The sequence below is a fragment of the Triticum dicoccoides genome, chromosome 7A, assembly GCF_002162155.2.
Source record: "Triticum dicoccoides isolate Atlit2015 ecotype Zavitan chromosome 7A, WEW_v2.0, whole genome shotgun sequence".
Classification (NCBI taxonomy): Eukaryota; Viridiplantae; Streptophyta; class Magnoliopsida; order Poales; family Poaceae; genus Triticum; species Triticum dicoccoides.
This window is the reverse complement of record NC_041392.1, coordinates 8,326,359-8,398,255: the sequence shown is the minus strand read 5'-3', so window position 1 is coordinate 8,398,255 and position 71,897 is coordinate 8,326,359. Positions and strand designations below refer to the sequence as shown.

Sequence of the window (71,897 nt, the reverse complement as noted above, 5' to 3'; positions counted from 1 at the left end):
TCCACCACCGCCGACGAGCACCCCCCGCACCCTCCCCCGCTCCACCGCCGTCGACGACCCAACCGCACCCTCCTTGACTCCACCGCCGTCGCCGATGAAATTTTCAAATAAAAAATTTGATGATATTTTTTAAAAAATTATTTACTGTTTTTATAAAAAATATTACTGTTTCATATTCATATTCATTTTCTAAAAAAATAATAATAAAGTGTAGACTACAATTGTTGTTAAACAACACTTATTACTGTTTTTATAAAAATATATTACTGTTTCATATTCATATTTATTTTTTTAAAAATAATAATAAATAAACATACTAATGGCGCACCGGTCTGGTAGGGCGCCATTGCTATCTAAAAAAAAGATTTCTAATGGCGCACCTCTCGTGCGTGCGCCATTGCTATCTAAAAAAGATTTCTAATGGCGCACCGCTATGTGGTGCGCCATTAGTAATCTTCCCCCCTAACTAGCCCGACCCCTTCGTCCCTCCCTCTCGCCAGTTCCACTTCCGCCCACTGCCCCGACCCACACCGCCGCTGCCCCCGCGCCTCCGCCGCCCCCGCGCCCCCTACCACTGCAGCTCCTGCCCTGCCCTCCGTCGCCGTCGCCGACAGCCCCTGCCCGCGCCCCCATCGCCGTCTTCGAGGAAGGGCTCGGGGAAGCAAGAAGGCGCCGCCGCCTCCTCGACGCGCCGCCTCCTCCTCGACGCGCCGCCGCCTCCTTGACGCGCCGCCTCCTCCTCGATGCGCCGCCGCCCGCCGCCTCCTCGGCGCCCTCCTACGGCAGCCTGCCGTTATCCAACAGGTGATTCCTCACCTCTCCCCCTTCCCCTCCTTCCCCCTAGGATACCTTCTGATGTGTTCTAGGGTTTGATTTCTAGCTAGAGAACAGAAATCATTATCATCTCTGTGAAGCTGAACTAGGCAGACTGAACTGATTTGGGTTTTCAAATTCCAAAGTCTTCCACTAGCGGCATATCGTATTAAAGCACAGTAGCATCAAAACGAATAGTTCACATATCAAGCTTTAGTGTGGATTTTAAATCTGTCCATAATAGCATCAAAGAACTGATTTGATTCAACAACTTTTACTGAAAGTCTGAAACACACTAGGAAAAGTTTCAGACCACATAAACTGTTTTTCAGACTAGTAGTTTCGAATACCCAAACTTTTACTAAATTTGACAAGATCATGTGGTTGACAAACTTGTTTCTTTTGTTTCGATAGAAAAAAGATTGCTCTGTTTCTGCTTGCTGCATTTGACAAGATCATGTTCTTTCAGATCAAAAGTTCATAGTATCATTAGTTGAATCTGCAGATTTATTTTCTCTCTGAAAAAACTGACCTCCCTTTTCAGTTCAAAAGAAAAGATTACAGTGAACAATGATCCAATTGGTATCACACTTGTTTTAGTAAGTGTATAAAAAAGATATCATCAAACAAATCCTATAGTTATTGTCTCTGTTCATGCTTATCTCTGCACAAATACTTGTTGCAACGGGCTATTGGAACTTTCGATGCTCAAAACTTGCTTCCATGCTCTGCTTCAGATAGCACACATACAAGATACTACTCCATATACTACTAGTACTACTATTGTATTTCATTTCAAAGTTCAAAATGCTGGTACTGAGATTTTCATTTCCAATGAGTGATGTTTTTCCTAGCAGCAGAAAAATAGTAGTAGCCATGTACTAGGAGTGCATTTTTTTCTAGGGTGATGGATAGATCTAGTGAGTACTGCATTTCAGTTAACTGTTATGGACAATTGTCAATTTTCTGTAATGATGATGGAACATTATAAAGCATTAATTGTACTCCAGTGTATATGAAGGATACAAAAAAATTAGCAACTTCTTTGATTTTATAAAGTTGTTCTTATAGGGGTGAAACTTCACTTGTTTTTAGGCTAGTGCAGGGTGTTGCTTTATTATTCTGTCATCATTTGTAACTATGTCACAAATAAATTGTTCCTTCTTCTTTATTTGACAAGTAATGACTTGCAAAGATGATGATCATCTTGCTAGTTTGCTAGGTTTTGTCTCCGACCATTGTGTCGTGATGAATTTGCAGGTACCCCGAGAGGCCCTTGAGATTGCCGGAATGTCCATTAACTTCCGTTCCGGCAAATTCGGGTACTCCATATGTCCTATTTTCAGCAAAGGTCATGCTGAAATTCCTGTGTGTGTAGTTGCTTGTTTTTACTATAGTTGTGGCTGCTTTCTTCTTGTATCATAAAAATATCTCTTCTGTTGCTTATCAGAGATGGCGGGAAGCAGCCACCGCCGCTCTGCGACACCGCAGTACGAGTTGGATGCTTCCGAGTTCTTCACTATCATACTTGGGACTTCAGTATCATCCATGACGCAGGTATATAAAATGAGAGATCTCCCCTAGCTTCACCCATCTTATTATGATATCTGTTGTTTGCCTACATCACTCATTGTCCCAAACTGCAGAGGTTGCCTGACAGTTTTAAGAACATGCTGATGGGTGAAGATCCGCCAAATAATGTGAAGGTGCGACAGGCCGGCAGCGGGTTTCGCAGGCTGTGGGGTGTGGAGTTGATGATCAAGGAGGGCCACATGTACTTGTCTCGTGGGTGGGAGAAGTTCTACCGTGCCTATGACCTGCGACTGAGGTACTTCCTTCTCTTCAGGTACGACGACGCCGCCACCATGCTCATCGTGAAGGTGTTCAACGCGACTATGTGTCGCATGCGCTACGCTGAAGATTATGATGCCGGTATGTTCTGCCTCTTCTTATTCCTCTACATTTGGCTTTGTCTCACATTGATTGTTAACGGTCATTGTTGCATTTGGACAGGTAATGGGAGCAGCAGCAGCGATAATGGCTACAGCCAAAGCAGCAGCGACCATGGCTGTAGTGAAAGCAACAGCGACCATGGCTGTAGCGAAAGCAGCAGCGATTCTGGTAGCAGCATAGACAACAAGAAGGATGATCCGGACTGGAGTGCGGGAGAAGAGGAGCAGAGTGGGGATGAGGAGCTGCAGGATGACCTAGCGCTGGTGGTGGCTGACCAAGGGCAAGAGATGGAGGTGGTTGAGGATGACCTAGCGATGGTCGTGCCTAAAGGTGGCCTCGCGATGGTGGTGGTGCCTGACAATGACCACGCACCGGTGGTGGCACCGGCGATCCCACAGCTGGGCGACATGACCACGCCAATTCAGGTAGAAGACTACATCCCACTGCCTCCACCGCCTCCACCGCCTCGCCGCTCTTGCCGCATCAGGCTGAGGAAGGAGAAGGAGAAGAACAATGCATGAGAACTGAACGGTGTTGGATGAACAATGTGAAACTTTTGTAATATGTAACGATGGAACTATGTGTTGGCTATGTATGTATATATGATGGAACTTGTGTGTTGGCTATCTATGTATATATGATGGAACTTGTGTGTTGGCTATGATTGTTATATGGATGCTTGTTGTATATCTCATAGGTGAAATAATGACCTGAGATTAAGAAAAAAAATTAAAAAAATTGTTACTAATGGCGCATTACAGTGTAGTGCGCCATTAGTATAGCAAACACTAGTGGCGCACCATGGGCAAAACTAATGGCGCACTGCCTAATGGCGCACCAGTGGTGCGCCATTAGTAAGATATACTAGTGGCGTGCTACTAATGGCGCACTGGTAATGCGCCATTAGTAGGCAAAACCAGTGCGCCATTAGTAGGCCTTTTCCTAGTAGTGATAGAAAGAATCGGTGGGGCCGAGTTTGACTTTAGGTTTAGGTCATATGTGGATATGGAAAGGTAGTTGAGGATTTTGGAGCATATCACTAAGCACATGAAGCAAAAGGCTCATTAAGCAACACCTCATCCCTCCTTAATAGTATTGGCTTTTCCTATGGACTCAATGTGATCTTGGATCACTAAAATATAAAATGTAGAGTCTTGATCTTGAAGCTTGAGCCAATTCTTTGTCCTTATAATTTTGAGGGATCCACTTTCCTCATCCATGCCATGCCATCCATTGAGCTTTTCCTGAAATATTCATCTTGGAATAATGTTAGCTCAATGAGCTATATGTTGGTAGGAATTACCAAAACCACCCAGGGATAGTTGCACTTTCAATATCCCCCTTTTTGGTAATTGATGACAATATTTAGATCAAAGCTTCGACAAATGATAATAAGAGTGAAATACATCGTCGCTTTGAGAAGTATGTGATAAGCAAGAGCTCCCCCTAAATTTGTGCATATTCAAAATTTGCTTTGGACTGCAAATGCACAAAGAGTCAGAATCATGGGTTACTCTTCCATGTCACATACATCTTGGTGGAGCGCTCAAAATGATAAGAGTTAAATGCATGCACTCATCACCAAGCAAAGTGAATGATCAACATAAGGATAAATTGATAGTAACATCCAACAAGCATTAAGTGTAGCTTATGATCAAACACATGATCATCAATGTCTCACAGATAAAAGCATAGTATCTCAAGCACTCAAAAGCAACAAAAAGTTCAACCAAGAAACAAGAGAGAACAAATGCAGACACTCTCTCTCGGAGCCTATGATCTATACATTTTTCTCCCCCTTTGGCAACAAGTTACCAAAAAGTTCATAGAAAATGCATAGTACTAACCGACTCAGGCTTGGTCTTCGGTTGGTGGAGTTCGGATGACGCCAAGGACGAAGGCTTCAGTAGAGGTAGTTGGAGCTGCTGGGGTAGGAGCTGGAGCTAGTGGAACAGAAGCTGTAGCTGGTGCAGAAGTGGTGGCTCTGGTGTCAGCAACTGGCACTGCAGATGATCTCTGAGCTCTGGGCACTCTGGCAAATGCATTAGTTGTATTCTTGCCCTTCCTCTCCTGCATATCATCCTGTAATTTCTCCACTACAGACTGAATTTCTGTCACCTTCACATCTAGGTCATAGAACTTTTGTTTCATGATTCTTTCCAGGCTCTCTTGGTTTCGAGACAGGGTGGCCAATCCCTTCTCAATCCTCAGAGTTGATGCTATTAGGTAACCTAGCTGCTCCTGCTTGTTCTTCAAAAAGTACTCAGATGCCTTCTCTTGAGTTGGCATCTTGGCAGCTTTCTCCATCTTTGCCTTCTCCTTCTTTGCTTGTGCTTGTGTAGATGATGGTTCATTCTCATTCATGACAACTTGATTGTCCTCAAAATCTGGATGGATGGGCAGGTGTTCCTTGTCCAGCAGGTATGTGCCTGTGCCCATCTTTGAGTTGATTAACTCCTGAATTTGTGGGGCATATCCACAGCTCCTCTTGTGATCAGCTGCTGTCCTCTTAATGGTCTCTACCATGAGGCTCATCACCTTGGACTTCTGTGGCACATCAAATATATGAAGCAAATTTATTGCATGGCCTCGAATCATCTTGTGATCACCTGACTTGGGCAAGAGAGTGTGCCTTAGGATCCAGTTGATAGTTGGCAACCCTGACAGAAGATAATGCACTGAGCCAAACTTGAAAGTTTCAAGTGCCTTGTTTGGGATCTCCTTGTACATGTTGGACATGGAATTGTGATCCATCTTCTTCTTGGCATATATGTCCAAGTCATCTTCCTGCTCTTCTGGGGCATTAATGAGTTGTGCCCACTCAGCAACTGTTGACTGATATCTGGTTCCTTCTGACATCCACACAATCCTGCCATATGGATAGAAGTGTGCTGTGGAGTAGAATTGCATGATCAGCTCTTCATTCCACTTTGTGAGCTTCTGCCCAACAAAGTCTGCAACTCCACAACCTTTGAAGCTGTCATACACTCCAGGATAGTGTTCTTCATTTTCCTTGATATATTCCCAATCAACCCATCTCATGTCACAAACTATGGGCTTCTTATCAAGCAGCACTGTCTCATAGAAATCCTGCTATTCCTTGGTATGAAACCTGTAATCCACAGCAGTTCTTCTCCTTGAAGCATACAGATCTGCTTCTCTCCACTTCCTCAGCCCTGAATCTCTTCTGATTTTCATGTCCTCAGCCACAGGATGAGCATCATTATGGTCTGGGATCTTGGGCTTTAGCTTCCTGAGCACTTGACCTTCTTCTTCTTCAGCAATGTCAGGCACTGGGGCCTTGTTCTTTTCAGTAGCAGATATGTTCCTGGTGTTTCTCTTTGGTGCACTCTTGGGCTTAGATGCAGCTTTGGGGGCTTCCTTGGGCTTGGATGCAGTAGCCTTATGGCATCTCCCATGAGTTTCTGTGCCTTTGGTGCTGGAGCAACAACCTCTTCTTCTTCTTCTCCCTCAGAGTCTCTCCTCATGGAGGGTTTGCCAAGAACTCTGGCAGTAGTGGTTCTGACTCTCTTCTTTTTCTTCTCTTGGCCACTTGCTTCCTCTTCAGATTCCATGGTGAACTTTATGGTTCCTTCAGGTGCAGCCTTCCTAGGCTTAGAGGTAGGAACTCTTCTTGCAGGTGCCTTTTTGTGCATTCCAGGCTTGATGGCTGCAGCTGACCCATACTCTTTCTTGAGCACCTTTTTCTTGGATGTGGCTTCCTCCTCTGCCACATAGTCCTCATCCTCTGATTCTGATGTTCTCTTCTTGTTTGCTCTAGTGGCAGCTTTGGGCAGATTGCTTGGGGTGCTCCTGCTACCCTCATCAGAACTGCTAGAGGGACTAGTGCCCTCACTCATATGAACCTGCTCCTCAGATCTGTTCTGGCTGTCACTCTGATCAGACATGTTGCTTGTGCAGACAACTGACCCTGTGAATAGTTTATAGAAGAGATAGAGTGGATGAGCATCACAAAATGCAGAGATTTTTGCAAAAGATAGAATCAAAAACTTAGTTTTAGTTTTCCACAGAAAGCATTTTGGATCAACCGATTTGCACACTCGGTGATACTGAAGCAGCTTTTGGAACCAAAACTAGTGAACTCGGTCAGACCGAGTCACAGTTCGGTGGCACCGAGACTGCTAGGGTTTCACAAAGTCCTGAACTCGGTCTCACCGATTTGTAATTCTCGGTCAGACCAAGAACCACATGTGCAATGGCCATGTCCGAATCGGTGGAACCGAGTTCCGCAACCCGGTGGGTCCGAGATGGTTTCGGCGGAAATCTAAACCAAAATTTTCGAATCTCAACTATTCTACAGATTGTTTTAACTGGATAGGAGTGTTTCAATCGTGGCAAGAATCATTAAGAACACAATGTGCTAGGAGTCGGACGGGGATTAGCACTGTGATCGAGTCCATACCCTAGTTCGGCGGCGGACTCGCTACGGTGGCAACGGCGGAGATGAATTCCGTTGTCGGCAGCGGAGACCAGTGACAGGAGGCGGCTGGCAATGAGGAGGACGATCCGGAGACCCAGGAGGCAGAGTGAGCTATGCGCGGGCGAAGAGGTTTCGGAGAAATTCCAAAAAAAAATCCCGTGAGTATATATAGCCCGACCCTGTCGGTGTGACCGAGTGGAACAACTCGGTGGCACTGAGATGCATAACTGTTGACAGTTATAGCAACTCGGTGTGACCGAAAAGTTCAAATCGGTTGCACCGAGGTGAAAACCTAGATCGACTTAGTGATCTCGGTATGACCGAAATGGAGGAATCGGTCAGACCGAAAAGCACAAAGAAGTTTTGGAAGTTTAAGTCTATGACAAATCGGGGACTCTGAGTGCTCCTCACACAGAGTGGTTTGAATCTGACTTGATCAATTTTGTGATGTAGCATGAATAGAGTTTGAGATGAGAAAAGCATAGATAGCTAGATAAGGTTCTTAGGCATTCTTGTCCATCCACTTGGCAAAGAAGAAGAGAAAACCAATCAATCAAAACAACAAGTGGATGTCCTCGAATGAGTAAAATATGCAATCAACATTCTCACACAATAAAATGGCAAATGAAATATGTGGCAAAGCATGCACAACCAATTCTAGCATCTATCAAGCAATTGGCGATGACTAGGTCATCTATATATGAGTATATTGACTTAGGAGTCAAATGAGAACATTTGATCATAGGTCATATTCATCGTTTAAGCACAAGTGGGGTTACCACTTTTACATAAAGCATTGTTGTGTTCACATCATTAGAGTTGCTTTAGCTTAATTCTTAGAGTAAAGCTCCCCCTAGATGTGATATCCCCCCTTAAGAGGGATGAACTAACCTTGGGTTTTGTCGATGATGACTTCATGTACATGTTGAAGATGTGGATGCTCAATGTTGATGTAGATCAATTGGAGCTATCCATTGGAGTGAGTTGCACTTTCAATACCTACATGGGTTAGTCCCATAAGGAACAAACAAAGATATCCATAGACATAGAGTGATGCACACACAAGATGATGCCTATGAAAGCTTTTAGGTTACCTTGCCCCTTGACTTACCAACAAGAGGGTTTGTGACTCCTTGAACTAGTGCAAGATGTGGAAGTTGATTGCACTTGTTCTTGCCAAAATGATAAGAGTGAAGTATGTTGGCGGACCCTCAAGAACTCTCTAGTTCTTCTTCTTTTGGATCCACACCATCTTGATGGGAATCCTTGGAGTTGTAGTCGTACTTGATGAAGTAGAACTTGAAGTAGTCTTGGGAATCCACTTGACTAAGGTCTTAGGAGCTTCTTCAAATGCATAAATTTCCTCTTGAAGCTTGTCCTTGCCTTTTTGCTTGTAGTCTTGTGGTGGAAGATCATCTTGAGCTTTTGTCCCTTTGAAAGAAGTAGGATTATACTTCTCTTGTTGAGGAACAAACTTCGTCTTGGGGTATTGATCTTCTTCCCACTCAACTCCATTAGCATTGAACTTTCGTTCAAAACCAACACCTTGATTCTTCCGGTGCCTTCCTTGCTTGCATACAATTTCCTCGAATTGCTTACTTCCGGCAAGGCTCTTGTACACTCCTTTCTCTATAATTCCCTTCAATAGGCTATTTTCTTGCTCAAGTGTAACTTGGCTAAGAGAATCATTAGTGGAATCAAGAGAACTACTAGAAGCAACAATATTGGATTTAACATGATCATTGTTACTACTAGAGGAAGAATCTTTCTTGTTCTTGTTACTAAACTTGACTTGAGGCATGTAAGTGGATAAGAGTAAACGCTTGGCAATGTAAGAAGAACTTTTCTTATGAAGATCATCATTGATTGCCTTTAAGAACTCATGCTCTTGCTCAAGGTTGATCTTTTCAAAGCGTAATTTCTCATGTGTTCTTAAAAGTTCTCGATGATCTCCTAAGATAGTTTCATGAGCTAACTTAAGAGTGTTTAGTTCTTTAGTTAGAGACTCAATTTTCTCCTTATCATTGTCATTCGTCTTATCTTGATTAGCATGATTAATTGACGTTTCATCATAGTATTCATCACTAGAGTTGTCAACAAGTAAATCATCATCACCTAACAAGTCATCTTCATCACTATTGAAATCAACATACTCGGGGTGTGATACCTTTAGGCCTTTAGCCATGAAGCATGTTCCAACTCCTTCATTTGGTGAGTCAAATATGTCGTAGGAGTTGGTTGACACAAGTGCTAGACCGGAAACACCTTCATCTTGAGTATATTCGGAATCGGAGTGATAACTTCTCTCGGAGTGGTTGTCGGAGTCGGAGCCGGATACCCATTCACCAACATGAGCTTGATGTCTTCGTTTTGTGTAGCTCCTTGATGACTTGTCCTTTCTTTCCGAATCCTTGCTTCTCCGTGAGTGTCTTCGTTCATAACGATCATCTCTACTCCTTCTTTCTCTAGATGGTGATTCTTCTCTTCTACTTCTTCTTTTGGGAGAGTCTTCTCTTCTCTTGTAGGGAGCCGTACACTCATTGGAATAGTGTCCGGGTCTTCCACAATTGTAGCAGTTTCGCTCTCGACTAGAAGATCTTTTGTCATTGTAGGACCTTGACTTGGAGCTTCTATCTTTGCTTCTACTCTTGTAGAACTTGTTGAAGTTCTTCACCATTAAGCTCAATTCTTCATTGAAGGTTTGCTTCTCACTTGATGATGTGGGAGCTTCACATGAGGCTTTGTAAGCACCACTTGATTTGTTGTGAAATTCCTCTTTATCCTTGAGTGACATCTCATGAGCAACAATTCTTCCAATGACTTCCGTTGGCTTGAGATCTTTGTAATTGGGCATCATTTGGATCAATGTGCACACGGTATCATACTTTCCATCCAAGGCTCTTAGGATCTTCTTGATGATGAATCTATCGGTCATCTCTTCACTCCCTAAGCCGGCAATCTCATTTGTGATAAGAGCAAGCCTAGAGTACATTTCAGCGACAACTTCACCATCCTTCATTTTGAACTTGTCAAGTTGACTTTGAAGCACATCCAATTTGGATTCCTTGACGGAGTCGGTACCTTCGTGCATATCAATCAAAGTATCCCAAATTTCCTTTGCATTCTCAAGACGGCTGATTTTGTTGAATTCTTCGGGGCACAATCCGTTGAAGAGAATATCACAAGCTTGAGCGTTGTATTGCAACATCTTCAACTCCTCCGCGGTGGCTTCACGGTTTGGTTCTTTCCCATCGAAGAAGTCACCTTGCAAGCCAACACACACAATAGCCCAAACGGCAGGGTTATGTCCAAGAATATGCATTTTCATTTTATGCTTCCAACTAGCAAAATTAGTACCATCAAAGTAAGGACCTCTACGGTGATAATTTACCTCGCTAGACGCCATACTCTCCTAGGTTGTGAAACCAAGGCTATGACCACCAAAAGCTATGGAGATCAAAGCAAATGGAGACCAAAGCTCTGATACCACTTGTAGGATCAGAAGTATGTCTAGAGGGGGGGTGATTAGACTACTTGACCAAATAAAAATCTAGCCTTTTCCCAATTTTAGTTCTTGGCAGATTTTATCTATCTTAGCACAAGTCAAGCAATCTCACACAATTCAAGCAAGCATGCAAAAGAGTATATGAGCAGCGGAAAGTAAAGCATGCAACTTGCAAGAATGTAAAGGGAAGGGTTTGGAGGATTCAAACGCAATTGGAGACACGGATGTTTTTGTCGTGGTTCCGATAGGTGGTGCTATCGTACATCCACGTTGATGGAGACTTCAACCCACGGAGGGTAACGATTGCGCGAGTCCACGGAGGGCTCCACCCACGAAGGGTCCATGAAGAAGCAACCTTGTCTATTCCATCATGGCCGTCGCTCACGAAGGACTTGCCTCACTAGCGGTAGATCTTCATGAAGTAGGCGATCTCCTTACCCTTACAAACTCCTTGGTTCAACTCCACAATCTTGTCGGAGGCTCCCAAGTGACACCTAGCCAATCTAGGAGACACCACTCTCCAAGAAGTAACAAATGGTGTGTTGATGATGAACTCCTTGCTCTTGTGCTTCAAATGATAGTCTCCCCAACACTCAACTCTCTCTCACAGGATTTGGATTTGGTGGAAAGAAGATTTGAGTGGAAAGCAACTTGGGGAAGGCTAGAGATCAAGATTCATATGGTAGGAATGGAATATCTTGAGCTCAACACAAGTGTAGGTGGTTCTCTCTCAGAAAATGTGTATTGGAAGTGAGGATCTGTTCTGATGGCTTTTTCCACGAATGAATACTGGGTGGAGGGGTATATATAGCCTCCACACAAAATCTAACCGTTACACACAATCTGCCAAACTCGGTGGGACCGAATCGTTAAACTCGGTCGGACCGATTTAGCAAACCTAGTGACCGTTAGAATTTTCGGTGGGACTGAGATGCAACTCGGTAGGACCGATATGGTTAGGGTTAGGGCATAACGTAATCTCGGTGTGACCGATTACACAAACTCGGTGAGACCGATTTTGGTAATAAGCTAACCAGAGAGTTGGTCAGGTAAACTTGGTGGGATCGATTCGCTCTTCTCGGTGAGACCGAAATTTTACGAAAAGGAAACAGTGAGTTTACATTGCAATCTCGGTGGGACTGATCGCTCACTTCGGTTGTACCGAAACGTTACGAAGGGAAATAGAGAAATTGCAATCCTATCTCGGTAATACCGAGATCCCTATCGGTGAAACCGATTTGCTAGGGTTTGTGGCAGTGGCTATGACATGTGAAACTCGGTGGCGCCAGATAGAAAGAATCGGTGGGGCCGAGTTTGACTTTAGGTTTAGGTCATATGTGGATATGGAAAGGTAGTTGAGGATTTTGGAGCATATCACTAAGCACATGAAGCAAAAGGCTCATTAAGCAACACCTCATCCCTCCTTAATAGTATTGCCTTTTCCTATGGACTCAATGTGATCTTGGATCACTAAAATATAAAATGTAGAGTCTTGATCTTGAAGCTTGAGCAAATTCTTTGTCCTTATAATTTTGAGGGATCCACTTTCCTCATCCATGCCATGCCATCCATTGAGCTTTTCCTGAAATATTAATCTTGGAATAATGTTAGCTCAATGAGCTATATGTTGTTAGGAATTACCAAAACCACCCAGGGATAGTTGCACTTTCACTATTCGATGTAATCTTCTTTTTGCGGTGTGTTTGTTGAGACCGATGAATTGTGGGTTTATGATCAAGTTTATCTATGAACAATATTTGAATCTTCTCTGAATTCTTTTATGTATGATTGGTTATCTTTGCAAGTCTCTTCGAATTATCAGTTTGGTTTGGTCTACTAGATTGGTTTTTCTTGCAATGGGAGAAGTGCTTAGCTTTGGGTTCAATCTTGTGGTGTCCTTTCCCAGTGACAGTAGGGGCAGCAAGGCACGTATTGTATTGTTGCCATCAAGGATAACAAGATGGGGGTTTTATCACATTGCATGAATTTATCCCTCTACATCATGCCATCTTGCTTAAGGCGTTACTCTGTTTTCTTGAACTTAATACTCTAGATGCATGCTGGATAGCGGTCGATGAGTGGAGTAATAGTAATGCAGGCAGGAGTCGGTCTACTTGTCTCGGACGTGATGCCTATATACATGATCATACCTAGATATTCTCATAACTATGCTCAATTCTGTCAATTGCTCAACAGTAATTTGTTCACGCACCGTAGAATACTTATGCTCTAGAGAGAAGCCACTAGTGAAATCTATGGCCCCCGGGTCTATTCTCATCATATCAATCCTCCATCACTTTATTGTTGTTTTGCTTTTTTACTTTGCCTTTTATTTTACTTTGCATCTTTATACCAAAAATACCAAAAATATTATCTATCATCTCTATCAGATCTCACTCTCGTAAGTGACCGTGAAGGGATTGACAACCCCTAATCGCGTTGGTTGCATGGAGCTATTTGCTTTGTGTAGGTACAAGGGACTTGCGTGTACCCTCCTACTGGATTGATACCTTGGTTCTCAGAAACTGAGGGAAATACTTACTCTACTCTGCTGCATCACCCTTTCCTCTTCAAGGAAATCCAACGCAGTGCTCAAGAGGTAGCAGGAAGATTTTTGGCGCCGTTGCCGGGGAGTCTACGCAAAAGTCAACATACCAAGTACCCATCACAATACCTTATCTCTCGCATTACATTATTTTCCATTCGCCTCTCGTTTTTCCTCTCCCCCACTTCACCCTTGCCATTTTATTCGCCCTCTCTTTTCCGTTTGCCTTTTTCTTCGCTTGTCTTTTTTTGCTCGTGTGTTGGATTGCTTGTTTGTCACGATGGCTCAAGATAATACCAAATTATGTGACTTTACCAATACCAACAATAATGATATTATGAATTTTAAGCAACTTGATCATGAACATGTTGCACAAGCTTGGGAGAGAATGAAATTGATGATACGTAATTGCCCTACTCATGGTTTGAATTTGTGGATGATTATACAAAAAAATTATGCCGAACTGAATTTTGCTTCTAGAAATCTTTTAGATTCGGCCGTGGGAGGCACTTTTATGGAAACCACTTTAGGAGATGCTACTAAACTCCTAGATAATATTATGGTTAATTATTCTCAATGGCACACTGAAAGATCTACTAATAAAAAAGTGCATGCGATAGAAGAAATTAATGTTTTGAGTGGAAAGATGGATGAACTTATGAAATTATTTGCTACTAAGAGTGTTTCTTCTGATCCTAATGATATGCCTTTGTCTACTTTGATTGAGAATAACAATGAATCTATGGATGTGAATTTTGTTGGTAGGAATAATTTTGGTAACAACGCATATAGAGGGAACTTTAATCCTAGGCCTTATCCTAGTAATCCTTCTAATAATTATGGAAATTCCTACAAAAACTCTTATGGAAATTTTAATAAGATGCCCACTGAATTTGAAACTAGTGTTAAAGAATTTATGAATTCATAAAAGAATTTCAATGCTTTGCTTGAAGAGAAATTGCTTAAAATTGATGAATTGGCTAGGAACGTTGATAGAATTTCTCTTGATGTTGATTCTTTAAAGCTTAGATCTATTCCTACAAAGCATGATATCAATGAGTCTCTCAAAGCCATGAGAATTTCCATTGATGAGTGCAAGGAAAGAACCACTAGGATGCATGCTACGAAAGATGCCTTTATTAAAGCGTGTTATTCCAATTCCTATGAAAATCATGATGAAGATATAAAAGTTATTGACGTGTCCCCGATTAAATCTTTGTTTTGCAATATAAATCTTGATGAGACTGAATATGATCCACCTTTACCTAGAAGGCGTTCCAAAAGTTCGGAGTTTTTAGATCTTGATGATGAAATTGATAAAAGTGGGATTGAAAAGAATAAAACCCTAGATGTTGCTAAACCCACTATTTTGGATTTCAAGGAATTTAATTATGAAAGTTGCTCTTTAATTTATTGTATTTCCTTGTTGCAATCCGTGCTAAATTCTCCTCATGCTTATAGTCAAAATAAAGCGTTTACTAAACATATCGTCGATGCCTTGATGCAATCTTATGAAGAATAACTTGAGTTGGAAGTTTCTATCCCTAGAAAACTTTATGATGAGTGGGAACCAACTATTAAAATTAAGATTAAGGATCATGAATTTTATGCTTTATGTGATTTTGGTGCTAGTGTCTCCACTATTCCCAAAACTTTGTGTGATTTGCTAGATTTCCGCGATTTTGATGATTGCTCTCTAAACTTGCACCTTCCGGATTCCACTATTAATAAACCTATGGGAAGAATTAATGATGTTCTTATTGTTGCAAATAGGAATTATGTGCCCGTAGATTTTATCGTTCTTGATATAGGTTTCAACCCTTCTTGTCCTATTATTCTTGGTAGAACTTTCCTTAGAACGATGGGTGCAATTATTGATATGAAGGAAGGGAATATTAGAATCCAATTTCCATTAAAGAATGGCATGGAACACTTCCCTAGAAAGAAATAAAATTACCATATGAATCTATTATGAGAGCCATTTATGGATTGCCTACCAAAGATGGCAATACCTAGATCTATCCTTGCTTTTATGCCTACCAATAAATAATTCATCTACCTTATGTTTAGATGTGGTTTTATGTTTTAATTAGTGTTTGTGCCAAGTTAAACCTATAGGATCTTCTTGGATGATAGTTATTTGATCTTGCTGTAATTTCCAGAAACTTGCTGTTCACGAAAACAATTGTTAAAAATCACCGGAACGTGATAAAATAGTGATTACAATTAATGCTGATCAATAAACAAATTGCATAGGTCGTCCTATTTTGGCTGATTTTTTGGAGTTCCAGAAGTTTGCGTTAGTTACAGATTACTACAAACTGTTCTGTTTTTGACAGATTCTGTTTTTCGTGTGTTGTTTGCTTATTTTGGTGAGTCTATGGCTAGTAAAATAGTTTATAAACCATAGAGAAGTTGGAATACAGTAGGTTTAACACCAATATAAATAAAGAATGAGTTCATTACAGTACCTTGAAGTGGTCTTTTGTTTTCTTTCGCTAACGGAGCTCACGAGATTTCTGTTGAGTTTTGTGTTGTGAAGTTTTCAAGTTTTGGGTGAAATCTTTTGATGGATTATGGAACAAGGAGTGGCAAGAGCCTAATATTGAGGATGCCCATGGCACCCCCAAGATAATCGAAGGACACCAAAAAGTCAAAGCTTGGGGATGCCCTCGGAAGGCATCCCCTCTTTCGTCTACTTCCATCGGTAATTTTACTTGGAGCTATATTTTTATTCACCACATGATATGTGTTGTGCTTGGAGCGTCTTGTATGATTTGAGTCTTTTCTTTTTAGTTTACCACAATCATCCTTGCTGTATACACCTTTTGATAGAGCCACACATGAGTTGGAATTTGATAGAATACTCTAAGTGCTTCACTTATATCTTTTGAGCTTTGTAGTCTTGCTCTAGTGCTTCACTTATATCTTTTAGAGCACGGTGGTGGATTTGTTTTATAGAAACTATTGATCTCTCATGCTTCACTTAGATTATTTTGAGAGTCTTAAATAGCATGGTAATTTTCTTAAAAATCTTAATATGCTTGGTATTCAAGATTTGTAAAACTTTCTTTTTAGTGCGTTGAATACTAAGAAAAGTTTGATGCTTGATAATTGTTTTGAGATATGGAGGTGATAATATCAAAGTCGTGCTAGTTGAGTAGTTGTGAATTTGAGAAATGCTTGTGTTGAAGTTTGCAAGTCCCGTAGCATGCACGTATGGTAAACGTTATGTAACAAATTTGAAACATGAGGTGTTATTTGATTGTCCTCCTTATGAGTGGCGGTCGGGGACGAGCGATGGTCTTTTCCTACCAATCTATCCCCCTAGGAGCATGCGTGTAGTGCTTTGGTTTTTGATGGCTTGTAGATTTTTGCAATAAGTATATGAGTTCTTTATGACTAATGTTGAGTCCATGGATTATACGCACTCTCACCCTTCCATCATTGCTAGCCTCTTCGGTACCGTGCATTGCCCTTTCTCACATTGAGAGTTGGTGCAAACTTCGATGGTGCATCCAAACCCCGTGATATGATACGCTCTTTCACACATAAACCTCCTTATATCTTCCTCAAAACAGCCACCATACCTATCTATTATGGCATTTCCATAGCCATTCAGAGATATATTGCCATGCAACTTTCCACCATTCCGTTCTTCATGACACATTCATCATTGTCATATTGCTAGCATGATCATGTAGTTGACATAGTATTCGTGGCAAAGCCACCGTTCATAATTCTTTCATACATGTCACTCTTGATTCATTGCATATCCCGGTGCACCGCCGGAGGCATTTATATAGAGTCATACTTTGTTCTAGTATCGAGTTGTAATCATTGAGTTGTAAATAAATAGAAGTGTGATGATCATCATTTAATAGAGCATTGTCCCAATAAAAAAAGAGAAAGGCCAAAGAAAAAAGAAGGCCCAAAAAATATATATAAATATAAATAAAAAAGGGCAATGCTACTATCCTTTCTTCCACACTTGTGCTTCAAAGTAGCACCATAATCTTCATGATAAAGAGTCTCTTGTTTTGTCATTTTCATATACTAGTGGGAATTTTTCATTATAGAACTTGGCTTGTATATTCCAACGATGGGATTCCTCAAATGCCCTAGGTCTTCGTGAGCAAGCTAGTTGGATGCACACCCACTTAGTTTCTTTTGTTGAGCTTTCATACATGTATAGCTCTATAGTGCATCCGTTGCATGGCAATCCCTACTCCTTGCATTAACATCAATCAATGGGCATCTCCATAGCCCATTGATTAGCCTCGTTGATGTGAGATCTTCTCATTTTTGTCTTCTCCACATAACCCCCATCATTATATTCTATTCCACCCATAGTGCTATATCCATGGCTCACGCTCATGTATTGCGTGAAGGTGTATAAATTTTGAGATTATTAAAGTATGAAACAATTGCCTGGCTTCTCATCGGGGTTGTGCATGATGAGAGCATTCTTGTGTGACAAAAATGGAGCATGACTAAACTATATGATTTTGTAGGGATGAACTTTCTTTGTCCATGTTATTTTGAGAAGACATAATTGCTTAGTTAGTATGCTTGAAGTATTATTATTTTTATGTCAATATGAACTTTTGTCTTGAATCTCTCGGATCTGAATATTCATGCCACAATTAAGAAAAATTACATTGAAATTATGCCAAGTAGCACTCCACATCAAAAATTCTTTTTTATCATTTACCTACTCGAGGACGAGCAGGAATTAAGCTTGGGGATGCCTGATACGTCTCCAACGTATCTATAATTTTTGATTGCTCCATGCTACATTATCTACTGTTTTGGACCATATTGGGCTTTATTTTCCACTTTTATATTACTTTTGGGACTAACCTATTAACCGGAGGCCCAGCCCAGAATTGCTGTTTTTTGCCTATTTCAGTGTTTCGAAGAAATGGAATATCAAACGGAGTCCAAACGGAATGAAACCTTCGGGAATGTGATTTTCACACCGAATAAGATCCAGGAGACTTGGACCCCCCGTCAAGAAAGGAGGGAGGTGGCCATGAGGGTGGAGGGCGCGCCCCCCTAGGGCGCGCCCCCTGCCTCGTGGGCCCCCCTTTGCTCCACCGACGCACTCCTTCCTCCTATATATACCTACGTACCCCCAAACGATCAGATGCGGAGCCAAAAACCTAATTCCACCGCCACAACCTTCTGTATCCACGAGATCCCATCTTGGGGCCTCTTCCGGAGCTCCGCCGGAAGGGGAATCCACCCCGGAGGGCTTCTACATCATCACCATAGCCCCTCCGATGAAGTGTGAGTAGTTTACTTCAGACCTTCGGGTCCATAGTTAGTAGCTAGATGGCTTCTTCTCTCTTTTTGGATCTCAATACAATGTTCTAACCCTCTCTCGTGGAGATCTATTCGATGTAATCTTCTTTTTGCGGTGTGTTTGTTGAGACCGATGAATTGTGGGTTTATGATCAAGTTTATCTATGAACAATATTTGAATCTTCTCTGAATTATTTTATGTATGATTGGTTATCTTTGCAAGTCTCTTCGAAATATCAGTTTGGTTTGGCCTACTAGATTGGTTTTTCTTGCAATGGGAGAAGTGCTTAGCTTTGGGTTCAATCTTGTGGTGTCCTTTCCCAGTGACAGTAGGGGCAGCAAGGCACGTATTGTATTATTGCCATCGAGGATAACAAGATGGGGTTTTATCACATTACATGAATTTATCCCTCGACATCATGTCATCTTACTTAAGGCGTTACTCTTTTTTCTTGAACTTAATACTCTAGATGCATGCTGGATAGTGGTCGATGAGTGGAGTAATAGTAGTAGATGCAGGCAGGAGTCGGTCTACTTGTCTCGGACGTGATGCCTATATACATGATCATACCTAGATATTCTCATAATTATGCTCAATTCTGTCAATTTCTCAACAGTAATTTGTTCACCCACCGTAGAATACTTATGCTCTTGAGAGAAGCCACTAGTGAAATCTATGGCCCCTTTGTCTATTCTCATCATATCAATCTTCCATCACTTTATTATTATTTTGCTTTTTTACTTTGCCTTTTATTTTACTTTGCATCTTTATACCAAAAATACCAAAAATATTATCTATCATTTCTATCAGATCTCACTCTCGTAAGTGACCGTGAAGGGATTGACAACCCCTAATCATGTTGGTTGCGTGGAGTTATTTGCTTTGTGTAGGTACGAGGGACTTGCGTGTGGCCTCCTACTGGATTGATACCTTGGTTCTCAGAAACTGAGGGGAATACTTACTCTACTTTGCCGCATCACCCTTTCCTCTTCAAGGAAATCCAACGCAGTGCTCAAGAGGTAGCAGTCGCCGACGAATCTCGCTTTCTCTAAAAAGGTTGCGTAGCGGATGATCTCGATGTGGATATCCGCCCGCTCGTCTCGATTGGGAAACTGCTCCTGCACCACCCGCCGCATCTCCCTGCGGGCTTCCGACGAATTGGCATCGATTAGGGGCAGTGGAGCCACTCCAGGCGGTGGCAGTGCCACCGTCTCCGCCACCCGAGTCGCCGGCGCCAGTCGACGGATTCGGACCCACCAGCATCACTCCCCCGCCAAGTCCGTAAGCAGAAGCCGAGCGCAGAACAGATGGTTGCGTGGTGGTGGGGGAGGGGCTGCAGATGCGCAGTAATGCAGGGGTTAGTGGGGAGGCGGGGATAGGTGGGATTTTGGCTCACCGCCGGTGCGGTTCCCGATGAGGGGGGTGGGTGGGTGGGTGGTTGACTCGTCTCAGAGTGTGTCATCTCCTAGCCTCCACTGATGATGGTTTCTTTGGTTCGATTTGAGTCTTCTTCTTCAACCGATTCTCTGTCCGTTTCCATTTCCTCAGCAACTGCCTTGGCAAAGGAATCCAGATTTCACAATAGAACCAAACACATCAAGAGACGCTTCAACTCCATCCATGATCAAGTCAAGTAGGGAGACATAGTGATTTGCAAAATACATATGGATCTGAATATAGTAGACCCGTTGACTAAGCCTCTTCCACGAGCAAAACATGATCAGCACCAAGACTCCATGGGTGTTAGAATCATTACATTATAATCTAGAATATTGACTCTAGTACAAGTGGGAGACTGATGGAAATATGCCCTAGAGACAATAATAAAATTGTTATTTATATTTCCTTATATCATAATAAATGTTTATTATTCATGCTAGAATTGTATTAACCGGAAACTTGATACATGTGTGGATACATAGACAAAACACCGTGTCCCTAGTAAGCCTCTACTAGACTAGCTCGTTAATCAAAGATGGTTAAGTTTCCTAATCATAGACATGTGTTGTCATTTGATGAATGGGATCACATCATTAGGAGAATGATGTGATGGACAAGACCCATTCGTTAGCTTAGCATTACGATCGTTCAGTTTTTATTGCTACTGCTTTCTTCATGTCAAATACATATTCCTTTGACTATGAGATTATGTAACTCCCGGATACCGGAGGGATACCTTGTGTGATATAAAATGTCAAAACATAACTGGGTGATTATAAAGATGCTCTACAGGTATCTCCGAAGGTGTTTGTTGGGTTGGCATAGATCAAGATTACGATTTGTCACTCTGAGTATCGGAGAGGTATCTCTGGGCCCTCTCGATAATGCACATCATAAGAAGCCTTGCAAGCAATGTGACTAATGAGTTAGTTGCGGGATGATGCGTTACAGAACGAGTAAAGAGACTTGCTGGTAATGATATTGAAGTAGGTATGAAGATACCAACGATCGAATCTCGGGCAAGTAACATACCGATGACAAAGGGAATAACGCATATTGTCATAACGGTTCGACCGATAAAGATCTTCATAGAATATGTGGGAGCCAATATGAGCATCCAGATTCCACTATTGGTTATTGACCAGAGAAGTATCTCGGTCATGTCTACATAGTTCTCGAACTCGTAGGGTCCGCACGCTTAACATTTGATGGCGATTTGTATTATGTGAGTTATGTGATTTGGTGACTGAATGTTGTTCGGAATCCCGGATGAGATCACGGACATGAAGAGGAGTCTTGAAATGGTTGAGAGGTAAAGATTGATATATTGGATGATGGTATTCGGCCACCGGGAGAGCTCCGAGGGGTACCAGGTACATATCGGAGTACCGGCGGGTTACCGGAACCCCTCGAGGGAAGTTATGGGCCATATGGGCCATAAGAGGGAGGCACACTAGCCCACATAGGGGTGGCGCGCCCCCCACATGGAAGGAGGTCGCATAGGACTAGGAGAGGAGGCGGCGCCTCTTTTCCTTCTCCTCCTCTCTCTTCTTCCCCTTCCCCCCTCCCAATAGAAGGAGGGGGCCGAATCCTACTAGGAGTCGAAGTGGGACTCCTCCCCACTTGGGGCGCGCCTAGGGCTGGCTCCCTCACCCTCCCTCGTTTATATACGTGGGGAGGGGGTGCCTAGAACACACATCAATTGTTCCAAGCCATTTACAGCGCTCCCCTCCACAGTTTGCTCCTCCGGTCATATTCATGTTGTGCTTAGGCGAAGCCCTGCGCGGATCACTTCACCATCATCGTCACCATGCTGTCGTGTTCACGAAACTCTCCCTCGACACTTTGTTGGATCAAGAGTTCGAGGGACATCATCGAGCTGAACGTGTGCAGAACTCGGAGGTGCCATACGTTCGGTGCTTGATCGGTTGAATCGAGAAGACATTCGACTACATCAACCGCGTCAAGTAAACACTTCCCCTTTCGGTCTACGAGGGTACATGGACACACTCTCCCCCTCTCTTTGCTATGCGTCTTCTAGATACATCTTGCGTGATCGTAGAAAAATATTTGAAATTGCATGCTACGTTCCCCAACACAAAGATGGCGGTTGCCTCCCTAAACGCATTCTCCTGTTCAGGAGCAATCGTTACCGTGGGAGACAAACCAGCAACCCAGAACACGTTCATTGCTATGAGGCACAAGGTAGTCCTAGTCTGCCAACGCTTAAAATGTGTCCCGGTAAACTTTCCCGGTTTCAGTGTAGCGGTGAAGCCATGAGTCGAAAAGTGCCTAAAATAAGGTTTTTGGATTGTTGGAAATATTAGCACTTTTCCGACTAATCTAAACCACGAGCAAGCAGTAAACATGGAAAGTACGGCATGCATCTCATACCGACACCTAAACATGCTGGCACGTACAATACATAGAATCGAAACATCTATGAACGGCATATATACGACTAGCACATATACGAGTAAACGAGGGATGAACATATTATACCCTCCGGTTGGCCAGGCCAACACGGTGGCGGCAGCAGCAGCCTCAACGTCGTTCATGGCCTTCTTTTTGGCGGCGGCGTCTTCGACCATGGTGTCGATGCAGAGGAAGTAGTGGAAGCAGAGGCGGATGGAGACGGGGACGAATCGGAAGCAGTTGCGTCGAGACGCTCCCCAAAAACCTCACCTGCTCTCCCGACCAACCAGGCACGCAGTCGTCGGGATGCTTCACTGCACTGGCCAGCGCCTTCTTATATAGGCCTAGGCCGTTTTGTAAGCGAGCTCGGCTCATTCCCGCAACCCGCCCGATCGTCCGCGCGCGCACGTAGGGGCGAGGCGGGCGGAGGAGGAGGAGGAGCGCGCATGTACAATTCATATTCCTAAGCTCCCAATAGCAAGTGGTGGAGCAGCCCTTATAAAGAGGTATCACTCTTCTTACTGTAGCAGTATGATATTAAACTTCATACACTTCCCACCACTTGCCGTACACATAAATGGGTCTTAGAGATTAAACAGGAATTATTGTCTTATATGGGCCTAAGCCCATCCAAAATCCATCATAACTTCTATATTACCTGATCGCCAATCTTGCCCGTACATTTCCCAATTCGACAAAATCCATCATGTTTCACACGAAAGAACAAGTGTTGCCTATGTGAATCGAAAGATATATACTACGTTTCAAATTCCATTAGTCGGATCAAACATGGGTATAACACACAAAGATGGGGCACGCGTGCGACTGTAGCAATGCAAACTAGTGAGATTAAGAGGAGAGGATGTAAATATGGACCACTTGTCGACATCTTATAAACTGTAGAATTATTTATTCGTTAAAACTTGTGTATAAATATTCTCCTTAATGACCAGTAAAAAATGACAAATATCTTGCCATTGTTCAAAAATATAATTCTTTTTCCCAAATGATAACACCCACGTGTGGTATCTTTGCACATCACCCACACGCCTTGATCCATCTTGATTATGTTTTGCTGCATGAATCCTAAAGAAATCTGAGTGTCACGTAGGCATAGTGTGTTGTGTAGGCGTTAGAACACTCGCCAACACGACTCGCAGCGTGCGGTTTGCCAGCTGCGCTGTGTGGGCGAACCAGTTCCCGCCCACACAGTCGCCACCAGTCCACGCGCGTCTGGGTGAACTGCCCTTCGCCCACACGGCGCTCGTACCGTGATAGATGGCAACTGCAGTTGCGCGCATGCGGCAACTTTTTTTGAAAAAAACATCCACTTTATTAATTAAAGATACAATATTCTCCATAGGCTCCTCAAACCAATCTCTAGTCACAGAAACTTACGCTAGCCTAGCAAGTTCATGAGCAACCTTATTAGCTACCCTATTACAATGTTCAAATCTAGTCAACGGAAAATCGCATGCCATGAAATAGCAATCCTCGAATACTGCCGCCGCAACTCCCGCCGATTGTCCTCCATTCTTCATTGTGCCGATGACTTCCATATTATCAGAGTTAATAATAAGACGATTGCATCCCACCTTTTGTGCAAGAATTAAACCAAACATAAGAACCATCGCTTCTGCTGTTAGTACATCAGCACACCAATCGATCTTCCAATTTCCGCCAGCAAGGAAGTTTCCTTTGTCATCTCTGAGCACCGCACCTGCCGTGCCCCGGAGCAGATCATGGTCAAAAGAAGCGTCAACATTTAGTTTAACAAAACCCATAGGAGGTCGGCTCCATCCTTCTTTTCTACTAGTCGCACTAGGGGAGTGGGCATTCACATAGTTTGCAGTTATAACACGAATCCCCATCGAAATCTGATTCACTTCTTGAGATTTCCCTTCATGAACCAACATGCGTATCTCCCACCATAAATACCAGGCGATTATCGTGATTAATTCACTTGTATTTTGGCAACCTAATATAGATAGTTCTTGGTGTGGCATAAGAAGTAAAAATTCAAGAACCGCCTCACCCGCACGATCAATAACACAAGCTTTCTTAATTACCTCGTACATCCCAGCTTTTCCCAAACCTCTTTTGCCTTCTGACACAGAAACAAGATGTGCTTTGTATCTTCTTGCCCATTCGAGCAAGATGGGCAAAGTGGCGAAACTTTTATATGTCTATTGGCAAGTGTAACACGACACAGTAGAGTTCCATGCAACGTTCGCCAAATAAATATCTTTACCTTCGCCGGACACGATAATTTCCAAATCTTATCCCAAATAGGATTGACATTGGTACGACCCATACCATTAGTATATTGCAATTTCCTCCAGTGTTGTTGGTTCCATTCCTCCAAATAAGCTGATCGAACAGTGAATACACCATTTTTTGTATAGCTCCAGGTGATGAAATCCGACATATTCTGCATAGGGAGGGGAATCGCGAGGACCCTTTGCACATCAATTGGCCACAAAGTTTGTCTCACCAAATCTTCATCCCAGAAATTCGTGATTGGATCAATAAGATCAGCCACCTTTGACAGAAGTTGTCCACTTCTAGGAGTAATAATTTTTCTATTCGCACAATTCAGAATCCACGCATCTCTCCAAATATCGATGTTTTGTCCATTTCTAACTCGCCAGATATAACCATTTCTCAAAGAGTTCACTCCCGCCATAAAGATTTGCCAAGTAAAGGAGGATCCCTTCTTTAAACTTGCGTTCATCAAATCTCCCTCAGGGAAATATTTAGCTCTCAAGATGGTTGCACATAAATATTCTGGATTCTCGAGAAGACGCCACGCTTGTTTAGCTAATAGCGCCAGGTTGAAACATTGTATATCTCAGAAGCCCATACCTCCTTGATCTTTTGGAACACACATTTTCCACCATGCCATCCAATGCATCCTCTTCTTATTGCCCTCGTCACCCCACCAAAACTGCAACATTGCGTTAATAATTCCTTTGCAAAATACAACAGATTTGAGCAGAATTTCCTTCCCTCCAGAAGATAACAATTTTTCCTTCCATCCACTAATTTTCATAATGATTCGATCGGTCAGGAACTGGAAACAATCACTTTTATCCATGCCCACATTTGTCGGCAAACCCAGGTATTTGTCATTGAGGGCTTCAGTCATAATATTTCAAATTGTACATATTTGTGCCTTGTCTTCCACTTTAGTATTGGGACTAAAGAATATACTAGATTTTTCAACACTAACCATTTGCCCTGAGGCGGCACAATACAAATCCAAAAGCGATTTCAGCGCCTCCGCACTCCTTGGATTGGCTCGCATAAGGATCAAAGAGTCATCAGCAAAAAGGAGATTGGAAATTGATGGGGCATCTCTGCAAACCTTTATACCGGATATGTTTCCATTCTCCTCCGCATTAGCTAAAAGGGCATTCAAACCCTCTGTACATAATAAGAATAAGTAGGGAGAAAGGGGATCTCCCTGCCTCAATCTTCTAGTTGGTTTAAAGCTCTCCGTCTCATCATCATTAATACGGACCCGGTACTCCACAGAGGATACACATTCCATAATTAAATTCACCCAACTCTCTTTAAAACCCAATTTTAGCATAATTTCCTTTAAGAAACACCACTCCACTCGGTCGTATGATTTGTGCATATCTAATTTGATGGCACACAAACCCTCTTCACCCGCCCTTTTCTTTTTAATTGTATGGAAACATTCATATGCCACCAAGATATTGTCTGTAATCAATCTTCCGGGCACAAAGGAACTCTGAGTTGGGCTAATAATATCTGATAGGATTATCTTTAGACGAGCAACAACCATTTTTGAAATAACCTTATACACCACATTGCACAAGCTATTTGTCTAAATTGGGTTACCTTTTCAGGAGAGTTAATCTTTGGGATCATTACAATTGCAGTATCATTCCATCCAGTTGGTATAGAACAGGTATTTACCGCTTGGAGAACCTCTTCGGTCAGGTCATCTCCCAACATAGACCAACATCTTTTGTAAAAAAATAGCGTGGAGACCGTCAGGACCTGGCGCTTTTAAATCACTAATATCAAAAAGGGCCTTTCTAACCTCCTCGGCCGTATAGGGGGCGAGAAGAGCATCATTCATTTCATCGGTCACTTTCCATTGAACAAGAGATAGAACCTCCGAGTTAGGATGGGAAACTTCTGATGTGAAAAGGTTTGAGAAATACCCCATAATGTGATTCTTCATCTCTGTACCATGCACCCAAACACCATTATCATCAAGCAATTTTTTAATCTGATTTCTTTTCTTTCTAGCCGTTGCCGCATTATGAAAAAAGGAGGTGTTACGGTCCCCATGCAAAAGCTAGTTTGCGCGACCACGTTGTAGCCAGTAAATCTCCTCTTGTTCTGACAGATTTTCAATGAGGACAAGAATCTCCTTTTGTCGTGCTTGAGACTCCGCACACATGGGTCCCCTCCGCAGCCTTTCTAGTTCTTTTTTTAGTTTGTTAATTCTTTTTTTCGGTCCCTTCAGAATATCGCGGTCCCAAATATGCAGATCTGCCTGCACCGCTCGTGTACGCTCAGCGAGAGATGGCCCAATGCCCATCATCTTTGCTTTATCCCATGCTGTACGTACAATTTCTACAACTGTCTCTTCTTTGAGCCATCGAGCTTCAAATTGTTTTGCTCGACCCCTTGGGCGATTGAACATATTCACATCAAAGTAATCTGTATCTAGTATGAGGGGTCGATGATCAGAGTGTACGTGTTCTTCATTTATGATCGCAGCCCGAGGAAATTTATTCGCCCAGTCCACATTGCAAACTGCACGGTCAAGTATCTCCCTAATTTCGCCTCTCCTCCAGGTGAAGAGATCGCCAATACATCCCATATCATCTAGACCGCACTCTTGCAAACAATTGCGAAAATCTATCATCATAGCGTTAGGTCTGGCATTACCGCCCTCCTTTTCAGAAGATAGTAAAATTTCATTAAAATCACCCAAGACTACCCAGGGGTGTTTGCCCTTACAATGTAAGTTTCGAATATCATCCCAAGACAAACTACGCTCACTCCAGCTCGGACGACCATACAACCCCGTAAATCACCATTGTACAATATCCTCATTCATAAATAAAATATCAATGAAATTATCCGAGACACAATTCAAAACAACTTTATTTATCTTATAGTAAAACAAAACAAGGCCACCGGCCCGACCATCGCTCTCCACTACAAACATGGAATCAAAATTTAAAACATGACGCAGCTAATCGGCTTTACATTTATTCAAGTGAGACTCTGAAAGAAAAATCACATCTGCCTTAGTACGTCCTTGGAGCTCCAAGAGCTCTCGAACTGCCGTGGGGGGAGCATACCATGGCAGTTCCATCCTAGGATTTTCATTTGGCCCGGCGGACCTCCTCCTCGGAGGCCGCCGAGCGCATGCGGCAACTAGGTTAAACACACATGACAACTGCAGTTGCGTGTACGTGGCAACCAGGGTGAACACACATGGCAACTATGTTTTGACCACATGTGGCAAGTAGTTGATCACAGACGGCAACTATGGTTTAATTGCACGCGGCAACTACCATAAATTAGACATGTCAACTATAATTAACCAAAACAGAAAGAGTTGACATGCTTTTACAACTATATTTGTCATCCTGAATGACAACTAAAGCATCATCCCGCGGATACCTAACTTAGCTGCGCCAGAACGTGTGGGTATTTTGCTTCGTGCCGAGTGGCAGAGCTTCAAGCAAATGGTTGGGCAGGCCATGCAGGCTAATCTATAGAGATTACCCCTTTGATTGCCGTTCCACAAACCAAAACTAAATGTATAATGAAGAAATACTGCTACGCTGGGCGGGCCGGAGCACGTGTTTGCCCCCCACGTAGCTCCGTCCCTGTTCACGCCACACGCACGGGATGGGATGAGTAGTATTTGTTGGGCGTGTGGCACGAAGTAGTTGCGCCCACACGCGCATGTGGGCTGTCTCCTGCTCACTCCACGCATGGTGTGTGGGCGGATGTCTAGTATGCCACACATGTGGGCATTATCACGACCCTGAGATTTTTTTAGTGAAAAATATAAAAAAAATTAGTAAAGGAAAAGAAACTTTCCTTTTTCTTTTTTGAGGGAGGAAAAGAGAGTTTTCTTGTGTTGATGTTTGGGCCTGCTACTTCTTCTTTCTTAACCAGAGAGAAGCCCAACAGGCCTACCCTGGCGGCTCCTACCAGCACACCAGACCCAGGCCCAGGCTGTGACACTCTTCCCTGCCGCCGTCAGTCCGCTCACCCGTGACCGTCGCTGCCACCAATCCCCCAGACCCCGCTGCCGGGCGACCTCACCTCCGTCCCCGCCCCGATTTCCTTGTCGACCCACCACCGACCACTACGACGGCTTGAAGCTTCAGCCTCAACCAGCGACCCTCGCCAGTGCCGACGCCAACACCTCCTCCGGCCCCATCCCCGCCTGGGACCTCATCAACAGGCCACCCTCTTCGACCTCATCCTCTGGTAATCAATCATTCCCTTCCAGAAGATAAAGATTAAAATCAGAGGATATGCCTGTACCTGAAAATGTACCAATATATCTCTACTATTAAAGGGGATCGAACATCATGGTGGTTCGACCTCCCCTCGGTTCGACCAACTTGTTCGATCCCCCCGCATTCACCTCGTTCGATAACCCAACCCTCCACCCCTGCTCGTACGTGCAAAAAGGATCTCCTCCCACGATCCCACCCATCCCCGCACGAAAGAAAAAAAAATAGAACAACCCACGTACGCACGTCCCACCGCCCACTCCCCTTCGCCAAATCCATCTCCCTTGATCCCCATCCATTCCTTCCCATCTGTCTCGATCCCACCGCCCCCACACCCCGGAGGAGAGGCAGCGACCGACGGGATACGACGTCGATGCTGGTGGCGTGAGGACGGCCCAAGCACCACCACGACGGCAGCTCGCCGCTACGGTGGTATGTACTGGCGTCCCATCTCCAACTCCAAGATATGGGTAAGCGCCCGTGATTCCCACCCCTCCCCTCCCCTAAATTCCGAATCCCCCTCCTGTCTCGATCCCGCCCACGTTTTGATCCAGAGGCTATTGCAGCACTGGCTTCTTGGCGATGGAGGATCGGCATCCTGCACCACGAGAGCAGATTGGGTGTTGCTATGCCCGATTCCATTGCTGGATTGCTTGTGCTCTCCACGGCCACTGGAGTGGGTAGCGGGTGAGTTGGAGTTCGATTTTGTTATAGGGAGAGGTATTTAATCTGTGGGCTAGGATCTGCATTGGGATCTTGAGAATTAAGTGTCACCAAGCGGTGTGTAGTTGTCAATCAATTCCGTGATTTGAAGTTTGCCCTTAATTAGAATCCTGAAACTCAAGAACGTGGGTTTATGTATTTTATCAGCCTAACCCTAAATGAAATAAATCAGTTACTTTGCACAACCAAGTCGATATTGTGTTTAATTAGTAATTAGTGAAAAAATACTGCATACGTAATTAAGAAGTTACATGAGCAGGTTCCATTGTCCAGCTGACATGTATGCCTGTGCAGATCTTTGGTGTCTGCGCCATATGCTGCTGGATGGCACAAGAGGTGTTCAAGTGAGTGAATGACATGTACGCCGTGGCGGCACAACCCTGTTTCAGGGAGAAAAGGACTGAGGCCCTATAGGTAACAACACATCATTCAGCCACGCGAAACAAACTTGTTAAGTACCTCATTGTTATACCGCACACACTTTTTGTAATACTTAGCCATAACTATAAACAGCTGCGGGATAAATTGTTCTTGTACAAACAGGGGGTGGCTTTTTTATACAGTTTGGAGAAGACCCTTCTGTTAAAGAAGGTTATGATGGTATAGAGCACTCCGGAAACATACCAGCCGCCAACATGATTTGATTGTCCAGTATATTTGATGCTGCAAAATCTGAAAGCTGCAAATGTAATGTTGAACATCTCATTTCAAAGTATTATGTAATGATGTTTTTTTCTCTTTTAACTTTATATTCTTTATCTCTTAATAAATGCCACGGTTATTAATTTAACTTTGGGATAAGAATACGATTTTCTGTCTCATTTCGCACATAGAAGCTTGAGCCTTTTCCCATTTGTGTTCTCATCCATTTTTATCTTGCATAAATTTAGGATCGTTGTTTTTCCCTTGCTAAGCTATTTTGTACAATTTCATGCTTTAACCAGTAACCACTAATTCTTCTCATGCAGATACGTGGTGAAATAAATTATATTCCATGGCCATTGAATTCGATAATTATACAGGTTTCATCTTTTGACTCAAACATGTAGGGGTTCAAGAATGTTTTTTTTCTAGATTAATTAGTACATATATTTTTTGAAAGCATTAGGTTTTTTGACTGTTAGAAAGTAGATATGAAGGAATATTTGTGGGTAGTTCAATGCGTTCCGATTGTAAGACTAAACTATATACCATCTACATATCTTTATTTAAACAAATAAATGCATTCGGATTGTATGATCCTGTAACAAAAGGAGAACTATTTGGATGCAGTTTTGGTTGAGTTGATTCTTAATAGTATCATCTTAATATGTCACCCATGCATACATGAGGTTTTTCCCGTTGCAACGCACGGGCACTCACCTAGTATGAGCTAATTGCAGCACGGGTACACGATGGAGCTCATTGCATCAATCAGTACTAGCTCAGCACCTCAAGCTTTGCATGCTAAATTTCTGTGGGTGGGGGACGATTCCACCGGCGCGTCGTTGTCGCCTGGATGACGTTCCCGCCGATTCCATGGCGGTCGTCGTGTCTAAGAGCACGGGCACTCACCTAGTATGAGCACTGGCAAAGGGCTCATGCGCATAGTGCTCAATCAAAGTGAAGCGATGAAGACGGTGCTCGGACGGCCGTGCGTCTTGGAGCCATCCACTGAGTTTGATCAGGTCGAAGCACAAGGCCACAAGCGCTACATCACCCCTCTGGACGCACAATCGTTTTCTACGCGCCTTTTCTCCAACCGTGAGGTATGAGATTGTCTACGACTGCAAAAACTGAATTTGCCAGTCCTTCGTCGTTTCTAAACTCCTAGTGCGCACCAGATTTGGTTCGGCCCGAACGGGGACTGGCTGGCCTATCTGCAAGAGAATGGAGGCATCCAATTGCACAACGTATACACAGGAGATACGGTCCAGGCGCCACCTTTTGAAGCCATAGGCCTTGTCAACGCGGGGACACATGTCATACGGAATTTCAACTACGATCTCACAATGGCTACATTGAAGAAGATAGCCATTGCCCATCCACCCGCCAGGTGGGACGGCTTCAATTGCTATTTTCTCATTGCCGTATTTGACAACATGATTGCCATCACCGGCTCTGAGGCTAGCTCCAACGCAAAATCCTGGTATATGCTGGCCCTACCACATCTTTCTTCTCGTTGCTACCAAGATGCTGTCAACCATGCCGGGTGGATCTTCGCGTTTACAGACGATGGAACTTGTTCCATGTGGGATCCTCGCGCAGGCGGTAAGCAAATCCGATCCCTCCGTACTCTTCTTCAATATTTACCGTCGCTAAGGCGGTCCTTGTTCGAGCACGCAGGTTCCATGCAGCCTCCTCGCGAAATTCAATCACCACATCTCAACCAGGACATACCCTACCAGAATTAATGGAACAGTTGGATCGTCGAGTGGCACCTCGTCCCCGATTGCAGAAGCTTAAGCAACATGCTTCTCGTGCAAACTGCTGTACAAGTGTCTGGAGGAGCGCTTATCGTCCCTTACCTGGGTCGGAAACTGTGTGCGTACACGACGTCGAGCTGCGTGGTGTACAAGATGGATGGATGGGCTAGGGACCTTTGCGGGGCAGAATGGGAGCCGATCAGCGACGTAGGTGAGTACTCCATCTTCGTAGGGAATAGCTACCCCCGCATGATACATATATGATCCGCCGTCCATGGAGAGGACAACTTGCCGTTCCTTAAGAATAGTTGCGTCTTTGTCGCCCGGCGCATGGCGCACTTCATGGAGAGGACAACCGATCTCTGTCGCTTTTCCATGGACGGTTCTGCCATGTTGGGCTCTGAAATGCCAAGCTGCACTTTCGGATGCGATACGAACGCGCTTTGGATCGTGTCGTCACTGTGCAACTTCGATGACCGGAATGAACCCATGGACAACATGGACGCGGACGTGCTTTAATTCGCTGTAGGCTACCCAGTGTAATAAGGATTATGTGTGCTTCTACTAAATTAAATAATTGCGTACCAATATATCAATATGTATTTGAACTTATGGTTTATTTGATTAGTTTTAGGGGCCATTGTATGTATCACACACTTTCATCCGACTATACTAGCAATTTAGCCGATAATTCATCCTGGAGCCCGGGCTCATCTGCACCTGATAAGCAAAAAATTCAAAAAAAATACTAGAAAAATTCAAAAAAAAAACAAAAAAATTCGGGTGGTAGATAAGTTGATGCGTGAGGTCCGCTCCAAAATTCAACCCATTTGGACATCTGAGTAGGCCTCGGCAAAAAAGACAAATCGGGTCAAAACAGTTTGTGAACAGTAAACTTTTTCACAGATCCTGATTTTGTCTTTTTTGCACAGACTTGCTCAAATGTCCAAACGAGTTGCATTTTGCAGCGAACCTCACGCCCCTAATTATCTACCACCCGAATTTTTTTTGGAATTTTTTGAATTTTTCTAGTATTTTTTTTTATTTTTTTCGTGAGCACGGGTGCAGATGAGCCCGGGTGCAGATTCGCCGCACTCCAATTTAGCACATTTCCTACACTAAGAAAATAAAGCCGTCGGCGGCGCGGCTGTTGCAGACGATCGGCAAGTCCCGGATGAACTTTAATGTTGACGAGCGCCGACATTCCTGCCGCCGATGGCTTTATTTTCTTATTTTAGGAAATGTGCTAAATTGCTAGTACTACATTAGCATGGTCGGATGAAAATGTGTGATACATACCAAGGCCCCTAAAACTAATCAAATAAACCATAAGCTCAAATAGATATTGATATATTGGTACACAATTCTTTAATTTAGTACAAGCACACATAGTCCTTATTACATTGGGTAGCCTACATGGAATTAAAGCACGCCCGTATCCACGTTGTCCATGGGTTCGTTCCAGTCATCGAAGTTGCACAGTGACGGCACGATCCAGACAGCGGCAGTATCACATCCGAAAGTGCAGCTTGGCATTTCAGAGCCCAGCATGGCAGAACCGTCCATGGAAAAGCGACAGAGATCGGTTGTCCTCTCCATGAAGTGCGCCATGCGCCCGGCGATAAAGACGCAACTATGCTTAAGGAACGGCAAGTTGTACTCTCCATGGACGGCGAGTCGTATATGTATCATGCGGAGTAGCTATTCCCTACGAAGATGGAGTACTCACCTACGTCGCTGATCGGCTCCCATTCTGCCCGGCGGAGGTCCCTAGCCCATCCATCCATCTTGTACACCACGCAGCTCGACGTCGTGTACGTACACAGTTTCCGACCCAGGTAAGGGACGACAGGCGCTCCTCAAGACACTTGCACAGCAGTTTGCACGAGAAGCATGTTGCTTAAGCTTCTGCAATCGGGGACGAGGTGCCACTCGACGATCCAACTGTTCTATTAATTCGGGTAGGGTATGTCCTGGTTGAGATGTGGTGATTGAATTTCGAGCGGAGGTTGCATGGAACCTGCGTGTTCAAACAAGGACCGCCTTAGCGACGGTAAACATTGAAGAAGAGTACGGAGGGATTTGCTTACCGCTTGCACGAGGATCCCACATGAAACAAGTTCCATCGTCCTTAACCGCGGAGATCCGCCTGGCATGGTTGACGCATCTTGCTTGCGACGAGGAGGAAGATGTGGTGGGGCTAGCATATACCAGGATTTTGCGTTGGAGCTAGCCTCGGAGCCGGTGATGGCAATCATGTTGTCAAAGACGGCAATGAGAAAGTAGCCATTGAAGCCGTCCCATCTGGCGGGTGGATGCGCAATGGCTATCTTCTTCAATGTAGCCATTGTGAGATCTTAGTTGAAATTCTGTATGGCATGTGCCCCCGCGTTGACAAGGCCTATGGCTTCAAGAGGTGGCGCCTGTACTGTATCTCCTGTGTACACGTTGTGCAACTGGATGCCCCCGTTTTCTTGCAGATAGGCCAGCCAGTCCCCGTTCGCGCCGACCCAAATCTGGTGCGCCCTAGGAGTTTAGAAACGATGAAGGACCGGCAAATTCAGTTTCGCAATCGTAGGCAATCTCATACCTGACGGCTGGAGAAAAGGCGCGTAGGAAGCGGTTCTGCGTCCAGAGGGGTGATGTAGCACTTGTGGCCTCGTGCTTCGCCCTGATCAAACTCAGTGCATGGCGCCAAGACGCACGGTCGTCCGAGCACCGTCTTCATTGCTTCACTTCGATCGAGCACTACGCGCATGAGCCCTTTGCCAGCTGAGGACATCGGCGCCAGTGCTCTTAGACACGACGACCACCATGGAATCGGCGGGGACGTCATCCAGGCGACAACGACGCGCCGGTGGGATCTTCCTGCCACATGTGCATCTCGTCCTGCTTATGAACCCTCTTAACATCCCCAACTCCGGGCGCCATTTCTACCTCGCCGTTGACCGCCTCCAGTTCAAGATGGTGCGTGTCCAACATCCCTGTTACCATGCATTTTTGGGTTCCTCCCAGCTGATACCTGTGTCCAGTTAAGCATCCACAGATTGTGCGCATTGAACAAGATTTTTATTCTTGTGAACCTGTGGTTGTTTTTGGTGTGCAGAGGACACTACTGGAGCTCCTAGGTGTTGTCTCTGACCGCCTTGGCCCGGTGCCCATTGCCATATGTGTTTCATCCCGGGATGAGCTAGATGCTGTCTGTGCTGCTGTTGCCAACCTCCCCTTCGTGTCCTTATCACCGCTGGTATGCTCAAGTTGGTTGGGTGCCAACTTCCATGTTCAGTTCTCTGATATACTTTGCGGTTGCATCATTGACTATTGTGGGATAGCTAAGTGTATGATATACACAATTTGCAGTATTAATCGCTTAATTCTTCAAGGGAAAACATTGATAATATTGACACCTTCGTCTAGGAATTATGATTGTGCAATTGCAGATATTTTTATATTTATCCAACGAGCCCAGGCTTTCTTGCTTTTCCGTTACCCCTGCTATAGTAATATGAACATTGTTTCAGGTTCTCTTGATTGTTCATGATCCTTGCTGTAAAGTACTTTTGCTACTCCCTCCGTCCCACAATATAAGATCGTTTTCAAAGCTATGGTACCTTGAAAAACGATCTTATATTGTAGACGGAGGGAGTAGTTAATAATATCAATCTGTGGATTTGTGTACACAGTACAGCGATCAAGATGAAGCTGAGCGTGCATCTGTTCTTGAGAAATCCCGTCGGGCAGCAATACAGCGAAATCAAATTGAAGATACTTCTATTGATGAAAGTCCCAAGCCTGAAAGTGTGGTCTTGAAGCAAAATATTACAGTTGTAACAGATGCTTGCTTGCCTTCGGCGGCGATGGGAGAGGCTCCCCTTATGTCTCGTGTGCTGATAAACTATGAATTGCCTACAAAGAAGGTGAGCAGTCCTGATTTTTCATGATACTTTACCTTCAGGACTTCTGTGGCCCAAATACCCTTAGCTGTTTATGGTAAATTTTACCTTTCAGTGCTATCATGCTTTCATGCTGTTTCGTTGTGCACCATTGGTTCTAATCTGTAGATCATTTTGTCTTACCTGATGTTTGTGTCTGAATTTTTCAGGAGGCTTACTTAAGACATGTATCAGCATGCTTGGCAACAGGTAACTTAAAAAAATATCAATTAGTCCGCCTTTTGGAAGTGCTGATGTAGTTGATGTACTATGATTGTGCAGATGGAATCGTGATTAATATGGTGGTTGGTGGTGAGGTGGCTCTTCTAAAGTCTCTGGAAGAAACCAGTGGATTTTTCATTGCAGAGATGCCAATACATGTAAATAAACTCTTCTTAACACTTGAAATCTGTTTTGCTAGTAATACAGTGAGCTCTTGTGGCCTAAACTGATTTTTTTTTTGCAATGCAGCTTTCCGAGATATTATGAGAGTTTCAATCCGCTTCAGAAATTACTGTTACATGTCAGGACTAACTACTCCAGTTTCTATTGGTGCTACTTTGACTTGTGGGATTACTCTTTGCTTGCTTCATATGTGGATTAGTCTTAAAATTAGGTTTCAGAATAATGGGATTGATGTTTATTACTTCTATTTACTGAGAAATGGACCCTTCTCTTTTACTTAAAAGTCCTTATCTGTCTATATACTTCTATTTCGTACATCGTTTCTATGTGCTTGTCAATTATTTATGGAATGAAGGTTTTCAGACTAGTACTACAATCAAACCTATTCGTAAGCAGTGGAAAATTACTTGCACTAACATCTGTTGGTATTGCCGTGAAATGCTGCAGCTATGTTAGAATTGGTGTGGCTTTGTTATATTATCCTTTCGAAAAATACATGCTATTGTCTGTTACTCCCCCCGTAAAGAAATATAAGAGCATTTAGATCACTACTTTAGTGATCTAAACGCTCTTATATTATGGAGGGAGTACAATTGAAAACACTAGATGTTGAGAGGGATCTACTCGTACAATTCACCATTATCCTTCATAATTTATTACTCCCTCATTTCATTTTTATAAGTCATTTCAGACAACTGAAAATAGGCTGCTTTGCATGCTGTCTGAAATGTCTTCGAGGACTTATAAAAGTGAACAGAGGGAGTAATATATTTCACATAGTATTCTTCTGGTGTTGTATTTTTCAATATATTCCTGTAAAAGATGAATAGAGTGGGCCCATGCATCCATCTTTTATGTTTGTTCATTTGGCATACATCATTTTGCATTCTCTGGAGGTGTATACTGTTGGTTGAAATGTTATAACTAAAATCGATGATGTTTACTCTGCTTCCACCAATTTTTTTTACGCAATAATACATGGAAGTTGGATAGGGAACACTTCATATTTTCCTTCAAGCTGTCAAATAACGGAATATGGCATTGTTCATTTCAACGTGGTGCCCGGTGGTTGCTCTTCCCTCTACTGCAATTCAACCAGAACCTGCTGGTGCCACTTATATTACTCCCGGAGTCCTCATTTTGTTTCCCGCTGTAGTGTACTGATGACTAAATGGCAGGCTGGAATTCTTTGGTTTTGTTTGATGATGTTGCGCAAACGATATGCTACTTCGTGCTAGATTTTTTTTCCGCGAGGAGCCATTCAATACAAATCAACACTCGGTCCACACTTGACCCTCGAATCAACTAAGTCACATACTATCTGCCGCAACACCTTTTCCGCCAGGCATTCAAGCATGTCAGTCCCAGGACATGCTTGACTTGCTTGTCAGTTCCAGGATCCTCTGATTTCATAGGCATCTTCCATAGTTTAGAAAAACAATCAGCAGCAACAAGTAGAGAGGATGGCATGAAACTTGTGCGCAGGATCGCCTATCTTGGTCGAACATTTATCAAATTGGCAAAGTCCATAGCTCAAAACCAAGTGTTGTACTATCAGATCGAAATGGACATTAAAAGTTGATACGCTCTGAAAAAACATGGATGCAAAGGGAAAACACAAAGTGCCCAAGAACCATATGCATTAGTTTATCCCATCTACAAGACTGCAATGCGATAAGTTAGCTTAGCCTGATGAAATGAAACACAGGGTAACCTCAGGACGAACAAATTACGACCATGTAAAAGTATACTTGAATTATAGTGTCTGTGACTACAATTAACAGCAAGAAGATCTAACCAGTTGAGAGAAATTGGATGGACCAATATTTTCAACAGATTGACATTAGTCACAAATTTGTCACTGATTAACTCATGCGAAACTTTGTCTGAACAAAGCAAGTTCACAGGTGCCAGCATGTCATGCAACAGACTTTTGTATGAGGAGCAATATGCAGGATTCTATTATGCGAGAGATAACATTCAGGGTTATGATGTGAATGCAATCAAGGATGCATCATGGAAAACGTGTTTGTGAAGTTGCCTTCTCATGGTCCTCGAGTAAATATTTTGCCACACCATCTTTTTTTTGAAAAATAATCTCAAGATTCATCATTGGAACTAAGGTATGCTCTTTCTCAACATTTCCTAAGACAAAAGAAATGAATGCCGACTTTGGCTTTGGATAAACATCGTAATACAACACAGTTTGATATTTATTACTTACCATAAGAAACAAGATTTGATTTGTCGTTTCCGTACCAAAGACATTATCTGTCGAAGAAGCTGATACCATCTATTGTCTCAACAAGTGTAGAAACAATCAAGTTATATGTCAAATGGTGGTTGTGGGAAACTGTGAACCACACCTGATTGTGTTGTTTGGCCAGCACTGATATCTCTATGGCGACGGTGCGTAGGCGAGATTTTCTGTTGTCTTTGCCCCCCTGGAGTTAGGTGGTCGTGGTTGCCAATGCCCGCCGTCATCGTTTTCTGTCTCCATGGCCTCCTCTCGGCAAGTTAACCCTCAACTAGGAACCACTAGACAATCAGAACTAAGCAAGCCATCCTCAAACTCCTGGAAGCTTGGTGACATCACATACACAAAGAACATACACCAGAAATTATCTACATACGAGAGCCAACCTGTGATTGGATGGTTAGGGGGGCAATTGTACCCCTAGCGCACCAGGGATCAAACTCCAGGTTTGGCACTTTGCTTCTCACAAAGGCAGAATATTTTCTCAGTGGGAGATGCCTGTGGTGACTTCGTCAACGCAATACCCATCGGCTCAACCTTTTAGATATGCTCATAGGGGTATGGTGTGCGTATGTGCACTCATTACGGGATGAGTGTTTTGAGAATTCGACAACGGAAGAGAAGGAAGCCAGAAAGAAATGGCACCATTATCAACCCAAACCTAAGCAGGCTTGGGTTCTCCTGTGCATAGTTTAAGGGTATTTTATGGGTTCTGATAAATTCTCTTCTCCTCAATGTCCGTTCTATATTTGGTTTTCATATCCAACACTATTTATATTTTGCTATGTTTTTGCCCATACTACAAATGTCCCCCAGTCTTGTTCTCCTCCCATGTCGCCCTCCAACCTCTATTGTCGTCCCCACAAGCCACATATCCATATCCAACACCATGCTCCCCTATGAATTCCAAGTAGTTTTAGTACTACTTATGATATGATCAAATAGTTTTAATTTGCCAAGTTGAACCTCAAATCGTAACTAATCTCAGAATGCATGTATTGTCGAGATGACATGGTCTAATCTCTAATGAGATGCTATACAAAGCAAAACCACCACATAAATTGTTGCAAAGTTGATGTTTGGAAGTCCCGCAAGAAAGATTGCGAGTTCGTTGCTAAGACCAAGCTAGTCACATCAAGCCTTAAAACATCCAAATCTGGATATATAGCATGGGCATAAACTGTAGTATGAGTACAGAGACCTATTAACTGCCGAAAATGGTGAGTCGTAGTTTCTGCTAGTCCGCTCTCTTAATCACTAGCACTTTATATATAATGGTTACTATTCATTTTGTTTCAAATAAATCTGCTCAAACTTTCATAGCCCCAAACCTATAATGTGATCATCCTCATCCCTCCCTCTCGAGCTAGTCTAGTTCCGGGAAGTGAAACGTTATTTTTTCTACTTTCTCAAATACCGCTTAGCTTCATTTGTGAAGAGCTAGAAGTACTGAGTTGTCATAGTTTTATAATGCATATAGAATATGCTCATATGGCACAGGAGAGATCATAGTGAGTTGCCCCTGCGTCGAGCCACATGATTATCTGAAGATGGTCCACATGGCCTGGTTTTATATGCTTACAGCTATATCAATGCCACTGGCAACTTCTGAGAAGAGGGGATATGAAGCCAACCCACTTGTTGGAATCTCATACAATGTAGATATTTCAAATAATCAGGCATTCATATTTATAGATAGTAAAAGAGACAAAAAAAGCATATAAGCAAATTATAATATATTTAAGTGGCAAGTTATTTTCAGATGGAGGTATTTTTGTTTATACTCAATTTAGATTGAGAGGTAATTCTCTTTAAAATAATGGCCTAACTAAACTTGAAAATTAACAAACTTTCTATAACAAAATATAGGTCTCGCGTCATAGATATATATTTCTGTTGAGAGATGTTTCAGTTATACTTTGAGACTGAACAATGTGAATATGCATTATGTCATTAAAATACAATTAAAATGTTAACATTATATGATAATCATATTGTATTAATCAAAAACTAGTTTTAAATTTAATGACAATCGTATACAAAGAACTAAAAATGTTTAGTATAAATGGTTAACAAATATTTATTTCGCTCGTATAAGATGTATGGTTGTATGGATAGTTACCGACCCAAATACATGTTTGTTCATACTATAAAGAAAAAGTTGGCTTTTGGTTTATAGCTATCACTATAGTTTCTATATTAAAGAAAGTCAAAAAATAGTTTCCATAAATTAAGAACCGAATAAAATTGGTATTAAGAGACAAATAACAAGAACAAGTGCACATAACCCACGATTGACAAACTCTCCAACTTGGACAAAGACGTCTCTCGAATCGTGGAGGTTATATATGAGTGTAACTAGAGTTTAAGTAACTGACTCATCCAAATAGTTATGATGTTCAAGTACGCCGTTAAATCGTTCTCGCTGAGATTTTTTTTGTCGATTTATGCATTTTTATGGTGCCGAGTCTGCTCATTTGACATGCGGTGTTGCAGTTTGCAAATTGGATTAAATGAATTTACATCTAACTATTTTGTCTAAAATTTTCCCCGTGTTGAACCCAAAATGTATGCACAAGTATGATTATTTTTAATTGTTCTGTATATGATATACAATGAATTGATGAATTGCATTAGTTTTTTGAATCTGTGATTCGTCGAGGCAAATTGTTTGGTAGCAAATACAATGTGCAGATAGATATGAAGTGAAAAATTGTCAGATAACTCACTTGTATCATATAGACTTTTGTGTCATGATAACAAACGTCATTGCCTCTGTTTCTCTACCTCTACCATCTCAATCTTTTTTCACCTGTAAAATTGTAGTTTTTGGGTAGAGCCAATCGAATATTAATAAAGCTTACAAAAAATAGTTAGACATTATCATGTTAACGTTGGTATTCATCGCTGAAGGATTTGATGTGTGCGGTGTTCTACAATATTCTTGCTACCGTCTGCAGCTGCTCTTTTCATGTTTTCTACAATATCAGGAGCGTAAAGGTTGTTTGTGACAGGAGAAATTATTAATTCGGTGTTTCATTTACTGACCTGAAGGAAAGAATAGGAGCATATGAAAGGTATGCTATCTATGAATCAATAGATCTTGATTAAAAAGAAAGCATGCCACCCACCTATTTGGTATCACTAACAATATTCTAATTCTTTTCTATAGGATGGGATAGAATAACATAGTAGAGACGCACGTGTTCATATATATGCGTATATACTCACCCATATGAATGCACACATGCACACCCTATCAATATGAGCACCTCCGAGAGACCGAGTCGCCATATTATCTTGAGATTTACGAAATCACCATAGGCGCCTTGTAGTCGACGGGAATGTCTTCTCCCATTGAACGCGCATCGCCAAAAATTCTGAATAAATTCAGAAAAATATGACCACCAGGACATAAACCCTGGTGGGCTGGGGATACCATTGTCGTCCTAACTATCCAACCACAGGTTAGTTCGCGATTGGATAGAATATAGTTTCTATTAAGCACAAGTTGAAACCTGTACACAAGTTAAAGGATTAGATAGCTTAGAGCATCTACAACCTGATAAATATAATTCGGCTCCTCAAATGCATGTGGATGTGTCCGGGTGTGTCCGCGGGCAGTGACCGGGTATCCCTCATTTTTCCTTCGCTCATCTAACTACCTTATATTTGATACCTCATATCTATGCAAAGCATGAAAAATAAAATCTACATACTACATAGATAACCTATAAGCTAGGCTACACTACTCATCGTCGGAGATGTCAATGACCTCTGCGCTGGCAGTGCCGGATGGCCCTGCCTTTGGGCGGATGGACGCCGGCCTCACCTCGGGCTCCTCGTCAGACTCTATCTCAGTGAGCTCCGCGCCCCGCTAATGGAGGACGTGGCAGTCTTCCTCCACCTCCGCATCCGACTGGATGGAGTCGAGGATGGCATGCTCCTCTGCCGCCTCTACTGCTTGGGCCACGTCTAACTCAGCTAGCGCCTTAGTCATGACGAAGCCCGCAACTGGAGGCACCATATCTGCCTCTTGGTTGTATCCTCCTCATCCTCCGGCCCTGCATCCACCATGGCCCCATCCTGCTCCTCCTGTTGCTCCTCCTCCTCCAGCTCCTCCTACTCCTCTGGCTGCAGCGAGTATGGAGGTATAGGCTGACTACGAATTAGGGCTTTGCGCCTAGCCCGGATCTACTCAAGCAGCTCCAGCTGCCGTTTGATTCGACGTCGGGGCATGGCTAGCGGCGGATGATGAGTTGATTGGAATGTGGCGGCTGTGGATGGGAGTGGAAGGAAATGGGGCAGGGTATGGTTTGGGTGCCAGTGTCCGGCTTAAATAGTCAGACTAGGGCCCTCAGGCAGCGCGCCGGAGCGACGCCACACGATGCCATCGAGAATCGGAGAAGACACGCCCGCCGGACCGATGGGTTTCTAAGTGTTTTCGCGTGGGTCCCAACCAGTGGTCGAGCTATGTGCAAAGCTGAGCGGACCGCTGCCCCCGAGCCTTAAATTAAGATGAGTGTGGACAAGAAGAGCAACGGTGGCCGGCCCTTGCAGCAGCCCATAGAATGTTAGCTTTCTCCTTTGTGAAGTTCTTCTGACCGACCGACCGCGAAATGAACCTATTCTTCACCCATCTTTCTTACTCTCTACATAGGCCCTGAGAAATCAAGAATTGACGTGATATCTATTGCATTCTGCCTTCGCTATTTGGTTCAGCAGAGCTGCCTCAGAAGCACGACCTAAAGCTGCAAAATGTAAAGATCTCTGAAAAAATTCCTGGTCTGGTGAGCTGCGTGCATCAAGTTTTTTTGATCGAGACAATTAAGGCATAATAAGTTATTGTTTTGCCCGCGTATATGGGTAGAAACTTGGCCAGCTCACTGAACTAAGTAATTGTTGGTTTAGAAGCTTGTGCGTGCTTACTCTTTGATGAATCACGTCTGCATGCAACTAGCTTAGTCACGTACAGCTAGCCGAGACAGCTTAATTAATCTTGTACAAGAGACATGAGGAGATTGTACCGAGTCATTTATATGCTTCACTAGATATTATTATTATTATTATTATTATTATTATTATTATTATTATTATTATGATGTAGGTATAGATATAGATAGCTGGGACTCTGTCCTCTGCTCTTTGTGGCAAGTGATTAGACGGACAAATGAATGGCCAGCTATTTATGAATTCAAAACTGTTACATGCATCTGACTTAGTACATGCCAAGTTCCAGGTAAATACATCATTAGTTCTCAAGCAGCTCAGAGATTTTCTTGGAAATAAATGGCAGTCTTAAATTCATCTCGACTGTTTTCAGTTCATATTGTCTACTCTCGTATCAGAGCACTAAAGCAAATTCATTCAAGAATCAGGAATCATCACATCACAAACGATTTTGGTGAGCCGACTCAAACAGGGTAGCAAGTAGCACCGCAGCCAAATCAATCAACACAGCAGACACCAATTTTTGGTGGTCAATCAGCTGTGTTGACAGACAAATATAGTGCATGTCCATGAAGCTGCATTTAAAAGTATTGACATTGATGCAATTTCTCTGTGATTAACAGATCCAAAGCTCAATTGAATTCATTAGCTACAGAAAACATGCATAGAAGGAACTTGCTCAAAGGCAGTGCTTTACCGAAATACTGAATGTGACATCACATCGGTAACCAGCCTGATTGAACCTTTTAGGAAAATATCAGGTTGATAATCGATCTGCACTAAGATTTAGGGTAATCATAATAACTGATTGTTATGGACAAGAAGGCTGATTAGAATATAATTTAACCCCATGGAACTAAGCCATGTCCAGAATAACAGTAAACAAGAGCAAGAGTAACAATGTTCTTTGGAAATGACAATATGTAGGTTTACCATGCATGTGCTCTAAACTAGAAATCAAGCAAGCACGACTGTAATTAATCACCAGGAACTTGAGCCGCGTGATTCAAGTAGATTCCAAAGTACACAGGCAAATACTTCAACCAACAGAAGAATCAATTCCTGGAGGAAGCACAAGGGTTGTTTGAAGGTGACGCTACTGCTCATCTGCATCTGCTAACGACTCTGAGAACAAAGGAACATAGGGTAGAAATCGGTATGTATTGCTTTTCTCAAGATTAAGGATACAACCAACTTTCTGATGTCGCATATCATACGCCGCTAAGGTGTCACCTCCATATGAAATCAAAAAAATTGTGTCGCACTCTGGATGAATCGCATCCACCATGTACTTCTTTCCAGTCATGCTCATAAGTTTATTGATGTTGGCAGTATGCTTCAGGACTAATTCTTTGCTGTCACGATCCTTGAGGCACCAGAGCGCTATCTGGGAAACCGTCCTATTATTGTTATCAACGACAGAAGCTGCAGCATAGTGTAAGCACCCCTGTGACACTCCAATCGTAGCAAATCTTTGTCCATACGGCACACGGATAGTCTTCCACACTTTCCCCTCCATGTCCACCCCCATGAGCACGTACTCATTTTTCATGTCCATCAGGCTGCCAATCACATACATCATACAGCCAACAAAGACACATTTACCACGGAAGAACGGCGCCACTTTCTCAACCATCCCACTATCCCTGCGAGTCCAGGCTCTTGCCCGCGACGAGTAGATGTTCACTCCTGTAACGTAAGCTTCGTGAAGGGCCTGCTCGAAGTGAAGAACATTGAAATGGGATGAGTCCGCCGGATCAAAAGCCAGGCCTGCGGTACAACTATATCTGTTATTTTCTGGCGCCTGCAGCGTAGGAGGCAGCTCCACCCACCTCCCAGTGAGGGGATTGCACACGACAAAACGGAAATCATCCTCTGCCCAATTGAAAGGGGACAACTTCTCGTTGCAGCCGCAGTAGAGGAGGAGACCGTTGCAGGCGTCCACCTGGACCATGTCCATGTATTTGTTAGGCTGCAGCGAAGGATCGAACGGGGCTGCGCCGTGGCCGGATATGCTGGCGAAGTGGTGGCCGCACCCGCTGCTGTTAACGGTCTGTGGCAGCTTGTTGCGGTTGGCAGGGTCGACGATGAGGTCGCGCCAGGACACGGAAACGCACTTGAAGCGGTGGAGGGATCTGGCGGGGAGGCGGGAGAGGATCTCCAGGATGAGGTCGTCGGTGAGCAGGCCAGCCGTCGGCCACGGATCCGGATGCCTGTCCAATGTCGACATGGTGTTCCTCTCGAAGATCTCCCCCTTCTCTGCCTCCTCCATGGTCAGGGTCTACGTCGTCGGGTCGATCTGCAAATGGAGAGAGAGAGGAGATGATCAATCTGGCAGAGGAAAATCGACCGGATGGTCGGCGACCGGTGATCGCTGCCGGCCGTGGTGAGTCGGAAAAGGTACCTTGGTTTAGGTTTAGGGCGTCGACGACGGCGGTTGGCTTCTCGGAGGCCTGGAACAGGATGGCGTTTTCTGCCGATCGTATATATTCACGATCGATGTCTATAGGAGGAAAAATACCGGATCGATCGCTAAAAAAAACAAGAAAAAAAAATCGTGGTACGATCTTTTTTTAAGGGTTGTGGTACGATCCTATAGTATAAAAGAATCGATCCTTTTTCTAATTTTTTTTTGCGGGGTGATCCTTTTTCTAATCTAAAAACAAAAAAGCAAAGAATTGATTTTTTTTAATTGTCCCACTAAAAAAATGAATCAACTCATGTACTCCCTCCGTTCGGAATTACTTGTCATAAAAATGGATGTATCTACAACTAAAATACATTTAGATACATTCATTTCTTTGACGAGTAATTCAAAACGGAGGGAGTACGATCCTTTTTTCCGGGTAACACTAGTAGAAAACAGGGCATCAGTCTCATTTTCAAACACTATTTAGTGCCGGTTCTGCAATCGGGAGCTCCACGTTTGGGTTACGAACCGAGACTAAAGGAGCTCCACGTGGCTGCAGTGGGGCGCCCAGGCAGGAGGACCTTTAGTCCTGGTAGGTAACACCGACCGGGACTAAAAGGCAGCCACGCATCACCAGCTGCCAGGCACTGGGTTTTTTTTTGAAAGGAGGGGTTTAGGGGTTTTGGAGAGTTTATGGGTTTTCGTATTGTGTTTCCCCGTTTTATTTTTATAATGTTTACCCTTCAATTCTTTTACATTTAGTATTTTATTTTTATTTAATGTTTTCATTCAACTCGACGCTAGCTACTACATATAGCATTGAAGGAACCATTACACAAGATCGTCATGAACATATATAGAGAGAAGTGACCTCTATTTCTCTGTGCTGGGTCGAACATAATAGCACAGGCACGCGGGGGAGCCGGCGGCGTGTGCCGGCGCCCGGGCGGCCGTGGTGCGGTATTGTAGCGGTGTCATGGGGAGGACTGTCCGTAGTCATGCCCCGGGGATGTAGCCATAGCGGTCAACCTCGTTAACAAATCTCGGTATCGTGCTTGCGTGATTGCTTGGTCCTCGGTAGATTGATGGAGCGCCTCGGATTTATTCTAACAAGTGGTATCATGAGTAAGGTTCGAAGAGGCCGTGGAAGTTGATCTAGAGGATCTGCCGCAGAGATCGGAAGTTGATCAGCGTGTGGCTGAGATTGAAAGTTGCGGCCACGGTGGATAGCAACTGGTTTGATCGGATCGGCGACATGATCAACCAATCTGCATGGATTGGCAGCAAGGCAATCGGAGAAGCACGTAGATGCGTCAGCGTGGAAGTAGTAGGATTTCGATCGGACTGGTGGCTCAGGCGGCGTGTACATGGGAACGGCGTCTTCGTGAGCGATGGATTGATCGTGGCAACGACGGAACGTACAGCAGCCGAGTTCTCGGCGAGATCGTATCGAGAGAGCAGCAGCGTGCAGATGACTAGGGCAGGCGGCCCGATCTGAGGCGCAAGGCCCAGCGGTGCTAGGCAGGCCCAAGGCCGTGGTGTGCCAGGTTCCAGGAGCTGGTCTCCAGCGCGACGTGCACGTTGGCATAGCAGCTGGGCGCTGGCCGCAACCGAGGCGCGCGGGCAAAGGCCCATGTCAGGGTGGAACGCAGCTGGAGCCTGGAGCGCTAGCGATCGAGGCGCAGGCTAGGTGAGCTACTGTGCGTGGAATATGCATGCGTGGGCGTGGCTGATGCTGGAAGTGCAAAGGCACGAGAGATTTGTTAAGGAAAAATATCGATTCCCTGGAGAGGTGTTGCAGTGTATTGGTACAGGATTCGTTTGGTAATTGGTACCATGTTGATCTCAAGTGTGGAGAAGAATAGAACTAGAAAACTAGTCAAACAAGTTGTGTTACGGGTGTGGAGCTGAGCTAGTTAATTGTTGAGTGGTTCCTACACGTGCACGGAGACTACAGGGACTGTTTTTTAGGCTCTTTTCTTGTATGCTAAGGAGATGATGTCATGGCAGCAGCATTGTTGTTCGGTACAGCAATCAAACGGGAGTCGAGGATGACGACGTGCGTATAAGGCTTGGAGGAGTCTGGAGCGCACCATGACAGGATCATGCAAATATAGGGCGTCAAGGCAATGCACAGAGATGTGTGGGCGGACACGGCGCAGGGTGAAGCATGGTTGCAGTCGGATATGTTCGGCTGGGTCGGACTTGTCAGTCTGACAGATCGATGTGAGTCGGTTGGTACAGAAGACGGTTGTCGGATCGGCGATGACGACATAGGAGCGTGATGCTGATGGTGCCCGACTTCTCTGACGTGGAAACACGTGGCGCAGGCCCGAGTGCTTGTGTGGCTTCGACAAGACTATGGCGCGGGGTTGATTCAAGACAGTGCGCACATGATAGCTTGAAGTCAATGGGGCGCGGGGGTGGATTGCTCATCTACCATAGAGTCATGTTGAAGGTAAAGCTAGAGTCTGGAAGACTTCACTCCATGTTGATTGAGGGGCTACGGCGTAAGTCGACAGAGAGTCGAAGCCTATTTCAGCGGGATAGCGAGAGACACGTGGATCAGACTGGGTACCAGTGGTCTAATGGAGACGTGATACTCAGCATCGGTCGGTGATGATTGGTGGTTCTCTGCAGTGGGGGTTGAGGCAGTGTGGGCTAGCTACCCGGGAGACTCGACCATGTTGACCTATAATGTGCTGCCTAGTCTCTTCCATCAGATCGGTCTTTTGGTTGCATTGGCTAGAGCATGCACTTCTACATGGTATCGGAGCCAAGAGGTCTTGAGTTCAAGACCCGGCTGGCGCAATTAAATTGCAGCCCACTTTCGGTCCACGTTTAGGCCTGAGGGAGCCACACGTGAGAGGGAGTGTTGACCTATAATGTGCTACCTAGTCTCTTCCATCAGATCAGTCTTTTGGTTGCATTGGCTAGAGCATGCACTTCTACAGACCAGGACAGCAGAGGCTCGACGCGATGATAGCGGCGAGGCGTGCGGTAAGCACGGGACACAGCGACAAGCCCAAGGCACTGGGGGTCAGATATGTTGTTAGGCAAAGTGTGTAGGGGTGCTGAAGCAGTGTTGACGAGTACCAAATTCAATTTGGTGACTGAGTCTATCGGTGCCGGTTGATGAACAAGAGTTGACCATGGTGAATCTGAGAAAGTGGCGGAGAGTCTGAAATTGTTAAAAGCTGAGAGAGTACATGGCCGTATATTCTGTGGTGTTCAGTGCACATGGGGTGTTCAGTGCACATGGCAAAGTGTGGATGACGGATACAGAAGGAGGCGGAGTGCTATAGCTGTGGGACATGTTAGAGACTATCTGGAAGAAGGCACTAGTGCAGAGCCGGGCAATAGCACCAGTTCGTAAGGCCCTTTAGTGCCGGTTCGGTAACCGGCACTAAAATGTGGGCACTAAAGGCCCCCCCCTTTAGTACCGGTTCAGCATGAACCGGTGCTAAAGGGCAACCACGTGGCACGAGCCAGGCCACGGGTGCGGTAGATCATTAGTACCGGTTGGTAACACCAACCGGTACAAAATGTTTGTGGGCTTTGGTTTTATTTTTTATTTTTCCTTTAAATTTGTGTTATCAATTTAATTTAGGATTGTTTTACGTTATAATGAGTTGTTATACTTGATATGGATATGGATATGGCATATATATATACTTGATCACTTAATTAGCTAGGATCCATCTAGTTCAAACTAATTTGCGGTTTCTTTCATAAATGATATATATATAATAACTCATCATCATCATCACATATTAATATAGAAATAAACTCTTGCATCATATCATCACCAACAACAGTATATATATATATATATATATATATATATATATATATATATATATATATATATATATATATATATATATATATATATATATATATATATATATATATACTAGCTAGCTAAAAATCATCGTAGTCGTCATTACCATTATTTATCATCATAGTCATTACCGCTATCTAATTACCACCAACATCAGCTTAAAGTAGAAACATTCACTTGTAACAGAAGCAAAGATATCATTGAGTTCAATATGGTCATGATATTATAAGCGTTCACAAGCAAATCACTATTTGAGATTAATTAAGTTCAGGACGAGAATACGAACATGAGAGGACAAGTACTAAGAGCATGAACTAGCTAAATCACTCCTACTGCTCCCTCTCAGGTAAAATAGCATAGAACATGTATAGCTCTCCTGATTCATCATACTGGAGCATGCAGATGAATCTGTCTCCTAATCGTGGGTTGCGCTTCTCTTTGCTGCCCCTTAGTACTTCTCTGCGATCGTTAACAATTTTGCTCCAATCTTTCACTATTAAGCATTCATCGCTTTCAGAAATCCTGAATGCACTCATGTGCAATGTAGGATATCTTGGTCGTAAGCTATGTGCTACAACATGGTAAAGTGACATGTAGGTTATTGTCATCTTTAGTCGAAGAAAGCAACGAAAATCCAGAGACTTGACTGGTGTTAATCATGGATAAAGTTTGCAGTTGAATTGACCTATAAAACTTGACTTAAGTGTGACAGCTGGTCGTTTCTGTTCAGAACCCTTACACTTTGCCAGAGAGTGTTTGGTTTGTACACGAAGTGCATAAACTTTTCCATAGTGCTCTCAAATTTTTTACCACGTGCTATAGGGGTCCTATGTAGACACCATGCCAATTTTCATCAATTTAGGAACTCATTTGAATGGTATGTTAAACGAAATTGCGTTTTGACCTTTTTAGTGGCCGATAAAGCAATTAATGGTTCGAAAATAGAGAACCATCTAAAAAGGTGCTCAAATTTGACCATGTGGCCTCCACTGTTCTACGTTAATCATGGAAAATGTTTGAAGTTCAATTGATGTATAAACGTTGACTTCAATGTCGCAGGTGGCGGTTTCCATTTGAAACCCTTACACTTCACCGGAGAGTGTTCGGTATGTACATTAAGTGCATCAAGTTTTTCTGTAGTGCTCTCAAATTTTACCACTCCCTATTGTGGTCCTATGAATACACCATGCCAATTTTCATCCATTTCAAAGCTGCTTTGCACGGTATGTTGAACGAATTTGCATTCTGACCTTTTTAGCGACCTCTAAATTACTTAGTGCTTCGAAAATAGCAAACCAACACAAAAAGTGCTTAAATTTGACCATGAGGCTTCCAGTGATCTGTGTTAATCACGAAAACTGATATATAAAAATGGACTTAAGTGTGGTAGGTGGCGGTCTCCATTCGAAACCCTTACACTTCGCTGGAGTGTGTTCAGTTTGTACACGAAGTGCATAGAGTTTTTGCTGTAATGCACTCAAATTTTTACCATGCACTACAGGGTTCTATGAGGACATCATGCCAATTTTCATCAATTTCAGAGCTCGTTTGAACGCTATGTTTCTACTGGCGGGCAGGAAATAGTGCACACCACTGGTATTTTTGGACAGATTTGCTGCTAGACCAAAAATAACAGTGGTTGGTACGTACTGCCGCCCACCATTGGTTACTCAAGTACCAGTGGTGGGCATATTTTTGTGCCCGTCACTGGTAATGTTTGTCCCACGATAAATCTGGGCATGTTTTACCAGCGGCGTCTGTAAACTGGCGTGCGCCACTGGTAAGACAATAGCAGTGGCAGGCATTGATTTTCACCCAATTTCTTAGATTATCAGTGTCTGGCACTAGACAGGACCCACCGCTAATCCGAGTAGTGCAAGCACAATGGGTCTAGTTCTGGACACTGGAATACAAGTTGGAGAGCTCTAACAAAGTAGAATGTTTCTTTTCAGGGAAACATGGTTAATTATCTTCATGATATAATGTATTGTTTACTTTCTAAATGCACCACACACTCTCTAGCCAAGAGAATGTTGTAGTTCTATCTATGGAATAAATAAAGACCACATTAAAAACATGCACATTTGACATAATTTGTCAATATTGTATAAAGCCTCTGAGATATTAGAGTGTATGGAATAAATAAAGCAGGTGCTGACAAAATGTTCATGTGAAAAATGTATTCACTAACCAGTTTCACCCCTATATAATTGCTGCATATCTACAATTTAATGTAATTATGTAACTGTAAAAATGAAGATGTAAAATTGTAAATACTAATCAGAGATAGTAAAATGGAATAATAAAATATAATAAGGTAAGTTGAGTACAAGTAACTGGTTATATGGGATTGCTCAACATTGAAAAATCAGGCGGTAAGTTGATCACATGCTAATGAAGTTCCATAAGTTCACTGATATTTTTGACTAAATATTCTATGTTGAGCCTATAATAAACTCTGTCCACTAAGATAGGTTCTTGCAAACCCATTATTTGTGTGAATAATTCTTTTCATACATACACATCTCAAAATTCATTTCTTATACATTTATACCAAACATTTTTAACTCTGCATATTTCAATATCAGTATTTTTTTAATTATTATGTAATTAAATAGCATGTAACTTATATTTTATGTAATAATATTGACATAATTTCATTGATGATATTAATATTAAAGTTTAGTAAGAGTAACTCAAATATATATCACAATAAATTCAAAACTATTATAGTGGAATTACAATTTGCTATGAAATGTATTATTTATTTATTAATTTTTATTTTGGACATTAGGTTAAACCAGATTTCTTATAAATCAAAATAAATCATTTCCATCAGCAGAATTTATGCTATTTAAATGTTCTGTAATGTTTGCATATGTTGTTCCAATCTTAATATATTTAACTATCTTGGTAGCGTAGATGCTTCTATTATGCACACGACTAAAGATATTCCCTTTCAAGAACAAGCACGATACTTTAGTGCCTTTTGTATTGAAAGGAGAGGAAGTACCAAGAGGAAATTACAGAGTTGTGAGCAGAGATAGGTGATCGCACACGCGCGAGCGCCCACACACACACGCGCGTGCGCGCGCGCACACACACTCACACACACACACACACGCACGAACATAAACTCGTGTAATCCTATTAATATACCCACTGCTCCTCGCAAGTTGTCACATAACAAATTTATTCTTCAACCAGGCAATAACCACCGATGACATCATATCAATCTTCTAAAAGAAAAAACCAACTATTACGCTCCAACTAGATCTATGAAAGAGTGATGTGCACAAGAGAATCTTAGGCCCATCGTGACATAACATCATTGTTGCTTATGAGTGCTTGCACTTTATGAAAAGAAATAAAGCCCTGAAACATCGCCACTGTGCCCTGAAGCTAGACATGATGAAAGCGTACGACAGGGTAGAATGGACATATCTGGAGGCAGTAACGCTCAAGCTTGGCTTTTCTGAGAGATGGGTTTCAATTGTCATGAATATGGTTAAATCAGTCTCATACTTGAAGATTTCAAACATTCGAGAGGTATTCGGCAGGGAGACCCAATATCACCGTACCTTTTCTTAGTAGCAGCAGAGGGCCTTTCAGGCCTCCTTAAAAGAGACAATTCGTTGCATTTGAGTGGGATTCAAGTGGCTCCTTCAGCGCCACGAGTTAACCATTTGTTATTAGCTGACGATAGCCTGTTGTTTTTCAAGGCAAACGGTTCAGGGGCGATGGAAGTGTCAAACCTGTTGGATTCCTATTGCCAAGCTTCTGGGCAAAGGATCAATACAAACAAGTCCTCAGTTTATTTCCGCAAGGTAACACCAGACAATGTCAGACAAAAAGTAAAGGGGGTTCTCAACATCCATACTGAAACTCTTAATGAGAAATACTCGGGTATGCCCTCTGATATTGGTTCTTCCAGGATGGGTGTGTTTAAGTATCCGAAAGACAGGTTATGGTCTAAGGTGAAAGGTTGGACTGAGAAAACTATCTCTGTAGCAAGCAAAGAAATTCTTATTAAATCAGTAGCACAGGCCGTCCCGGTTTTCTCGATGTCATGCTTTAAATTGCCACGAGGTTTATGTGAAAAGCTGAATACGCTCATTCGCCAGTTCTTCTGGGGTAGCAAAGAGGGTCAAAAAAAACCACACTGGTTTCCTGGAGAGTTATGACTCTACCGAAGAAGTGTGGCAGATTGGGATTTAGGGACATCGAGCTCTTCAATTTAGCCTTATTGGCCCGTCAATCGTGGCGCCTGCTCACAGTGCCTGATTCACTTTGCGCGTGGTTGCTTAAATCTGTCTACTACCCAAACAATGACATTCTGACGGTCGAATTGGGATCACACCCATCTCAGGTATGGAGGTCAATCCTAGAAGGTAGAGACGTGTTCTCGCAAGGCATTATAAGGCGCATTGGGGATGGTTCAAACACCCGTATTTGGGCAGACAATTGGATACCAAGAGACTCGTCGATGAGGCCACTACTTTGCCTGGCTAGCGACCCCCCTGTTTTGGTCAGCGAATTGATTGACCACACTCAAGCAGCTTGGAGAGATGATAAGTTGCACCCGTTTTTTCTTCCGTCTGATATTCAAGTTATAAATAATATACCTCTTTGCATGACATCAGTGATTGACTTCTGGGCATGGGAATTTGAAAATAAAGGTGCATTTTCTGTCAGGTCGGCATACCGAATGTTGGTGAATTTGAGAAATATGAGAGATAACTTGCTCGATCAAAGAGGAGCTTCGTCCAATAGCGCGACAGAAGAGAAGTGCTGGTCATCTTTGTGGAACACCAAAGTTCCAGGCAAAATTAGAACTTTTATTTAGAGGCTGGCAAGACATTCTTTGCCATTAGAGGACGTGCGCCACCATAGAAACATGTGTGACACAGATTCTTGCCAACTATGTGGAGCCGCTGATTCATGGAGGCACTCGTTGATTAATTGATTGCACGGTGTCGAGGTGTGTGTGGGCCTTAGGTGACGAGGAATTAACTGATCAAATTGTTGAGTCTCAAGAACCCAATGCAAAACACTGGCGCTTTAACATGGTGGATGCATTATCACATATGGAGTTTGTGAAGATGGCTGTCACTCTTTGGGCAATATGGATAGCGCGTAGAAAAGCAATACACGAGTCAATATTTCAAAGCCCAATGTCGACTCACCGCTTCATAGAAAGCTTCATTTCCGAGTTGGATGGCGTGAATATGATTGTTAGCACTCCCACTCCGGTTGGACACGCACATGAGATAATGAGGCGAAACTCTTGGAAAGCACCTCCAAGCGGACATGTTAAAATCCATGTAGATGGGGGTCTATCCCATGATGGGCGTGTCGGAGCTGCGGCAGCAGTGTGCAGGAATGAACATGGTCAGTACCTCGGGCCCTCAGCAATTGTTCTACCTGGGGTTATAAATCCTACAATTTTAGAATCCATTGCTTGTCGTGAGGCCTTGGCACTTGCGGCTGATCTATCTTTGGATCACTTGGTGATTGCATGTGACTGCAGGTTGATTGGGGATGACATCAAAAAAGGGATAGGAGGCCCCAATATCACAGTCGTCAAGGAGATAAATAATAGAAGAGGGTATTTTGCTAGTTGTGATTTTGTGTTTGAAGGATGTGCTTCGAATCTATAGGCACACAATCTTGTTAAATTTTCTGTCTCACTTCCGCAGGGTCACCATTTGTGGCTTCTATCCTCTCATGACCCCTTTGTATCCCTATGAACATAGTTTCTAATTAATGAAGTGTGGAATTCCTCAAAAAAACAATAGCGAAGACTGGCTACTCATAGTAAGGCGATGCAACTTTTAGGGGAGTGCGCTCCCATGTCCCAAAACGCCACTCTCCACATTTCTCTTCCTCTTCCCTTCTCACTTTCATTCTCTTCTTCCTCCCCTCTCCCTTCTTCCCCTCCACCCCCTCTCTATCCTTCTACTTCTTTCCTCCCTTCTAGAAATCTCACTAGCAAGATTTCCCTTTCTTTTTCACCCGCAAAAAAAAAGATTTCCCTCTCTTTCTATTATTTCTCCCAGGCCCCTCTCCCCTATAGCCTTCTTTCTCTTTTCTTCTCTCACCATTGGGTGCCCCTATGTGTCTCGGAATGGAGCAACCGGGGTTATGATTGCGTGCCTTTACTCTCTCTCTTGTTCGTCTGGTTTGCGGAGGGGATGACAAGGTGTATTTGTTAGACTTAAGTGTAGTATGATGCTTAGTTGCTTGTAGCTTCAGCACATATCCATTCCAAGCCTGCACAATTCTTCAGAAACAAAAATTTGATTGACCCAGAACTCTGCACAACAAGTTGTAACACTTGTACGTGTCCAAAGAGAGAAGGACTTCGGTAACGTATAAATGGTAGTATTGTCTTTACACGTTTTCGTATAGTATACCCGCCGTCCTTCGTACGGTCGCCTGCCCGCGTATGGCCCGCCCCCGTATGCCCGCCCACATACACCGATCATGGTGTCGGTAGTTGGTTGGAAAAAGAAAATAGAGCCGACACCCCACCGCTGCCGGGGAAACCCTAGCCTCATCAATCGCCGCCGTGACTCCGGCGGCCGAGGAAATCAAGTCGCGCCATGGTCGCCGCCAAAACACGTGGTCCACAGCCGTCACGTCATCGACCCTCACCAACGTGTCAACGCCCTGCTCGCCTTCATCACCGACACCAGCATGGCGGCGTCCGCAGTCACCGACGCATCGTGTCCCCAGTGAAACGTCAAGCGCTCCGGCATCAACATTCCCTCCTCCCACGCGCCCTCGATGACGTGGGAGGCACCAGCGCATCGGCGTCGATCCCAGGCGAGGACCTGCCGACGGCGGACAGTAGGTTTTTTTCCTTTTTTTCATTGCAATTTGTATGAAAAAATTCCCTCCTTACCTAAGTAATTCGGTGTACATCTTAATGATTATTCGTGCACATTTTTTTACATTGAAATTTGTTACACATTTACTTATGCGTGACACATAGCCATGCCACTGTTGATGAATTGACTACATCCGCGATGATGTTGTGGGATGTTGGCATTGATCTGACACCTTGTTTGAAGGTGTATTGATGGAGCAAGAAACCGAATATGCCCGTGATGATTTTGGTAGCAAGAATGGATCGTCTTCATTGAATGCAAAAGAACCTCCCGGAGACAGCTATATGAGTCAGGATGAATCGTATAGTGGTAAATGTAAGTGTCGTGAATGTTGACCAAAAAATATCGAATACAAACCAGTGCATTGACACTCACATGTCTTTCTTAATTTGTACATGTACATGCAAATGATGACAATGAGGATATGATATAGATGAAGAAATGAAAGTGCGAGCTAGGTACGTTTAAAAAAATGTAAGGCAATGATTGACATAAAAATTGCATTACCACTTACATGTTTTACTTTAAATGTGCACAGATAAATGCCGATGGTGACAATGAGCGGAATACTTTAGATGATAACAGTGATGAGAGCGAGGTCGACGCATCTTATGATTGTAGCGCGAGCCAAGTAAGTCTTTTAAATTATTTATGGTAACTAACATTACAACAATAGACTGACATACATGATTATATGTCTTATTTTGTAGGGGGGGGGGTGTTGGTGGTCCTGGCGAGAACGATGAGCACGTAGACGATGTTAAGTTTGACCTTAACATCGGCTATGACGAATATCAGCAAGACTCGGTCGATAGGCTTTGGCAAGTGATGGCCAGGACGTTTACGTCAGAAGGGGAGGCGTTGGTTCAGCATCAGGAGGGACTTGCTGAAACATGGAAAAGGTCCTGCGGGAGGAGGGGAGGATAAAGATACACCACTCGTTGACATCTTATAAACTATAGAATTATTTATTTGTCAAAACTTGTATATAAATATTCTCCTTAATCTTTACCTAATAATAAAGCAAATTGGGTTTCGGGCGTCCGTCATGGCAATTTTCAGAAAAGTCCCTGTATTTTGATGAAATCAACCCGCGGTCTGGATTTAAGTCACACTCGAACCGTTATTTTACATTTTTTGAAAACCCCCCTGATGTTTTAGGTAATTTATCCGCGGATCATATCTAAGTCAAACAAATGATTTTTTAAATCATCCATATCTTTTAAACCACAACTTCGATTTGAACATGTTATATATGAAATTTGATTAGAAAAATATGTAGAATATGAATATGATATTATTTTTACCTGTTAAGTATTTTAAATATTATTTTGGAATATATTTAAGTCAACAAATTATTTTCTAAATTATCCGTATCTTTTAAACCGTAACTTCGATTTTAACATATTATATATGAAATTTCATTAGAAAAATGTGTGGAATCTAAATATGTTGTTAATTTTACCTTTAAATATTTTTAAAATATTGTTTTGGAAGCAAACTTATAGTTTATAGCGCAAGATCCATTTTTCTTTCATATCGGCGGCGATCCGGATTGCAAATAAACACCCCACTATAACCATATAGGGAAAAGAAACATTGCTAACTACACATGCATACCTCTTAAAAATGTCACAGGGGAAAACAATAGATTTCTCATCGCGGGAGTGAGAGATAGCGAGAGAGAGAGGGAGAGAGAGACGCCTTAGGATTAACCATATTCAAACACGTTTTTTTTTGTTTTGTGTGAACACTGAGGCCATACCCGGCGAGGGTGAGAAGCAGGATAAGCGGCAACACAAATATGATGCCTCACAAAAATAAAGAAGATGGACCTATTGTGGTCTTGAGTGATGGTTGTTGGGTTAAGAGCGTGTGTTATGTTTTCTTTCCCGTTGCAACGCACGGGCTCTTTTGCTAGTGATCAATAAAACATGAAAAATATTTGCCATTGTTCAAAAATATAATTCGTTTTTGAAAGAGATTATTTTTTTGAGGGGTCGAAAGAGATTTTCTTGTGCCGTTCATGTTTGGGCCTGCTACTTCTTCTTTCTTACCCAGAGACAAGCCCAACAGGCCCTACCCTGTCGACTCGTACTAGCACCACACCAACCAGACCAACCAGACCCAGGCCCAGGCTGTGACCCTCTTCCCTGCCGCCGTCACCCGTCAGTGACCGTCGCCGCCGCCGCCAATCCCACCCCCTTCACCTCCGCCCCCGCCCCCGACCCTATTTCCTCGTCGCCCCACCACCGGACCCAGCCGGCCGTCCTCGGGTTTGACCACCACGACGGCTTGAAGCTTCAGCCTCAACCGGTGACCATCGCCGGCGCCGACGCCAAGACCTCCTCCGCCACCGCCCACGCCCGCGCGCTCCGCCGAGGACCTCATCAGCAGGCCACCCTCTTCGACCTCGTCATCCTCTGGTAATCAATCATTCTCTTCCAGAAGATAAGATAAAAATCAGAGGATATGCCTGTACCTGAAAATGTACCACTGGTACACGATGGAGCTCATTGTATCAATCAATCTGTACTAGCTCAACACCTCAAGCTTTGCTTGCTAAATTTCTAGGCTGCTTGATTAGTTTTTGTGTGCTCTGCATCTGCATTGCCATGGCGCGGCTCTGCGCCTGTTTGGTTTGGTTTGGTTTGGTTTGGTCACCATATATGCATCAAAGCAAGTATTTATCATATGCTTGGGTGGATGATGGCACAGGCTTTCAGAAACAGAGAACCCCATAAATAAGACTAGCATTCAGCTTAATTATGCACCATGAGCGTGGGTGTGCTCATGTTGCTGCTATATATGCTCTTTCTGCTTTGTGCGCTTTCTCCGATATCATTCTCACCTATGCACTTCCATTCAGCTTATCTGTACCATGCGGTTAATACATATCACTCTCATCTATGGACCTCTATCAAGTTATTTCCAGAAGATCATTGCGAGATTTAAGCTTAGCAACAAAAATTAAAGCTGCAGCCCCTTACTTTCTGATTCTGTTCTCTGATAGACGGTTGCGCTGCTGTTCTTGCTGCAGAATATTCCACCACAGCTGCTTCGATTTCCTCTCCAGCCGTGATGACGTCTCCTAGCTCCCCGGCGATGACCCTATCCCACCCCAGGTGATAATCCCTGGCCCTGATCTTCCTGCCACATGTGCATTCCATCCTACTTATGAACCCTCTTAACATCCCCAGCTCCGGGCGCCATTTCTACCTTGCCGTTGACCGCCTCCAGTTCAAGATGGTGCGTGTCCAACATCCCTGTTACCGTGCATTTTTGGGTTCCTCTCAGCTAATAACTGTGTCCAGTTAAGCAGCCACAGATCATGCGCATTGAATCAGATTTTTATCTTGTGAACCTGTGGTTGATTTTGGTGTGCAGAGGACACTACTGGAGCTCCTAGGTGTTGTCTCTGATCGCCACGGCTCGGTGCCCATTGCCATATGTGTTTCATCCCGGGATGAGCTAGATGCTGTCTGTGCTGCTGTTGCCAACCTCCCCTTTGTGTCCTTATCACCGCTGGTATGCTCAAATTGGTTGGGTGCCAATTTCCATGTTCAGTTCTGTGATATACTTTGTGGTTGCATTATTGACAATTTTGGGATAGCTAAGTGTATGATATACACAATTTGCACCGTTAATTGCTTAATTCTTCAAGAGAAAAACATTGATAATAATGACACCTTCATCTAAGAATTATGATTGTGCGATTGCAGATATTTTTCTGTATCCAATGGTCCCAGGCTTTCTTGCTTTTCTGTTACCCTGCTATAGTAATATGAACACTGTTTCAGGTTCTCTTGATTGTTCATGATCCTTGCTATGAGTACTTTTGCTAATTAATAATATCAATCTGTGGATTTGGGTACACAGTACAGCGATCAAGGTGAAGCTGAGCGTGCATCTGTTCTTGAGAAATCCCGTCGGGCAGCAATACAGCGAAATCAGATTGAAGATACTTCTATTGATGAAAGTCCCAAGCCTGAAAGTGTGGTCTTGAAGCTAAATATCACAGTTGTAACAGATGCTTGCTTGCCTTCGGCGGCGATGGGAGAGGCTCCCCTTATGTCTCGTGTGCTCATAAACTATGAATTGCCTACAAAGAAGGTGAGCAGTCCTAATTTTTCATGATATTTTACCTTCAGGACTTCTGTGGCTCACATACCCTTAGCTGTTTACGGTAAATTTTACCTTTCAGTGCTATCATGCATTCATGCTGTTTCATCGTGCACCATTGGTTCTTATTTGTTGGCCATTTTGTTTTACTTGATGTTTGCATCTCAATTTTTCAGGAAGCTTATTTAAGACGTGTATCAGCATGCTTGGCAGCAGGTAACTAAGAAAATTCAATTGATCCGCCTGTTGGAAGTGCTTATTTAGTTGATGTATTATGATTGTGCAGATGGAATCGTGATTAATATGGTGGTTGGTGGTGAGGTAGCTCTTCTAAGGTCTCTAGAAGAAACCAGTGGATTCGTCATTGCAGAGATGCCAATACATGTAAATAAACACTTCTTAACACTTAAAATCTGTTTTGCTAGTAATACAGTGAGCTCTTGTGGTCTAAACTGAAAATATTTGCAATGCAGGTTTCTGAGATATTATGACATCCTCAAGTCGCTTCAGAAAATTACTGTTACACTTCAGGACTAACTACTCCAGTTTCTATTGGTGCTACTTTGACTTGTGGGATTACTCTTTGCTTCCTTCATATGTGGATTGGTCTTGAAATTAGGTTTCAGAATGATGGGATTGATGTTTATTACTTCTATTTGCTGTGAAATGGACTTCTTTTCTACTTAAAAGTCCTTATCTGAGTATGTACTTCTGTTTCTTTCAACATTTCTATGTTCTTGTCAATTATTAAGGGGATGAAGATTTTTAGACTAGTACGACAATAAAACCTATTCCTAAGCAGTGGGAAATTACTCGCACGAACATCTATATTTCTGTCAGGATCAGCTGCAAAGAGACAGCCCAATTGGTATTGCCATGAAATGCTGCAGTTATGTTAGAATTGGTGCGCCTCAGCTGTAGCTTTGTTATATTATCCTTTGGAAACATACATGCTATTGTCTGTTACACTTGAAAACACTAGATGTTGGGAGGGGTCTACCGGTACAGTTCATCCTTTCCTTCATAATTTATTAATGTATTTCACACATTATTCATCTCATGTTCTATGTTTCAATATATTCCTGTAAAAAGTAAATGAGTGTGCCCATGCATCCATCTTTTATGTCTGCATTCGGTATACTTCATTTTGCATACTCTGGAGGTGTGTGCTGTTGGTTGAAATGTTATAACTGAAAATCGATGATGTTTACTCTGCTTCCACCCTTTCTTTGGTACAAAATGATAAATGAAAGTTGGACACTTCAGATTTTCCCGCTGTAGTGTACTGATGACTGAATGGCAGACTGGAATTCTTTGGTTTTGTTTGATGATGTTGCACAAACGATATGCTACTTAGATCTTTCTTTTTTCGCAAGGAGCCATTCAATACAAATCGACACTTGGTCCACACTTGACCCTCGAATCAACTAAGTCACATACTATCTGCAACAACACCCTTTCCGCCAGACATTCAAGCATGTCAGTCCCAGGAAATGCTTGGCTTGCTTGTCAGTTCCAGGATCCTCTGATTTCATAGGCATCTTCCATAGTTTAGAGAAACAATCAGCAGCAACATGTAGAGAGGATGGCATGGTACTTGTGCGTAGGATCGCCTATCTTGGTCAAACATTTATCAAATTGGCAAAGTCCATAGCTCAAAACCAAGTGTTGTACTATCAGGTCGAAATGGACATTAAAAGTTTATATGCTCTGAAAAAACATGGATGCAAAGGGAAAACGCAAAGTGCCCAAGAACCATATGCATTGGTTTATCCCGTCTACAAGACTGCAATGTGATAAGTTAGCTTAGCCTGATGAAATGAAACACAGGGTAACCTCAGGACGAACAAATTATCACCATGTAAAAGTATACTTCAATTATAGTGTCTGTGACTACAGTTAACAGCAAGAAGATCTAATCAGTTAAGAGAAATTGGATGGACAAATCTTTTCAACAGATTGACATTAGTCATAAATTTATCACTGATTAACTCAGGCGAAACTTTGTCTGAACAAAGCAATTTCACAGGTCCCAGCATGTCATGCAACCGACTTTTGTATGAAGAGCAATCGTGCAGGATTCTATTATGCGAGAGATAACATTCAGGGTTATGATGTGAATGCAATCAAGGATGCATCATGGAAAACGTGTTTGTCAAGTTGCCTTTTCATGGTCCTCGAGTAAATATTTTGCCACGCCATCTTTTTTTTTTGAAAAATAATCTCAAGATTCATCTTTGGAACTAAGGTATGCTCTTTCTCAACATTTCCCAAGACAAAAGAAATGAATGCTGACTTTGGCTTTGGATAAACATCGTAATACAACACAGTTTGATATTTATTACTTACCATAAGAAACAAGATTTGATTTGTCGTTTCCGTACCAAAGACATTATCTGTTGAAGAAGCTGATACCATCTATTGTCTCAACAAGTGTAGAAACAATCAAGTTATATGTCAAATGGTGGTTGTGGGAAACTGTGAACCACACCTGATTGTGTTGTTTGGCCAGCACTGATATCTCTATGGCGACGGTGCGTAGGCGTGATTTTCTATTGTCTTTGCCCCCCTGGAGTTAGGTGGCCGAGGTTGCCAATGCCCGCCGTCATCGTTTTCTGTCTCCATGGCCTCCTCTCGGCAAGTTAACCCTCAACTAGGAACCACTAAACAATCAGAACTAAGCAAGCCATCCTCAAACTCCTGGAAGCTTGGTGACATCACATACACAAAGAACACACACCAGAAATTATCTACATACGAGAACCAACCTGTGATTGGATGGTTAGGGTGGGGGGGGGCAATTGTACCCCTAGCGCACCAGGGATCAAACTCCAGGTTTGGCACTTTGCTTCTCACAAAGGCAGAATATTTTCTCAGTGGGAGATGCCTGTGGTGACTTCGTCAACGCAATACCCATCGGCTCAACCTTTTAGATATGCTCATAGGGGTATGGTGTGCGTATGTGCACTCATTACAGGATGAGTGTTTTGAGAATTCGACAACGGAAGAGAAGGAAGCCAGGAAGAAATGGCACCATTATCAACCCAAACCTAAGCAGGCTTGGGTTCTCCTGTGCATAGTTTAAGGGTATTTTATGGTTTCTGATAAATTCTCTTCTCCTCAATGTCCGTTCTATATTTGGTTTTCATATCCAACACTATTTATATTTTGCTCTGTTTTTGCCCATACTACAAATGTCCCCCAGTCTTGTTCTCCTCCCATGTCGCCCTGCAACCTCTAGTGTCGTCCCCACAAGCCACATATCCATATCCAACACCATGCTCCCCTATGAATTCCAAGTAGTTTTAGTACTACTTATGATATGATCAAATAGTTTTAATTTGCCAAGTTGAACCTCAAATCGTAACTAATCTCAGAATGCATGTATTGTCGAGATGACATGGTCTAATCTCTAATGAGATGCTATACAAAGCAAAACCACCACATAAATTGTTGCAAAGTTGATGTTTGGAAGTTCCGCAAGAAAGATTGCGAGTTCGTTGCTAAGACCAAGCTAGTCACATCAAGCCTTAAAACATCCAAATCTGGATACATAGCATGGGCATAAACTGTAGTATGAGTACAGAGACCTATTAACTGCCGAAAATGGTGAGTCGTAGTTTCTGCTAGTCCGCTCTCTTAATCACTAGCACTTTATATATAATGGTTATTATTCATTTTGTTTCAAATAAATCTGCTCAAACTTTCATAGCCCCAAACCTATAATGTGATCATCCTCATCCCTCCCTCTCGAGCTAGTCTAGTTCCGGGAAGTGAAACGTTATTTTTTCTACTTCCTCAAATACCGCTTAGCTTCATTTGTGAAGAGCTAGAAGTACTGAGTTGTCATAGTTTTATAATGCATATAGAATATGCTCATATGGCACAGGAGAGATCATAGTGAGTTGCCCCTGCATCATGAGCCACATGATTATCCGAAGATGGTCCACATGGCCTGGTTTTATATGCTTACAGTTATATCAATGCCACTGGTAACTTCTGAGAAGAGGGGATATGAAGCCAACCCACTTGTTGGAATCTCATACAATGTAGATATTTCAAATAATCAGGCATTCATATTTATAGATAGTAAAAGAGACAAAAAAAAGCATATAAGCAAATTATAATATATTTAAGTGGCAAGTTATTTTCAGATGGAGGTATTTTTGTTTATACTCAATTTAGATTGAGAGGTAATTCTCTTTAAAATAATGGCCTAACTAAACTTGAAAATTAACAAACTTTCTATAACAAAATATAGGTCTCGCGTCATAGATATATATTTCTGTTGAGAGATGTTTCAGTTATACTTTGAGACTGAACAATGTGAATATGCATTATGTCATTAAAATACAATTAAAATGTTAACATTATATGATAATCATATTGTATTAATCAAAAACTAGTTTTAAATTTAATGACAATCATATACAAAGAACTAAAAATGTTTAGTATAAATGGTTAACAAATATTTATTTCGCTCGTATAAGATGTATGGTTGTATGGATAGTTACCGACCCAAATACATGTTTGTTCATACTATAAAGAAAAAGTTGGCTTTTGGTTTATAGCTATCACTGTATTTCTATATTAAAGAAAGTAAAAAAATAGTTTCCATAAATTAAGAACCGAATAAAATTGGTATTAAGAGACAAATAACAGGAACAAGTGCACATAACCCACGATTGACAACTCTCCAACTTGGACAAAGACGTCTCTCGGATCGTGGAGGTTATATATGAGTGTAACTAGAGTTTAAGTAACTGACTTATCCAAATAGTTATGATGTTCAAGTACGCTGTGAAATCGTTCTCGCTGAGATTTTTTTGTCGATTTATGCATTTTTATGGTACCGTGTCTGCTCATTTGACATGCGGTGTTGCAGTTTGCAAATTGGATTAAATGAATTTACATCTAAGTATTTTGTCTAAAATTTTCCCTGTGTCGAACTCGAAATGTATGCACAAGTATGATTATTTTTAATTGTTCTGTATATGATATACAATGAATTGATGAATTGCATTAGTTTCTTGAATCTGTGATTCGTCGAGCCAAATTGTGTGGTAGCAAATACAATGTGCAGATAGATATGAAGTGAAAAATTGTCAGATAACTCACTTGTATCATATAGACTTTTGTGTCATGATAACAAACGTCATTGCCTCTGTTTATCTACCTCTACCATCTCAATCTTTTTTCACCTGTAAAATTGTAGTTTTTGGGTAGAGCCAATCGAATATTAATAAAGCTTACAAAAAATAGTTAGACATTATCCTGTTAACGTTGGTATTCATCGCTGAAGGATTTGATGTGTGCGGTGTTCTACAATATTCTTGCTACCCTCTGCAGCTGCTCTTTCATGTTTTCTACAATATCAGGAGCGTAAAGGTTGTTTGTGACAGGAGAAATTATTAATTCGGTGTTTCATTTACTGACCTGAAGGAAAGAATAGGAGCATATGAAAGGTATGCTATCTATGAATCAATAGATCTTGATTAAAAAGAAAGCATGCCACCTACCTATTTGGTATCACTAACAATATTCTAATTCTTTTCTATAGGATGGGATAGAATAACATAGTAGAGACGCATGTGTTCATATATATGCGTATACACTCACCCCTATGAATGCACACATGCACACCCTATCAATATGAGCACCTCCGAGAGACCGAGTCACCATATTATCTTGAGATTTACGAAATCACCATAGGCGCCTTGTAGTCGACGGGAATGTCTTCTCCCATTGAACGCGCATTGCCAAAAATTCTGAATAAATTCAGAAAAATGTGAGCACCAGGACATGAACCCTGGTGGGCTGGGGATACCATTGTCCTCCTAACTATCCAACCACAGGTTAGTTCGCAATTGGATAGAATATAGTTTCTATTGAGCACAAGTTGAAACCTGTACACAAGTTAAAGGATTAGATAGCTTAGAGCATCTATAACCTGATAAATATAATTCAGCTCCTCAAATGCATGTGGATGTGTCCGGGTGTGTCCGCGGGCAGTGACCGGGTATCCCTCATTTTTCCTTCGCTCATCTAACTACCTTATATTTGATACCTCATATCTATGCAAAGCATGAAAAATAAAATCTACATACTACATAGATAACCTATAAGCTAGGCTACACTACTCATCGTCGGAGATGTCAATGACCTCTGCGCTGGCAGTGCCGGATGGCCCTGCCTTTGGGCGGATGGACGCCGGCCTCACCTCGGGCTCCTCGTTAGACTCTATCTCAGTGAGCTCCGCGCCCCGCTAATGGAGGACGTGGCAGTCTTCCTCCACCTCCGCATCCGACTGGATGGAGTCGAGGATGGCATGCTCCTCTGCAGCCTCCACTGCTTGGGCCACCTCTAACTCAGCTAGCGCCTTAGTCATGACGAATCCCGCAACTGGAGGCACCATATCTGCCTCTTGGTTGTATCCTCCTCATCCTTCGGCTCTGCATCCGCCATGGCCCCATCCTGCTCCTCCTGTTGCTCCTCCTCCTCCTCCAGCTCCTCCTACTCCTCTGGCTGCAGCGAGTATGGAGGTATAGGCCGACTATGAATTAGGGTTCCGCGCCTAGCCCGGATCTACTCAAGCAGCTCCAGCCGCCGTTTGATTCGACGTCGGGGCATGGCTAGCGGCGGATGATGAGTTGATTGGAATGTGGCGGCGGTGGATGGGAGTGGAAGGAAATGGGGCAGGGTATGGTTTGGGTGCCAGTGTCCGGCTTAAATAGTCAGACTAGGGCCCTCAGGCGGCGCGCCGGAGCGACGCCACATGATGCCATCGAGAATCAGAGAAGACACGCCCGCCGGACCGATGGGTTTCTAAGTGTTTTCCGTGGGTCCCAACCAGTGGTCGAGCTATGTGCAAAGCTGAGCGGACCGCTGCCCCCGAGCCTTAAATTAAGATGAGCGTGGACAAGAAGAGCAACGGTGGCCGGCCCTTGCAGTAGCCCATAGAATGTTAGCTTTCTCCATTGTGAAGTCCTTCTCACCGACCGACCGCGAAATGAACCTATTCTTCACCCATCTTTCTTACTCTCTACATAGGCCCTGAGAAATCAAGAATTGACGTGATATCTATTGCATTCTGCCTTCGCTATTTGGTTCAGCAGAGCTGCCTCAGAAGCACGACCTGAAGCTACAAAATGTGAAGATCTCTGAAAAAAATTCCTGGTCTGGTGAGCTGCGTGCATCAAGTTTTTTTGATCGAGACAATTAAGGCGTAATAAGTTATTTTTTTGCCCGCGTATATGGGTGGAAAACTTGGCCAGCTCACTGAACTAAGTAATTGTTGGTTCAGAAGCTTCTGCGTGCTTACCTCTTTGATGAATCACGTCTGCATGCAACTAGCTTAGTCACGTACAGCTAGCCGAGACAGCTTAATTCATCTTGTACAAGAGACACGAGGAGATTGTACCGAGTCATTTATATGCTTCACTAGATATTATTATTATTATTATTATTATTATTATTATTATTATTATTATTATTATTATTATGTAGGTATAGATATAGATAGCTGGGACTCTGTCCTCTGCTCTTTGTGGCAAGTGTTTAGACTTCAGACCGAGGACAAATGAATGGCCAGCTATTTATGAATTCAAAACTGTTACATGCATCTGACTTAGTACATGCTAAGTTCAAAGTAAATACATCATTAGTTCTCAAGCAGCTCAGAGATTTTCTTGGAATTGGACGGCATTCTTAAATTCATCTCTACTGTTTTCAGTTCATACTGTCTACTCTCATTCGAGAGATCTAAAGCAAACTCATTCAAGAATCAGGAATCACATCGCAAACGCTTTTGGTGAGCCGACTCAAACGAGAAAGTATCCGGTGAAACGAGGGAACTGGTTGCACCAGCGATATATGGGCCATTGGATGCAAAAAGCAGGGACCGGATCGCTTAAAAGATGGGCCTCCTAGTACATTTGTAAAATGGTCCTTGTAGTGCAGTTAAATCGAGCGAATTGACCTCCCCCACAATCAATTCGTTCCTCTTCCCTTTCATCTCCTGTACCAGCACAGCTGCCGCCGCCGCCGCCGCAAGGTAGGGTTAAGAGCCCCCCCCCCTCTCTCTCCAGCTTCAAGCGTTGAAGCACCAGTGCCCCAAATCATGTGGTCCGTCAACGGCTCGCCGCGATTGCGTCTACCTAGCGACGCGGCGCTGTACGTAGCTCCCGGCATATCGACGATGTGGCTGATTAGGAGCCATCCATCATCTTTTTACTGCTAAAGGATCCATGGTATGAGCACCAAATGTTGTTCTTCTGTTATCCATGAGCGGTCTATTTTTCCAATCCTTCAGTTAACCAGATTTGTTTGAATCCAGTGGCATTTTGGAAACTGACTATTATGAGCACTGAATCGATGTGCAACCTGCAGTTTTAATGGGAATTTTTTTTGCCACTAATTTAAGCCGATAGTGGAAAAATAGATGATGGGATATATTCTGATTTGCATACAATTTTTATGACGCTTGCTAATTTTGTAGTTAAGGTTTGTACATGAAGCAACTTGACGTGTATGTGATCAAATGATTACCTGGGAGCCTGCGTACATGGTGACATTATGTTAGTTACTAGTTGTTCATGTGATGTTCTTGACATGTATGTCATGAAATCGATGAGGGGGTCTGTCCTGAAGTGAGTTGAGATGTTTTTTATCCACTTAAATTTGTTCAAATTGAATGGAAAGGGCCTTTAAAATGTCGAGTTGAACTTTCTATGGCATTACTAGTTAATAATTTTTCCCAATTTGTCTTCCCGCAAACACATTGTTGCTTTTCTCTGATGTAAAAATCTTGATGTGTGCTGCTTAGTTATAGGTTACTCCAGTCCTGTACTTTTGAACATGTATGTGATGTTTTGTCATTTTATTTGCATGAAAATAGGTAACCATGGAGTCAATGGCAAGTGCTGCTCTAAATATTGGGTCAACTACGGCAATTGGAATTGAAGATGATGTCAGCAGCTTTCCCGTGGTAATTAATTTGTTGCATTGTTATGTATGGCACACTGTTTTGTCACTTGACAGATTTTTTACCTTAAATTGCTAGGGGCACGATCCGGTTCGTCAGAAATGATGGAAATACCTACAACACGCCAAAAAGAACTACCAGTCTTCCGTTTTGTGTAAGTTTCTTTTTTCACGTCGAGTGCATGAGCTTCTATCGTTTAGGCACTTTGATTGATCCAGTGCAAAATGGGCCGTATGTAAGAAGTGAATTTGCCATGCCAAATATATGCAGCAAGTTATGTAATCGTATTAAGGTAACCATCACCATGATTTGTGTTATAAGTGTACAATTTATCTATGTTGATGCAGTGCAAACTTGGAAATGTAATTTGCAAAAGTTCACCGAGATCGCCTGTTTAGGCGTGGAACGCCTGCTTCTCTTCATAATTTCCCATCAAGAAATATGATTGATAATATTATGTCTTATTTTCAGGCATATTTGCAGCTGGATGAATGTTTTGCAGCAGTGAATTGATGAAAACTCAGTAGAATATGTAACATTTAAGATGTATGAAAATCTCTACTGCTTTTCAAGTAGCAGTGCTACTTTGTTGTATATTGTATACGAAGGCATGTCTCATCTTCATTTATATATTTGTTTGACCGAGCTTTTGTTTTAAGTCGTGCATAGCACCTTATAGAATTGAATGGACGAGCTCTTGTATCAGCTTATGTAACTGTTGCATGATTGCTCATTGCCGATTTTGGCAAAATAAAATAAATTTCGTGCATAGCACCTGATAAAATTGGCATGATGTTGTTTTGCAAGTGAACCAAAGAGCTTCTGTTTTGCAACATTTGATGGAGTGATTTTGAGCTTCCTGTGGTGATTCTTGGGAAGCCTGCCTAGGATCAGATTACCTTATCTAGCCTGGAGTGGTACTCTTGAGTCTGGAGCCTGGAGTTTAGTTTTGTTTAATGACCTGTCGAGACTTTTCTAGCCTCCTATGAATTGCATTTCTTGAATCACATGAAAAGCTACAGGGCCTATTTTCTGGAAGTATGCCATCATCTAATCTAAATATATAATTTTGCTGACCATCTGACCACTTTACCATGGGAATTACTTTTCATTGTTGTCCTGCTAAAATCAATACCAAATAAAAATCATTACGAATAACTACCAAGAGATCTCTGAACACATTTTCTATAGATTCTTCCATGCAAGAACATCACATTTTTCACATTGGAACAACACAAGCATCCACATAAATTGTATCACAAGCACCCATATAAACTACAAAAAGCTCGCATATTTTTTTAACAAATGTACATTCTTGCCGATTAGATGGTGCCAAAAATACAAAGCTAGAGTGACCAGATCAGGACTAGCACGAGAGGTGAAATTATTAGTTTCATCAGCTGTCATCTTGGGAGACATGAAGATGACTCCTCTGAAGATTACCCAGTCACATTTCATCAGCATGGGCTCCCGATTCTTTGATGACCTAGTTCATGCCTCCAACTAATCGGTTTGAAGCCTGGTGAAGCTGCAAAGGGGGGTGATTCTTGACATTCCGTGCTGATCAAAGGCAAAATATTGTTGGAGCGTGCAAGATGGTCTTGAAACTGAATAGTAGCGAATAGTCAGTTCTGGAACAACTATAAAACCATGATAAAGTAACATTGCATTATCCTCTATAAAGGGTTTGCTACAAATAAAACACAGATTCCAAAGTATCACATTTTTAGAATACAAAGGAAATTCACTACTAGAGAAGTAGCGATGCAACAGTGGGGATACATATTTGTTCTGGCTCGACGTAGTCAGCTAAAAAGTTTTTGTAACTACAGAACATATTAATAGTAATATATGAGTACTTAGTAATTCCTCGACAATGATGATCAGTCATTTTAAAACAAACATCAGTCAGTCGCACAAGACAAGACACAAGTTAGCAGCTACTACCTATAGCTAGTGTTATGTGTTCATGTAGCATGTTTTTCGAATCGATTATAGGAACCTCCAATATATGAGGTTTTGC

At 42.8% G+C, this 71,897-nt stretch overlaps 4 protein-coding genes and 1 long non-coding RNA gene across 5 annotated transcripts in view; 4 read left to right on the top strand and 1 right to left on the bottom strand.

Moving 5' to 3' along the window:
* The first annotated feature begins 29,189 nt into the window (after positions 1 to 29,189).
* On the top strand, positions 29,190 to 31,123 carry LOC119328480. The gene is made up of 5 exons (XR_005158977.1): positions 29,190 to 29,420; positions 29,517 to 29,637; positions 29,968 to 30,087; positions 30,217 to 30,360; positions 30,642 to 31,123. It is a non-coding gene; the product is annotated as an uncharacterized LOC119328480 (long non-coding RNA).
* Positions 31,124 to 34,935: 3,812 nt separating this feature from the next.
* LOC119334289 lies at positions 34,936 to 36,696 on the top strand. Its single transcript, XM_037606883.1, has 6 exons — positions 34,936 to 35,045; positions 35,185 to 35,325; positions 35,762 to 35,995; positions 36,181 to 36,220; positions 36,293 to 36,390; positions 36,482 to 36,696. Exons 1-6 carry the CDS (start codon positions 34,974 to 34,976, stop codon positions 36,497 to 36,499), a joined length of 603 nt encoding a protein of 200 aa, XP_037462780.1. The 5' UTR covers positions 34,936 to 34,973; the 3' UTR covers positions 36,500 to 36,696.
* Positions 36,697 to 44,555: 7,859 nt separating this feature from the next.
* LOC119334287 (putative F-box protein At2g16220) lies at positions 44,556 to 46,091 on the bottom strand. Its single transcript, XM_037606880.1, has 2 exons — positions 46,027 to 46,091; positions 44,556 to 45,921 (listed from the first exon to the last, which is right to left on the bottom strand). Exon 2 carries the CDS (start codon positions 45,892 to 45,894, stop codon positions 44,719 to 44,721), a length of 1,176 nt encoding a protein of 391 aa, XP_037462777.1. The 5' UTR covers positions 45,895 to 45,921; positions 46,027 to 46,091; the 3' UTR covers positions 44,556 to 44,718.
* Positions 46,092 to 58,978: 12,887 nt separating this feature from the next.
* LOC119334288 (eukaryotic initiation factor 4A-I-like) lies at positions 58,979 to 61,617 on the top strand. Its single transcript, XM_037606881.1, has 8 exons — positions 58,979 to 59,195; positions 59,810 to 59,894; positions 59,970 to 60,018; positions 60,157 to 60,297; positions 60,649 to 60,882; positions 61,068 to 61,107; positions 61,178 to 61,275; positions 61,365 to 61,617. Exons 2-8 carry the CDS (start codon positions 59,851 to 59,853, stop codon positions 61,380 to 61,382), a joined length of 624 nt encoding a protein of 207 aa, XP_037462778.1. The 5' UTR covers positions 58,979 to 59,195; positions 59,810 to 59,850; the 3' UTR covers positions 61,383 to 61,617.
* A 5,737-nt stretch (positions 61,618 to 67,354) lies between these two features.
* The window catches only part of LOC119332818 (ADP-ribosylation factor 1-like), a 6,502-nt gene continuing 1,959 nt past the window's right edge, over positions 67,355 to 71,897 (top strand). Inside the window, exons 1-2 of the mRNA XM_037605960.1 lie at positions 67,355 to 67,433; positions 68,004 to 68,072. Of these exons, the coding sequence (XP_037461857.1) occupies positions 67,355 to 67,433; positions 68,004 to 68,072 (148 nt within the window). The remainder of the gene's footprint in view (positions 67,434 to 68,003; positions 68,073 to 71,897) is intronic.

Bases quoted from the DNA above. Each gene is read 5' to 3' on its own strand.
- LOC119334289 (XM_037606883.1), top strand. From the start codon at position 34,974: ATGAACCCTCTTAACATCCCCAACTCCGGGCGCCATTTCTACCTCGCC. The intron at 35,046-35,184 runs GTGCGTGTCCAA...TTTGGTGTGCAG, and splicing joins ACCGCCTCCAGTTCAAGATG to AGGACACTACTGGAGCTCCT. The intron at 35,996-36,180 runs GTGAGCAGTCCT...TGAATTTTTCAG, and splicing joins ATGAATTGCCTACAAAGAAG to GAGGCTTACTTAAGACATGT.
- LOC119334287 (XM_037606880.1), bottom strand. From the start codon at position 45,894: ATGGAGGAGGCAGAGAAGGGGGAGATCTTCGAGAGGAACACCATGTCG.
- LOC119334288 (XM_037606881.1), top strand. From the start codon at position 59,851: ATGACGTCTCCTAGCTCCCCGGCGATGACCCTATCCCACCCCAG. The intron at 59,895-59,969 runs GTGATAATCCCT...TAACATCCCCAG, and splicing joins ATGACCCTATCCCACCCCAG to CTCCGGGCGCCATTTCTACC. The intron at 60,883-61,067 runs GTGAGCAGTCCT...TCAATTTTTCAG, and splicing joins ATGAATTGCCTACAAAGAAG to GAAGCTTATTTAAGACGTGT.